The sequence below is a fragment of the Crocodylus siamensis genome, chromosome 3 (assembly GCF_052110815.1).
Source record: "Crocodylus siamensis isolate JL-2025a chromosome 3, ASM5211081v1, whole genome shotgun sequence".
NCBI lineage: Eukaryota > Metazoa > Chordata > Crocodylia > Crocodylidae > Crocodylus > Crocodylus siamensis.
This window is the reverse complement of record NC_143397.1, coordinates 170,175,967-170,248,055: the sequence shown is the minus strand read 5'-3', so window position 1 is coordinate 170,248,055 and position 72,089 is coordinate 170,175,967. Positions and strand designations below refer to the sequence as shown.

The window sequence follows — 72,089 nt, the reverse complement described above, 5'->3', positions numbered from 1 at the left end:
CTTTAATACTAGTGACTGTTCAAAAGAAATAGGAAGACTTTGCAGCAAGGAACCTGTGATGAAGAAGGTAAATTCCAGTGTGATTCTGGTTCTGAGTATCCTGCATGGGACATACAAATAAGTTCTTAATACCTTAAAGTATTATTTAAAAGGTGCCAGAGTTTATTGCTCTTGGGTGCCCCATTTCCACATGCACCTGTATCCACAGCATGTTGAACTGGCTTGGAGCAACCCCAGCCGATCTGGGACCCTGGGGGGTGTCAGCCTTCCAGCTTGGGGCTGCTCTGACTTGGCTCAGCATGCTATGGAGGGGCTGGCTGGGGCATAAGAGTGCTTCAGTGCAGGGTCAGCCAGCAGGCAGCCTCCACACTGAAGCAACCTTGTTCCCCAGCCAGCTTCTTCTGCATTTACACATGCGTTGCTGTGCACAAAAAACCTCTGCAGTAGGATTGTACTTATATTTACAAGTACTAACCTACTGAAGAGTTTAATAGTTTCCTGCATCCTAATAGGGCCACGTGTGTAGACGCCGAGACATTTACTGTGGAATTAATTAGGCAACTCTGCAGTAAACATCTTATGTAGACACGCCCACTGAATAGTAATAGGTGAAGTTACAGAATTGTGGTAGCTCTTAAATCAGTAAGCCCAGATTTAAAGCTAAACAAGCAACAAATGTCTAAGCAATGAAGACCCAATCCTCTGGATTTAAGTTTTATTAATTTATTTACAGATTTTCATGATCCAAAAAGTCTCTTCAGTAATAAGCCCTTATATTCCTATTTGGGAAAAACCCCCACATAAGCCTAAACCCACGTAAACTGCAATTCAGTTAGTGGAATTCTACCTAAGTTAATGACCACAAGTGTTGATTTGACCTATTAGTTTTAAATAATTCAGTTTGCAACATTCCACTACTTTTGAAGACCATGACCAAAGGCATTTTGGTTTTTCTTGGACTTTCAGGTTTAGTATGATTTAAGAAAAGTCATTTGGTTCCAGCTTCAGCACAATTCTTAGTGTTATGTAGTAGCTCCAATGGATCTCTGATTGACTAACTGACATAGGTACTCAGGTTGACCCTTCAATGCATACTCTATTCAGACAATACATGTTTCTCACAAGTCTCGCAAGTCACTTCTTGGTAGACATTTGATAATGGCAGAAATGCTACCTTTTTCACTGTTTGTCATGTTGATTGGATTCTTATTGATTTGGTCTTTTTATACCAGATGTGCCCAGTATCAAGAAAGAAAATTGTAGCCCATGTGCACTGAAGTATTTGGCCCTTGGATACATCTACCTTGACTTCACATAGAGAAATTTCTTCGGGCAACGTTGAGTGCCTCTAAGCAAATATTATTACCAAACTGCCTTCTTAATCCTCCTTTGAAGGAGGAATACAGTATTTTATTCTTGACCTAAAAATGAGTCATGAATCAAGTACAGAAGAAAGGAGAGAGAGAAGCTACTCAAAATTCTTAGGCTGTACATCAGTTCCTTCTGGTAGTTATTTTCTTTTTTTAAAGAAATGGTTTTGAATGATTTTTGAGAAATATTTTCAGCTGAGACTTGAATATTTTAGCTGTGAAACATATTCAAAATAATGCAGCATGTGATGCACTGAATTACAATAAATATAAATCAGGAAATTATTGATATGAAATAAGATACATATATGCAAAGCCAAAGAAAGCGTTGATATGTCACAGTCTTAAAAATATTTGATTGGTATTCTCACCCTACTCTCTCCATTGGTCATTGTGAGAGAATAATATGCTTGCTTGTTGCTATAAATCCCAAGTTTGACATCAGTGAGTGTGTTTATCCAAGATCAACCATTTCTTGTTATAAATTGTGATTGGCAATATTGATCCACCTGTCGGCACAATGTTTGTCTCAGACTCTTAGAATGAAGATTAATTAAGTCATTCTCCCTCTCCAGAAACAGGCAAGTTTCTGAGACTCTCAGACACTGAACATATGCAGTTGTTACAGGCATGGGCAAATGTTGAATTCAAGTTAAGCATAACCTGTTATTTTATTTGTAGGGCACATTCTGCTAAAATGCTTTTGTGAAACATAACTCAAATGTTAGAATTAAATAGCTGAGTCAGCACACAAGCATTTTCTCTATACCTCAAACACTGTTTTTTTATTTTTCATGGAGATAAGGTCCCACTATTCTAAATTCTGTTTTAAAACAGAAAATTCTAGTTTCTGCATACTTTTGAAAATCTGATCCAATAGGAGCACAAATCTCACACTTAAGAGACTTAAAACTTTATTAGTGTATGTTAAAAATCATAGTAATTTATATGGCCTTGTAAAGATTGAATTGAATGCAGGATCCTGTGTGCAGTAGCCACATGGTACAGAGCTGGGGTAAGATGATAATTCTAGAATAGCCAGTTGGTCAAGTAGGCTAGGTTAGCCCAGGGCAAAGGGGTGAAATCATTTCAATGCAATGGTATGAAAAGGAGAGAGAAAAAGAGTTGTGAGGTGGCAAGACATGCGAAAAGAACAGGGCTGGACCCGATGATCTTGTAAGGTCCCTTCTGGCCCTAATATCTATGAAATCTATGAAAATGGTTTAGCACATGGTGTACAATTGCTGGGGTGGGGAAAACGTAAAGGCATTAAAAATCTTTGTCAGTTGGTGGTGTGGGGTAGGGTGGAGGGGTGCAGTTTCAGTCTATCCCCTCTGTCTCCCTTACAGCTGGTGATCTCCATACAACCAATCCAAGCTCCAGTCTAAGACAACAAAGTAGATGAAGGATAGAGGAAAGAAAGAAACATAAGCACTGAGTACATGAGGGCCCAAGGGCTCTGTTCTCCCTGGGGAAGAGGGCTGCCAGGACCGAAACCTGAGGAAAATTACAGAATATTTCTATATTATTTTATGTTTTAAAAGATGAATTCAATTAAGTTGAGCAAGTTGGGTATAAGGTGATGTGCTTAGGAATGATGATTGAGGCCCTGAACTAGTACCAGGGATGTGGGTTTTCTCCTTTAACACAGAAAATCATGGGGAACTGCAGGTTTTCCCTTGCAGGCTGGCAGAGTTCCAGCCTGCAAGGGGCTTTTTGGAGCTGGGGGGGAAGCAGGGAGGATGATTGGAGGCAGGGGGTGCCATGTGCTTGTGTACATGCACATACATATGGCAGCCAACCAGCAGTCGAGAGCAGCTACCTCCAGGTAAGTCTATGGGGGTGAGGGGAAGGGGACAAATGTGACATGGTGGAAAGGGGCAAGGTGGAACGTGGCCCCCAAGATTTCTCTGTCCACAGCGAGGTATGGGGCTGCAGCTGGGCTGGACCAGCTCCAGGCAGGAGCCACCTCCATTGCGCAGTAGGAGGGACTTGGTGTGGGAGGCAGTGCTGCACCAATGGCTGCCAAGGTAAGGCACGGCAGCAGTGACGGTGCAGAGTTGTGCCCCTACTGATACTGGGTGAGTAGGGGGCACATTGCCTTGGTGGCCATGGTAGTGCAATGCTTCCTGCCTGCTGGTCTGGTCCGGCTGCAGCCCCATTCCACACTGCAGGTGCAGAAGTCTTGGGGTGAATATGCTCCCTCACCACATCGCCTGTGTCTCCTCTCAACCCTCTATGTGTCACCTTTCTCCGCACCCCCCTTTTCTACATACCCATCCCATTCCTCACACACTGGGGGCTGGGGGCACATGTCCATTATCTTAGCCCCCACCCCCGGCAAAAATAAAAGTCATGCCTATGGAAAGAGATACATGTACATACAAAATGAGACGAGAAACTAGGCATATATCTTGAGTTTTTTTGTTTACTTTCATCTTTAAAGTAAAACTACTGTAAGTAGTGGGAAAAGTAAGGCGGGGGAAGGGGGCAAGTAGAGACAGTAAAATGGGCAGCTTATCAGACTCCCATAGGAATGAATGGGTTGACAGCATGCCCAAGAAGCCCCACTGTGGTGAGGCCTGGGCTGGCCCAGTGTCCAGAAAGGCCTGCCTTGTAAGGCCCGGGGTGGCCCGGCATCCGAAAAGACTCCCAGGGCAAGGCAGGGTGGACCTGGCATCCGAAAAGGTGCACCTTGCAGTGACTGGGCTGAGCTGGGATCTGGTGCTTGTAATTGCTCTCTGTAACTGAGACCTATATCAATAGTCATCCATCACCTCTCTTCTAATCTTGCTTTCCACACTTCTGCATGAAGAAGAGGCAGTTACAGGCACCAGAGGAGATATTCCAACTATTTTCATAATAGTTAATTAGCAAACATTTTAAGGGCTACCAAAGCACATGGCCAAGGTAGAGGGGATTGAATAGCAAGCACACAGAGGAGATAAGAAACCGTTTTTCTTCTTTTGGGGCCAATCTTGTGTCACATACATACTCTATACAAATTAGATATATGCTTGTTAGGATGAATATCCTCATCAGGTGGGAGATTTGGGCAGAAGAAGAATTACCTCACGGAGTGAAGTGATGACTGGAGAGAAAGAAGGAATGCTGGAGAAAAGAGGACATTTCTCTGTTTGCAAGGCATTTATCCTTCAGGACAAGCTGATTGGCTGTAAATGCCCATGGCTCTATACTAACAACTTGTCTCTATGCTCCAGTACCATTTTCCACCATTCAATCATTTAGACCAGAGCTGTCCAATTCCACATACCCCCAAGCCTGCACACTGTGCGAGCCTCATGCCCTACCTGGTCACATGTCCCCCTTATCACCCAGTTGTCACACCCTGGCATCCCCACAACATGATACTGCACCATGCCAGCATCCCCTCACCATGACATGTGGCAATTTGCTTCTATTTTGGGAGCCATGGACAGGTTAACTTTGCATTAGAAGAGATGTCAAGTAATTCTGTTAATTATTGTAGCAGACAATGGCCACCAGCTTACTACAAGGTAGTTGGTGTGCCATTGGCCAGGCTCTCATGGATTACAGAAAGGCCTAAAGTGCAAAATTCATAGCTGATTTCACACATCCCCATCCTCAAGAAGTTCTGAAAAGTGTGGATCAAAATTTTGGATTTGGCCTACTGCAGAAATAAGAGCTAGCTGAGAAACTTAGAGCTGGGTTCAAATTCTAGGGCCCTCCACAAACCACAGCTTTTCAGATTTAGGTGTCTGAAATAGAAGCAACAGTCTCACAATATGAATTCAGGTTGAAATTGGAACCAGTGACTTGCTTTTGCCCCTTTGATGAAGGTTCTTTCATGAACTGCAGCACTGTAGCCCTCCTCCTAAAAAAGAGGATTTCTTGGGTTTCCTAGCATAGTGAGAGTGTTACCTAAGGGGTGGTTGGCTCCAAACATTTTTTCTTTCACTACTTCTGCCAATCAAGGCAGAATTTTCCTCTACCACTTCCCTCTTACAAGACGATCCAGGCCTAGACATCCAATTTAAATAAAATTATAGAGAAAGAAAAATCACATTCAAAATAAGCCACATTAGGCATGCAGTCTTAAACTTTGTGTAATCATTTAGAGAGGGCAGATTAGATTTAGTTATACTGAGAAATGTTTCTTACTCTTTCCCCTAATCTTATTTTTGCTTGAATTAGAAAACATCTCAGATTGACTTCCAGATCTCTTAACTTATTACCTCAAATACTTCTGTCTCACTTATTTATATTTTTCAGGTCTGTGATATCTCACACAAATACATCATACACATTTCCCTTTTTGCTCCCAAATGTTTCTCTCCAGGCAAAGTACCCTGTAGCTCATATCTCTGTGTCTCTTTATAAATTACTCTTCCACTGAGGGTTTGTCGGGAGAAACCCTGTGGATACTTTCATTATCTTCCATTCTGTTGACCTTGAAACCAAGGAGATGATGCATATTTTTCACTATAAATTCTTTCCTAGCAAGATTTCCATCTTATATGGATTATTGACAACAATAAACTTGTAACAGACTGAACTATCTAGTTTATGCATTTTTAAATTTATTGTACAATTATTTGTCTTGAATTTATAGTAGAATTTTTCAGATTAAATTATTCACATATACTTTCCCTTTTGTGTTGTAGACACTATGCCTATGGGATTTTAGTTCCAAAAAAAACACATAAGAATTTACTATTTTTGTTGTGTGAACCTAAGAGGAAAACTTTACCTCCGAAATATAGCCTGCGCGACCTTTTGGATTCAGAGGTAAGCAAAACGCAATTGAGCTGTTTTGAAAAGGTCAAATGAAATTGTTGTACAATAACAAAGAGTTTAGTTTTTTAGTCTAGTTTTCAAGACAACTTTCAAGGCAAAAATGCTCTTAACTCCCCAGTGTGACTTGAATTCCAGTAGCACTTACCATGAGCAGCACTTGAGTGCCTCCAGGATGGCATCTATGATTTTAATTGGGGCAGATGTTCAGTACTTGATGCTCTTAACTCATCTTGCCTTACATTTTGTTACCACATATTACCACATCATCCCATAACCTAATCTTTCCTGACTGCTGCACCAAGCAACATATGCAGTCTTGGGTGTTGGGGTTACAGTTCCAATGCCAATACTGTTATAACTCCCAAATGTTGTATACAAGTCTCTAATTCAGTGATTCTCAACCAGGGTAACTGTGAGATCTTTTGAAAGGTGACATGAAGTGTGAGTAGACAAGTACATAAATGCAGGCTTAGGTTTAGTCCCTGCCTGGCTGTTCCTCAATCCCCATTGCCCAGAGAAAATAACCTCTGCAAGGTTAGTTTTTGAAATAGGATGCCACTCAATTCACAGAAGTCTTGGGGGCATTCCTTGAGTCTAAAAAGGTTGAGAGCCACCAATCTCATTAGTAGCGATAGCCTTTTGCACTAACATCATTAATTGAAGAGATGTTAATTTTCTATTTGTAACCCAGGCAGTACTCCAAGAGGTACCCCCTCTCCAACTGAAGGGATCAAAGCAGGTGTACAAGCGCTGTGGGAGGTGTAGGGACTCTCCTCCTCTCTACAGCAGAGCCAGACCACCAATGGGGACTTAACCATATACCTTTTAATACTGGGAACATAACAGGCATAAATCAGCGGGTATAGCGGACACTACAACCCCCCAAGGGGGCAGGATTCAACAAAGGTTAAACGCTTACAATCACTGAAAAAACAGGGTTAACAAAATATAAAACTCAAACAGCAGAACAAACAATACGGGTTGGTGAGATCTACAAAGGGCACAAAATGCAAAATGTCAAATGCCAAGGAAATATAGGGCCTTGGTACCTGGAGGGGGAGAAAACACAATGTCCCCTTTCCACTGCAAGAAGACTTGCTTTTTGTTATCTCACTCACCCCAAGTCACCTCAGCTGGGACTTAAATGCAGTTCTCCCACATGGTAGGCAGGAATGCTGCCACACAGCCACCACTGGTGTTATTGCTCCAGCCTGCTAGAGGCCTTGACCTTCCCAGAGCCTAGCCTCATGTCAAGCTGCCTGGCCTCTGATTGGAGGAGCAGGAAGCAGAGCTGGGAACCCCTCAGGTTGCTGCTCAGATCCTTGCTGGAGCTGGGGAACCTCTCTTGCTGGCTGCAGCCTCTCCTCGGGGATCCTGGAGCCCAGTGGGGAGCCTCTTCTACTGGCCGCACACCACGCTGCTGAGGGTCCCACTGCTGCCTGCAGGTCCTGCTCTTTCAGGCTCTTCTGGGGCACTGCTTCTACCCTGCTGGCTCAGCTCTTGCCAGCTCCTTCCTTGTTGTCCCTCACTGGTCTCTCCCCTGAGAGGAGGGATAAAAAGGCCCCTCCAGGTGACCCAAGGTGCCAATCGGGACATGGGGGGGGGGGGGAATGAGTCTCTGGGGCCTGATTGGTGCAGAAAGGTAAACCCAAGTCCTCCAATCATCTTTTCCCCTTTCAAAACCCCTGGGCCAGGTCACTGCCAGCCAGCCTGTCACATCTTATACTCTGATGCCAGATAAATACTACTAGATAAAATTATCAAATGCAGTAGGGTAATTTTGGTGGGGCAGAGAGGGGGGTGAGGGGAGGGAGATAGATGGAAAGAAGGAAGGGCAGGGGAGTGGAGTCGTAAAAAAATATGACTTCTACCTTGCTACTCTGTATGGTGCATAACAGAATGGGGGAAAAAAAACATTAATTGTCTTGCACACTTCTGTCCTAAAAAAAGCATTATTTTCTCCAAAAGCACTCATCTGAAACAGATCTAAAGTACTGCTGTGTTGGTTATTAGGAGTGCAACAGAGGAACTTAAAAATAGCTTGAGTGGCACTTTCTTGACTGTGTCCAAAATAAATGTATATTCAAGGAAGGTGGGGGAAGATTAAGATCATCTGCATTGCTGATTTCAAGCAGCAGCTTATCCCTGTCTAACAAATTGAAGACATTTTGGAACCTCTTTTTTACTTACGAAGACTGATTTAGAGTGCTGCCAAATTGAGTGCAACCCTGGGTTATCTCCTGGCTAGCAGCCATTGTGCATTTGAAGCTACCCAGAACAGCTTCTTAGAATACTGTTTTTGCTGAATTTCATGTCCCAAAATTGTGTTCAAAGATCAAGTCCCACATACAGACAGCACATTGTAAGTCATTTTGTTTACAGTGGAGACTTAACAAGTCCTTTCCTTTTATGGACTATGTTCCACTCCAAACTTCAGAGCTTGATCCCACAAGTTTGAAAGACAAATATTAGCAGGGCATTTGTCTCTAAATTAATGTGTGACCTTATCACAGTACAACAAAATTCCCAAAAAGCGCTGTACTACATGATGTGATATTCATTAATAAACAAGTAAGTCAATATTTCATCTAGGTTCAAGCATCTTCTCAGTCTTTCCTTGTATTCTGCATTTCTGACCCTTCCTTCCCCAATGTTACACTCATTTCTGATGTCTGCTGAGAAACATCTCTGCTTTTTACTCCCCTTACTGTAAGCATCTGAGGACCTGCAGGCATCTGTGGCTAGATCCACAGAAAGACATAAGCACATACTCCTCCCCTGACTGTCCTTATTAGTTCAAAATTTAGATCCTCTAAACTCCCATTCAACTTACTTGAACTGCAGAAAAAATAAAGAACTATTCAGAGATAACAGGATATTTTTACTCACATTGATTTTTTCTTTTGTAATTTTGAAAAAGAGGTGGAGACTCAGAGGGCTGCATGTGTGTATATATATATATATATATATATATATAGAGGCAATTTTGATACGAAGCGTTCCTTTCTAAAGGCCTCTCAACATCAGCTAAAATCTTTTCAGCCCCCACACCTCTCCCAACAATTTCCCCTTCTTCAAAAGAGGCCCACCCCCATACATGTGTTCGCCTTTGAAGAGCACCAGTAGTCTTTCATCAACCACTTCAGAAAGAAGTAGTAGGCTTATTTCCAGCTCTGATATTGTCAGAAGTGAGGTCTAAGACTATCTACTAGGAAATGGGAGACTTAGGGTATCTTTTTATTCTCTCCATCAGTAGGACCTTCAGTCTCCCCCTGCCTGTGTTATCTGTCTCTTCTGAGAATCGGGTAAGTTGGGAGCTCAGCCTCTTCACCCATACATCTCCATTCCCTAGTGAATCCCTCCATGCTCCCTGTCCATTTGTCATTAGTAGCGAGAAGCAGTCTGTCCTGTAACTACAGCCCCTGCTGCCCTGTTGAAATCAAGAAGACTCTTCACAGTTCAGGTTATTTGATGCCATAATTAACCTGTTCCAATCAGCTCTAAAATAAACCCGACTGCAATAGTGTTAAAAAAAATTAACAATGTTGGTTCAGAAACCTGACTACAGTCCAATTTCTTTAAAGGTCATGTGATATACACATCACAGAAATGGTTCTGCAGTAGCTTAGATTGATTTTACTTCCTTTTGCCAGGGAATAACCTTAGCAAAATTTCCAAATTGAAGGTAATTCTCTCATTTCAAAGGGCAAATGAAATAAATCTTTAATAAAAAGGCTTGCCTAGAGAAGGAGCAGCCAGTTTAAAGAGCTTAAGGCTCCAAATCATCAGTCTGTGTGCTCTGTGTAATTTAATACTGAAAAGACCTTAGCTAACTTCATCAAGAGGATGGAAGGGAAAAGGACATAAATCAAATGAAAGGGGAAGGATTATAGAATAAGCAGCAATCAACAGGAAGCATGACTTATGCTGCTTCATAGATAACTCCACCCAAATCAGTATCAAAATGAGTTAATTAACACAGAGCAATATATTTTCAATCAGACATCATTCCACAATGAAATAAGAGGCATTGTATCATTCAGTGAAATAAATTTTAGTTGCAGAGCTCAAATTGGCTTTGATCTGTTTATTGTGCCTATCCTAATAATGAATTCAAACTAGAACTTCTATTTTTTCTTATCAGACTTGTAACAATTTCTCACCTAGAGACTTAACTATAATATGAAAATAAGATGGGCTAGAGATACAGAAATTCATTAATACAGGAAATTAATTTCCAATGGGCAAGGCTTAATAGTCATGGGGGCTCTAAATTCTAATGCACGCCTGTAAAATTTTGAACAACTGTTAAAAAACTTATTGCATCAGTTCAATATGTGTTAATTAAAGCACCTCAATCGATCATGTTAATATACCAAAGAAGCCAGTGTATTACAGCTAACTAAACCTCATAGCTTGGCAATTCACTTTCATAACTGCTGCTTTTTCCTTCTGCAGGAAATAAACTGCTTGTTTAGAGCCTCGTGCTTCAAAAAGCTGAGTCACTTAGCTTTTCTTTTAAAAACATTTTGCATAAATCTTTCATTTAAATAGGTTGTATTTACATTTTGACCCAAATTGCACTGGATAACATTCAGCCCTCGCCAGTTAATGAGAATTTGAATTCAAAAACATTATTTCAAGCAACAGTAATTATATCTGCATTAGGATCTTTGTCAGTAAACATTTTTACCAATCACCTGCTCTCTGTAGCATCCCATCCATTAATTTCTGCTCCTATTTAGAGCAAAGGTGATGAACACCTATTGACAGTCTACTCCATCTTCTCAGTTTGTCCCCTCGATTCACATAGAATCAATGCCTGGATAGTCTTTCATTGCATTTTCTCCACTATCTAGCTGCAAGGCAGTAAGGTCTTGTGAATACATCACTGACTGGGGCTTCTATTTTTGGCTTTGCCACTGGAAAGATTTACATCCCTGTTATTTTCACTGTCCACTTGATGGGGGCAAAAAGTAGAGTTGCTATGTTTTATGTTGTGTAAACAGCAGTGGTTAGAACAATATGGCCCCAATCTGCATAGGATCCTCTAGATTTTTGATGTTATAGAAATTAACCTTTTGTGTGATCTGCACAATTCAGCTGGTCTTCCCTTGAGCACAGTATGGGAGCCCAGTAAATCCTTCCATAGGCTGGTAAAGAAGGGTCTAATTTAGATCTCCCAGTCCAGGTTGGAAGGAGTTATGCTTTGAGCCACTTGCACCTCTGTTCCATTTTGATTGTGTGCTGGCTCCCTCTCTGTATCCACCTTCCCTTCATAAAAGGAATCGACTGGCACCATAAGGCTACTTTTTCCAGAAAGGCATAAGCTTTTGTAGGCTACATCAGATAGTATTCACAGGCTTTAGCCTACGAAAGCTTATGACTTTCTGAATGAGTTAATCTGTAAGATGCTGACGAGAAGGGAGTTCCCCAGCCTGTAGGTATGGTGCCAGTTGTTCCTCCCCAGGTGCATCACTTTGCACTTGTCGGTGTTGAATCCCATGCTATTCTTATCCGCCCACCCCTGTAACCTGTCTAGGTCCGATAGGAGCCTATTCCTCCCTTCTAGCATGCCCACATCCCCCCACATCTTAGTGTCATCAGCAAATTAGAACAGAGTGTTTTTTACCCCCTCGTCCAAGTCACTGATGAAGATGTTGAACAGTGCGGGCCTGAGGACCAAGCCCTGGGGAACCCCACTGCCCACATCCCTCCAGGTCGAAAATGACCCATCCACCACCACTCTCTGGGTGCGGCCCTCCAGCCAGTTGGCGACCCAATTGACTGTGTGGGTGTCGACATCACAGTCCCCCAGTTTCTTAATGAGAATGGGGTGAGAGAGAGTGTCAAAGACCTTCTGAAAGTCTAGAAAGACTATGTTTACTGCTACCCCTGCATCTAAGGATTTGGTGATCTGGTCATAGAAAGAAGGCCACCAGGTTGGTCTGACAGGACCTGCCACTAATGAACCCGTGTTGGTTGCCCTAAGCATAATCTCCCCTGCTGGCCCCTCGTGGATATGTGCCAGAATCATTTTCTCAAAAAGCTTGCCCAGGATCGAGGTAAGACTAACTGGCCTATAGTTTCCCGGGTCCTCCTTCCTCCCCTTTGCACAGCCAGATGGGTTGAAAACTCTGGTATTCAGGGAACTTCATTAGCATTTGGGAGAGATCTTCTAAGTGAAGCATTTGCAAACTCCACCATATTGCTTGGCACTCTGAAGTCTTGACTACAGAGAAAACAGAGATGGGGAGATGGACTAGTGGTTTATTTCCAATTCTAACCAGTGATCTTGAGTATGCATGTGTTTCCAACCATAAAGCATATCAGTGAAATAATTTTTTGTAACAAAATATTACATCATAGCTTCAAATTAAGTCAAACCTGAGGGTACTGATTATAGCAGGGAATCTCATTTTAAGATTTTTATTTCATTTGCATTGATGTTAAGACATTACCTTACTGTGGGAAACAGTAAAATATCCTTTTATTAAAACTGATTTCTTGATAAAGGTTATTTATAAAGGTTCTGTTCTACATCAGTGTACAAGAGCAACATACTGCTGAATTACCATTTGAGTGACTTTTGAATAAGGTTGTGAGGAAATATTAACAGAAATATCCAACCTTTCATACATAGGCTGCTTGAAATGTTGAGCTGAGACCTTTAGTTGCAGTCTTAGTAAGAGAAATACATTCACTATTGACATAAGAGTGTCTAGGGGTAACTCAGGGATTCAGGGATTCAGCTGAACTCTGTGTGTATTGTGGCCAAACCTTACTGCCAAGATAGAGACTATGACTTGCATAATGTCTCAATAGAGGATGGTTCATGCTTCCACTGAAGTCAGTAATAAGAGTATTATTGGATAAAAGCCAACCCATCTGAATCAATGGGAGCTTTGCCAGTAACTTCAGCAGGGTAGAATTTCACCCATTAGCTTCAATTAGGTCCTGTACTAGACAGTGATGCTAAAACTTTTTCAGCTGCAAGTAGCTGTTAACTGTATATCATTCAAAATATTCATTTGTTTAAGAAGGCAGTTTTGAATAAAAATTATATTTTGTAGGTTTCATAAAGGGAGTGTACTGGAGACAACATTCAGCAAGCTGCAGCTGCCATTCAAACAGAACCATCAGATGCCTGTAATACAATTAAAATGTAAACACATCTGATTTCTAAATCTCAGCCAGCATCTGTAGCTTTTTTGGTTGGCCTTGATGGATACAGACTAATTAATGCATAATGGCTGGCTTGGCAGATTGTCCGTTACAAAGGACAGGTACAACTTGCCTGTAGAAAGATTAATTGCAATCCTCTAGTGCCCTTGACAGAAAACAGCTACATATTGAATTGTTTCTGGAACATATATTTTAGAACATATGTAAAGTCAAGGGGTGCTTACATGTTTTAAGGATCACTGTGGATGAGAAAATGGAAGTTTAGCTTAATTATACATAAGATACACATTTTTAGAGTAGAGCAAGCTGAAAATATTTCTTATTTGTAAATATTTTCTTAAAGCCATCAATGGGGTGTGGATATAATATTCCACATTCAGGTGAAATACATTCCACCTCCATTCCAATTGTAGTCAGATTTGCCAGTCTTCATTTTGCATGTTACTCTAACCATAAACAAATAAGAAAATATCCTTAAAAAAATACAAACAGACTGATTAGGAAACTGTGTATACCCAGAAGATAAAGTCGTTAACTTGCAATGTATGTGTATCACTTGTGTGTTATACATACCTGGTATTCAACCTTCCAGATGAGCACTGCGGGGCCAGTCAGCAAGTCAGATCCCACATGTGGGGTCAGTCTGCAGGCCTTATGCAGTGTGAGGTCAGTGCACTGGAACTGGACTTACACACCAGCCCAGCCCCACATGCTGGATCTGGCTGTGTGTATCAGCCTGGCCCCACATGTCAACCTTACCATGTGCTGGCATGATCTGGGATGTCATCCAGCCTATGGGGTTCTCCAGACTTCTTGAAACCTGGCAGTAGAGAAAGCAGCAATTGACACTGCTGCTGCTCACCTGCTGCTAAATTTCCAGACTTACAGAACACCCTCTGGATAGATGAAATGGCCTTATGGGCAGACTCAATTCATTTTGAGCACCACTGTTATACATGGTCGGGCTATACTGCATAGACAATAGGCTTCACATATTGTAACTTGCCCACAACAACAAATTTATTGCCTTTGCATATGAATGTAGAAACTGATGAGACAACATTGAATGCACAGCTAGGATATAATTTTGTGTGTCTGTGTGTATGTTTGTGTGTGTGTGTGTGTATCTATATTAGGACTTTATATATATATGTGTACAACATCAAATGCACAGCTGGGTATAATTTTATTTGATTATATATGTAAATAACATTATAATAAATACATATAATTCAATAAAATTATAATAAAGTATATATTATATAGAATCAAATAAAATTATAACTATATATTATATAAAATATATCTATATGATATAATTAAATTATATGTATAATAAAATAAAATTATACCCTAGCTGTGCATTTGATGTTGTATACATAGATACACACACACACATATATATTAAGTCCTAATTCTAAAATCAACCAGGTACTTACTTCCTGCAAAGCAAGGTATCAGAATCTGGGTTGAACTCCCCTTGTTCACAAGGCAGTTGTCTTTGGACACAAATGCTGAATCCCCGAGTGTGGTTAGGTTCCATCACACCTCCCAGGGATAGACTCTATCCTGAGTCACTTTTTGGAAAAGGACCCTATGGGCCAGCTGTCCTGAGTGCCCAGGAACAGTGGTGGCTCCATGAGACACCCTAGTTACTCAGACACATGCACTGCAGAGTTTTACTCCTTTGGGAGCTACTTATTTCTTAGTTTAAAACCTTGAGACGTGGTACTGGAGGCAAGTAACACTTGCAATTTACAAAGTTTTACTGTTAAATCCAGTGATACATCAATCTTACAGGAGGAAAGGGAGGTGATCACACACCACATAACAGTAGGGGGTTCTCTTCTTCAGACTTCCCCCAGAACTCAGTGATTCATTTGGTTTTGGTCAGTGCTTTCAGGGGGTTTTAAAGTTTCCTCCTCCCCTGCCTGTTTGTTCTGGTTAAAGAGCAAGTTACTAAGAGTAGAAGCAACCCAGGTCCTTTTATAACTTCCAGTCTCCTCTGTCATTTGACATATCTGGTAATTTCCAATTACCCTATCAGGTAATTGGTTGCTTGGGTCCCACCTGCCTGAAGTGCATACAAAAAAAGGTTTCTTTTAGCTCTGCCCATATTTTTAGTATGCATTGCCAGTGGAAGTCATTCATTGCTACTAACTCTAAATTGCTTGGTAATGTTCACTGTGCAGTAACCTGTTTTTGAATTTTAGTCCAAGATGGAAGCAAAAAGACTACAGGGATGGTTCAGTGCTGTCTTACAATCAAAATGATGCTGAGTTTGTAGTTTGACATATATGCCTCCAGACACATGCTAAATTGCCATGCAAGACTGAAACATTGTCTTCCAGTCAGATGTATTAAAAATAAGTTGAATGTCCTTGTCCCTCTGAAGAATGTTTGGCATCTACCTGAGCAATGACACATCTCTTGTCATAAACAATCTGAAAATTCATACTGTGAAAGTGCTTTCTGTTTCTATCGATACAGGCACGTGAGTGAAATAAAATTGATCTCGAAAGATTAAGGAACTGAACAATCACATGAACTCATTCTTTATTGTCTGCCCTCAGCGGTGGTGGGAACCGCAATGTAATCATATGCATGCCCAAATGAAATGTGACAGGCATTTTTAGAGACTGAAGACTGACATTTACTGATAACAACACCATTTGCACACCAAATGTTGCTAATATACAAGACTAGCAGAGCCAGCCTGATTTCTTAGAAATGAGGTAATACTGTATAATTAACTAGACCATATTTCTCGGTTACACAGAACCATAAGAAATAAGTAATTAACCTTAAACTTTGTATGCACATTCGATCATCCTAATCTAGGACCCTAATTCTGGATCTGTAAACATGTCCCCCTGCCTGCACATCAAAGCAACTCACTAGTAGCGTGGGACTTGTAAAACAAGCATTTCTATGTGTACAATTAAAGTAAAAATTGATGGTAAATTTATCATTGCCAGGGCAAATGTACCTGAGAAGCTCGGCCCCTTAAGGCCATCCATCAGAGGGAACTGCACTCTTTTCATGTGTGGGTTGGCTAGCTAGTGGGGGAGAAAGTGGTGCTTTAGTCCTTGAAGATTCTGCTGGCTCTGTGTCTAAGTGCTTGGCTTCCGGTGCTGCTGCAACTGCACTTCAGTGATGTAAAAAGAGAAACAATTAAGGAAACTGGCTGTCAAAGGCCCAGGAGAATTGGAGGAGAAAGGACTACTGAGCCTGCCATGGTTTGGAACAGGAGAGTTTACTGGGTCCCATGGATGGCCTGATAGTGAGGGAACAGATTCCTAAACTCACATAATAGATACAGTGCAGGGGAGCAGTATGGGGCCTACAGTAGTGGCATCTGAAATTGGGACACGTCAGGTAAAATTCTTAAGTAGGAGTGGTGATTATAGTTTAGTCACCAAGTTCTTCAGAAATCAGAATACACAGAGGACAAGCAGATATCAAGAAGGGGAATTAAATAAAAACAACAGTGTAGACCAGCCTCAACCAAAGTCAATTATCCTGTTGCCCTGCCCAACATCCTACAAGTCTCACACTTTTTACATTGCATCACAAATACCTTTCACACAAGGTACCTCAGCAGTGACTCTCAGTTCATCCTGTAAGCCCTGTAGCCTTCTGTTGCATTGCTCCCACCATTTTCTCTATCCCTTTGCAAGGAAGTGGCAGAAACATTCATCCACTACCCTTTCAAGCGTTCTGACCTCTTCAGTAGCCAAACCATGCTTAGCAATTCCTGGCTCCCTTCTTAAATAGCCAGAAGGGATGGAGCCAGAACAGGCCCACAGCATTGAAGGCCTGATGCTGCTCAAGCACCTTGGTAATGATGTTCATGATCATGGTTCACTGCCTCTGGTATGATATAAGCTAACTGTGGATTGGTTAAGGAGACAGGTGACTGTCTTGGGCCCCAGTGAGAAAATCCTGATTTGACTGGGGAGTTTGGACAGGGTTCAGATCCAGATCTCTATTCAATGATCAGATTTTGTCTTTGTCCTTGATAGAAGAAAAACAGAGGTTTATTGGGTGCTGTGGAGCAGCCTTACATCTGCCAGAGAGTGGGGCTTTAGAACAGTCTTGATCTCTAGTAAACTATTACTACAATGGGCAGGTTGGTCACTTAACATCTATGTATCCATGGTATACCAGGTCCAAACAATGCAAGAACTGCAACCACAGGAATGATAAATATCTTTGTACACACATTACAGGACAGGGTGCTGATAGAGGGACACAGAGAGATGGAGATGCCAATTTGCCTTTCAAAGTTCATGGGAGGAAAAAGTAGCAAGAAGAAGGAAGAGGTGATAAAAGTAGTAGTTAGAGAACTATTGGGAGAACATTGCTATAGGTACCTAAATGTTATGATTAAAGAGACATTACTAAATAACAAGTTGAATAAAAGGAAAGCAGTATTAATGGCGTACATGGAGGGAATGATTTAGAAGACAAAAGGATATAGTAAAACCACCACACAGAATGGGTTATGTCTTCATCTGGATTGGTTCTTACTGTTCTAATGTGTTTATGTGTATACTTTTTAGTTAAGACCTAAGGGCCATTATATATTTAGAGGTGTTCCTATAAGAATGTTGGCTTGATTGATTTGACTAGATATGCATATCTCTGCATTTAGGGAGTTTAGTGTTGTTATGATTAACAGCTTTGGAAACCTGTGGGCTAAGTTGGTTCTGTAGTGCGATATACATGTGTTGCCTATGTCCTTTGTGATATAAAGTTTTACTAAAAGAAATCAGCAGATGTGCAGGAGGGCAATTATATGATTAGACACAGGAAGCGTTTGGCCCTAACTTCCTTACAGGAACAGTTTCATTATAACCAAGAGTTTATACATTGCAATCAGTACCTTGAATTGAATCCAAGCTCAGGCAGGGAACATGACAAGGCTTCAGTAGACTGATGTAATATTTTCCTTCCATCTCACAACATCAGCCAAGCAGCTGCATTCTACATGAATTGTGAATTCTGTATGCTTTTCAGTACAGATACATGCAGGAAACATTTTATGGATATGTTGATATTTCTGAATCAGCAGAGTCCATACGTATATTTCACAAATTTGCAGTTATCAGCTTACATCAATTTTAAACTTCTCAGTGCACAAAGAGGTTATGTTTCTGCCACTTTTACATTCAGCTTTAGTCTTGAGAAAATGCAAATAGGTTGGATTGTTTTAAATGGTCTAATGTAAGTAAAGAGACCATCTGCCACACAGTTGAAAAATGCTTCCTTTCTTTCATAACATTAATTTGTAGCTGCAGCTTGTTTTGCATAAATATTTAATGAACAGAAAAGGAAAAGTATGCTGTAAAGTCCCCGAAGTGCTAGTCAAATAAGTAAAAAAAGTGAACTAGTATTTTTTTAGTCTTGGATTAGCAAGTCCATACATGAAACCCATATAAATTCTTAAAGGATGAAAATTCTACGAAAGCAAGTATTAGGAGAATGAAACGTCCATTTTTAAGCAAGCAAAACAGAACCACAACCTGATTAATGAGAATGACTTGAAAGGAAACTCTGCTTTTGATAGTCCCTTGCTACTGTGAGCAGGAATATATTACCAGAGGACCACTTCTTAACCCACTAAGCACCTGGTTGTACAAACAGCTATGTGGTTATGGATCCCTGTATTTTCACAAAGACTAGTTTTGATCAGTGAGATGAGGCAAAAGCCTGTGGGTCTACTCTCATAGATTCTACCCCCAAATCAGGGCATAAGTGGATAACCTGTGATTTGTAGCAAGTGCCATATTTTTTCAAGCATATTGACATATTCTATCCCAAGTGCTTTCATTTCCAAAATGTGAATAACCTATGTCAGTTTCATTTAAAAAATCCGTTACTCGAGTGTATTAATTCATTGGCATTTGTATTTGATGTTACCACATACAAAAGGACTCTAAGATAATTTGCATATGTTTATTATTGTGGATACAAATTCCATTTTCAGATGCTGTTCTGACATTGGAAAGCCAGTTAGACATTGAAAAAAAAGACTTGAATTAACATGTTGTCTGCCCATCTTATGATTTTATGAACAATTATGCAAGATATTCTAACTGTAGTTGCAATATTCAGTTTAGTTCTTAATAAAATTCATATGCAATATAATTAGTGCGTTGCCAGATTATGAACAAAAAGTATGGATATATCTCACACCAGAAATTAAACATAACTTTTTATGTCATATCTTAGTTTTAGGTTGAGTGCTTAGGTTGAGCTCTACATTTATCTTCCCCCGGTCTCTTTTCTAGCACTCTGAAAAAGTTGCCTAGGAAATCTGAACATTGCTTTCTTTTTTCCCATCCATTCAAGTTGTGCAACACAAAACATTTCTTGGTTAAAAAGACAATGTAAAAACAAATTTATAATAAATGGAAAATGCCACATTCAGTGCTAAAATCTTTCCAGCTTAACATCATATCATAAATAGTCCCTGCTTGCCCACCAAACTTGGTCATTAACTCTTGAGCCAGATCTTTAAACTTTCTGGGAGATTAGTAAGATATTGATTGCCTAGAAAAGAGCCATCCCTTAACCAAAGGCTAGCACTCGTGATCGACCAACTTGTGCCTTCTCTTAGGTTTTGGATGTTTCACTCGGAAAATTTACATGGTAAAATGCACTATGATACGAGTAAGTGAAGGCTGTTTAGTGGCTGTCCAATTTTTCATATTTTAAGGGCTAAGAAATACTAGTTTTATCATATGGAATTTTCCTTTGCCTGTTGAACTAGATTAAAATAGATTAAGTTACCTAAGTAAAATATGATATATTATTATCTGGTGTAAATAATCAGTTAAAGACATTACAGCCATGCAGATTTAGGAGGTTAGCATTACAGCATGTGTGGATATTAAGAAGTTAAGACTTCAGCCACTAGAAAGACCCCTAAAGGTTTTCAGCACTAGCTGTGCGATGTACTGTGTAATAACCAATTCATCCATAAACCAAAAGCTTCTCTAAGAAACCTATCCATGAGTAGCAAAGGCAGTTAGAAAAGCTAGTCTCCCCTTCTCCAAATGAAATAGTTCTACGCAAACTATGGCTTGCACCCATTGGCTGCGTCCAGATGTGCCAGGGCATTCACTTGCAGTGGTGCAAATACTAGCAGCATAAATATGCTGTAGGACAAATTGCCCTTGGCTAGCTCCTCCTGACCCCTGGGATGCTGGAGTAGCCGGGGCAGAAATGGAGTATACAGATACTCTGGATGGCAGCCAGAGTGTCTCACTGGAGGACCAAACCTTCATTTGTGCCAGTGCACGCTATTGTAGCATGTGCTATGCCGCCTTTTTTTCTAGCACTTTTTTTTTGCTACCTGGAAATCCCAGTAGCAAATTTTGCCCCCACATTGCAAATTTGCATCAGGGGCCATGTTTTAACATTCCACACATGTAGTTTATGGCTCTGCAAATCACATGCCCCTGCTTGTCATTGTGTCCACTAATAGAGACATTCTGTTGAGGCAACAGTATAGGTCATTCCTTGACCTGAATAACCTCTTATTCATGTCACTGGCACAGGAATACAACCTACAGTTTAATAGCTGAGCACAAATTGAAAGTAGTACTGAATAATTTTTTCCCATGGCTATTGTACACTTCTATAGAAATTTGGAATTACCATGTAAGGGAATTTAAGTACTAACCCCAACCAAGTGTACTGCCATTTGAGTGAATTTATGTGAAAATTGTACAGAGCTGAAGTTATTTTAGACCCAGCAAATGGGAAATGACTATAATGCCCAGATTAATTCACAGTGTATTTTCATCCACCAGAATTTTCATACATTTTAAATTAAAAATCTTTAAATATTTTAAACATTAGTTTTAATTCTTATAAATCTAAGCATAGATATGTTTGCAAAATCAAAGGAACAGTTAGGCACCTGTATAATACCTCCTCTGTCTGTCTTCTTTTAATATTGACAAAATGAAAAGGCACAAATGATTTTTGTGCAGATTAAACATTTAGACCAGCTTCAGGATACTTAAAAAAAAGGACAACCCAGTAGTTCTAGATCATAGTTCTAGACCTTACACTTTCTTGGGCTGAAATTAGATTAGTTCTTGGAAGTTTCCAAATCCATTTTACTGCTCCTACTTTGTGCAGCCCAGCCTCGATGAAAAAAATACGGACTCATATTTCAAACTCTTCTCCAGCATGCCACAACACACAGTTCGGTTGACACAGGTAATCCTTGGGAAGCCCATAACTGTATGAAGATATTTGCCTGTTGAATAGACACAGATGAAGCACACAACATTCATATAGAAATGCAGTAACAACAAGCTTTTGGATATAAAACTATCTTTAGAGAAGATTGTGCTTGAAACTACTTGTATAGCTATAGTATTGTTTTCTGTTATGTTTAAGAGGCACTGCATAAATATGAAGTTAGTCACCTAATGCACTTAATATTTCTCAGCGGAGGACTATTGCAGTTTTACTCTATGTCTAAGTGCTGATTATACTTTGGTTTGCTTTACAGTAGTGACATTGCACTGGCAACAACAGCTGAAACTAAAAGGAAGGCTGGAATTATTTCAAACTGGAGGACCAGAACAAAGGGTTCATGCCTTTACTTCTTTTCATGTTTCTTGGTTAATTCCCCTCTTTCTAGCTGGAGGCTCACACTGCTGTTTATTTTCTTCTCCTTTTGCTGATTCTCCTGGGAGACTTGCTGTACAGCTTGTAGGATAGCAGCTTGCACTATCTGCTTGCTGGCATTCTGTAACCTCATTTCTTGTTCATTTCCAGGTTTCTCACCTATCAAGGAAAAAAACGTAAATGTGAAAAAAATGCTCCTACAAACATATTAAATGTGAAAGGAAAAACGTCTTAACAATCTGTTAATGGAAAGGTAACCCCTGCCTGCCCTGCCTTCTGCCCTAAAACTGATAGTGTCCTTTTCCATGCGTTTCCACTTGACTTGTTAAACTCTTGGCTGGCTCTGCAGCTATTCTCTATGAAGGGAACATGCTAGTTGGTTTGGGGGAAAAATTGCAAAAAGATAGGACTTCTTTAAGTTACAGCAATTAGTGTGGTTTCAGTCCAAGAGTAGCTTGTTTGGCATATGCCAGATTCCCCACTGTGTTTCTTGAGCTTAGGGGGACACTTAGGAAAAATCTCTTAGGGAATCTGATGGTTACAGAAAGAAGAAGTACAGAGTGGATTAAAAATTGCATAAAAGCCTCCACACCATGTGCAAACAGAAACTTTTGCATGCACATACCAGAGCTGTTTTATCCACCCCTGAACTTCAAAATGTTTGCATCTTGTGATCAAATCCCTCTCATTCTTTTTTGTTGCTAATGTCAGATTGCTACACACCAGCTTTAACAATGCTCATGTGCCCCAGGAAGGAAGCATGTTCAAGGTTATCATACTACTGTAAATCTTTGAACCAATAATTCTCACTCACTTTGTTCGCTATCCTTGCAAAAAATTGGTGAAGTGTTACTGTAAAGCTAACCCACTAAATGCTTGATTCTGCTTACATTTAACAGATGTGAGTCAGTAGTTCCACTGAGGTCAATGAAGTTACACAGGTGTAAAATGGAGTTTAGTGAAAGTAGAATCAGATACTTGGCAGAAAACTGAAGTCGCATCTCTCATGAACTAAAGGAGACCAATGGCAGCATGGTCAATGAGGTATATTGGAGGAAAATCTTAGACTGTGGAGAAAATGTATTAGTCATCACTTGCCCTGAACTGTTTGCAGGGGGAGAAGTTTGAGACAGATGAAAATGTTCCTTTATATATTATTTTTCTACAGCAACTATCCTTTTATTACTCAAATCACCCCTTTTGCTTATTCATCTGAAAGAAAGCACAGCATTGACAATATCTTAAGAAAATTTACCCAAGGAAGATTTTTTTAATCCCTCCCCCTCTCAGAAGATATGGTTGTTTTTAACTCCTTGATAGTGTCTTACAGTACACTACTTCTGTTTCTACCTAAAGACCCATGAATTTTCATTTTCATCTATGAAATTTTGACTACTATTTTGCAATAGACAACTTACACAGCAACTGTACAAGTGGGTGCACAGCCTTTATCTTTAGAAGCAACTTCATCTCCTCACACAAGTATGCAATCAAATGTGATGCATGTTGATACATGATTACATAACTTACAGGAGAACATCAGAGATTATAAGGACATGTTGCATAAAGAAAGGCTATGCATTTTAAAGAAGAAAGGAAGTTGGGGGTTAAAAGTTTAAGGCTCTGGTTTACAAGGAGAGCAATTTCGGCAAACATAAATACAACACATGCTCTTTATAAGATGTTTTTGTTTGCCTTTTCATAAACAGTGTTTAACATAATCTTCTTAAGAAATGTCTGAGTATTTAGAATTTTTGATTAAAGATATAAGGATTAATTTCTCAGATCTAAGTACAATTTTAATTTATGTACATATTTCTAAGGCTGAACTAACTTTCAAGCAAATTAGTATTTTTAAAATGCATATTGGTAGCACTTAGGTATATTTTCCATCCAGAACATTTGTCATAGTTTTTATGAATACATACATTTGGATTAGAAGACTCAGCCTTTAATAGGAACATCGTTATTAACCTCTGTTCTAGTGTGTTAGATGATGTATTATGCTACTTATTTGCACAAGGTGGCACAACAGTTTTGATCTTCACATGATTTAGTCTGAATAGAGATGTACATATGAACAAAATATTCTGCAGTGTAAAAAAACCCTAATTTAAATTATTTAATGACAAACACTAAAATGAGATTCAGAAATCAGCAACTGAAAGCTCAAATGAAATTTCAAACCAGGATGGAAGTGTGGGTAAAAGAAATTATGATTAAATGAAAACTAACTTAACCTCTTCATATATAATATTAATAGAGGCAGAGAATATATAATTGAAGTATGGATTAAGTGGCATAATTGCTTTATATCTTTATGGAAACAGTTACAAGGTATTGACTGTACTGAACTTGAAACAACCTCTTGGCAAATGGGCTCCTGCATATATATGAAGTTTGTTGCCAGATCAGGTCCTTAGTTTGCAACACTCTTGGTTTGTACTGACGGAAAAGGACTTAACAGGGATGTTATTTTCATTAACTCACTTTAAATTGCCCGGCCTGGGCCTAATGGTATGTGGCTGTGCAGTGCCCAGACTCAAAGGAGGAGTTTCAAGTTGTTGAGCTCCAACTCATTTTATCTTAAAGTTCAGTAAATAATTCATGCTGTAGGAAAGCAAGGTATGACAGGTCAAAATAATTGTCAGCCTTGAAGCTGAAACCCCTACTTAGTTGTGTGGGGTATGCTAGAGGGGAGTTTGTCATGGCTTAGGAAACACTGCAGCTAGAGGCAACCAACATTATGACAATTATTGAAGTAAAGAAAAGCTTTACTTGACCAGGACAAAGAACAGTTACTTCAGACATAATCTCTTCTGCACATCTCTCTAATGTTACACCTTTGAGAGAGAATGTACCCTTGGTTTCACTTCCCAGATTAGTGGCAGCCCTGCTTCAGTACATCCTAGATAGGCAAAAGGATTTAATTTAGTCTTGATGAATTGTGTTTGGGGTATTACAGATAACCTAAATCTTTTATAAACAGGCAAATTGAGTTATCATAACTGAATGCCACAAAACTATTTACCTTAGTTACTTAAAAGAGGCCATTAAAGGAGTTGCATTTAGTCAGGAAACTTAAAGCAGAAGTTAATCCCATTATTTCTCTGTTTGCCAAAGTTCAGCCTTTGGCTTCTCTTCGTACTGCATATTCCAAATAATTTGGTGTTTATTAGGAGGAGATGTTAACTTTTTAACTACAATGATCTCCTCTTAATATCAGAAAAATTAAATTAGTTCCATGGGAGCAATGCTTTAGAATCTGGTCTCACCCATGAGTATCAGGAATGTTGTTGTAGTTTCATGCTGAAACAGCATGAAATTACAGGTGCCTTGTGTACCTGTACAACACAACTACAGGTAGGGTTGTGTTGCAGCCTCTTTGCTCTTCTTTTTAGCTGTCAACTGCTTGCTTGAGTGGGTGAGCCAAATACATTGTAACGGGTGCTGTGAAGTGGCAGCCTTTTTTGCTAAGAAGAGTGAAGGAGAACTGTCATTTATAAAAGCTTCTGGTTTCAGTAATGCTTCCTTATATTCCTTTTTGCTTGTAACCCCAATTCTACAGAAATGGAAGGTATTTTAGCTGTTTTAACATATTTTATAATTTTATCTCTGAAAAAGAAAGAGTATGTCTATACCAAACTCGTGATTTGTACAAAGAATTGTGTCCTGTGAGGAAACAGTCCCATTGATTAGAAATCATTTGATCAAAAGGCAAACTCTCAATCTGCCTGCATAGTTCATTCACAACTTAAAGTGTATTCAAATAGTGTATAGTGAAATTGTATATAAAAAGCACAAATGCTAATATCTGATGCTGATATTCCAAAGTATAGCATAAAAAACAAGTGTATAAAGAATTAAAACAAAATGGAAATGTTAAAAGTTTTGTTGAGTCTGTACACCTACATCTGGGGGTTTTATGACCCAGGGTATTATCATCGCTGACACAGATTCATAGTTGTTAGGGTTGGAAGGACCTCAGTAGGTCATCAAGACCAACCCCTTGACCTGGGCAGGAAAGAGCGCTGGGGTCAGATGACATGAGACACATCAGATTCTTTCTTCAGGTCAGAAAGCAGAAAAACAGAAACCCCTTGAAATGTCTTTAATTAGCTAGAGCATCTCATTTAATGAAATAGCCAGTACGAATAAATTATATTCTTCAAACATCAAGAGTATAGAAATTAAGATATTTTTAAAACTGTAAGAGCCAGGTGAGTTTGTAATGATCTATCATAATAACACAGTATAATTACAGTAATTATTAATGATTTTTGCATCAGTTCTGATGTACCCCTGCCCCACTCATTCCTGAGAATGAAGAACTGTGCTTTGGTTTTTAGGTTTGCAACAGTAGCTGAAAGAGTGATATTTTCCTCTACCCACCAGACTAATATTTGGAAAACCTTAGTAAGGCTCTTCCCTGAGGTATTTTGTAACGTGTATCATGATTCTGTAGACATAACTCACAGCAAAAGATAAAAAACTTCTGCATTAATTGCATTTTTAATTTGTTTCAATACTGAAAACTCAACCAAAATGAGTAGATTTTGAGAAGATTTAAAGGTTTCCTGGAGTCATAGATCAGGGCATGGATTAGTCATGTTGACCGCTGACAGGCATAGAAAAAAACCCCAAAACAGCATTGTACTTCCAGCTTGGCATGCCCCTACACCAGGGGCAAGCAATTATTTTGGGCGGAGGGCCACTTATTAAGTTTTGGCAAGACTTCAAGGGCCACATGACAAGCAGCCAGGGGCAGATAAATATTAATTTTCTAAATTTTTTAGGGGTCCCGCAGGCCAGATGGAATGGCCTGGTGGGCCGCATCTGGCCTGCAGGCTGCATTTTGGCCACCCCTGCCCAACACTGAGTGCAGCACAGGCCCAAAAGAGGAACCACATCAGTCTGACCTTGCTCCCCAGCATCTGTGTATAGATGGCATGCTTCAGTGGGGCTTTTTGGTGCTTTTATCCAATAGCTGATTCAGTGAGGCTTTTACCAATCAGCTATTAAAGAAAAGTGCCAAAAAGCCTCGGTGAAGTATACGATCTATACAGACCCTTGGGAGGTAGGCCAAACTGATGTGGTTCCTCTTTTGGTAAAGCACTGTTTTTTTTGCCCCACGTCTATCAGTGCCCATTCATTTTATATTATGACTGAATGTGGCAGTCACCACTGTCCTAAACCTACCAACACTCACATGCATGCTTAACTTGACACATGAATAATCAATTCCATTAGGTTGCTTGCAGGAACAGGGGCGGGTTTTAACTAAATCTCTCTGTAGAAGCCAATAACAAGAGATCTGGTTTTAGGCTCTACAGATGAAGTGTAAATTATGTAGATACAGTAACAATGTTTTTTTCTTTTTATTAAAGGTCTGTCTAATATTGACTCTCTGTCTATTTTCTAGAGGGTCACAAAGCTATGACTTACTATGGAATGTCTTGGGACAATACTAGTTAATCTGATGCCCAGAGGAAGGAGAAAAAGATATTTAAGATATCAAAAAATACTTAAAAGCAGTTTCATTATGTGGGGCAATTATTGGTCCAAAAGAGTCCACAAGATCAGCTACTCTGGCTGCCGTTAGACATAACAGCCACAAGGCACCCTAAAAATAAATCCTTCAAGCTAAGGAGACAAGGGTACCACCAATGCCTTGGCTACTAAAATGGCAACAGATTGTGTTAGGTTAAAGTACACTCTGATGATTCTAGATAGAGGAGGAAGTAAGAAAACCACTGTGATCCTTACCAGTTTGGCACAGGTTCAAACCTGACAGTCGGACCATCCAGTCAGACACCGAAGAGGTTTTTGGCACACCACAGCCTAAAATCATGTTGAGCTATGACTAATGTTCAGTGCTTCAAGGGAAGGTTGGAGAGTGGGGGAACCCACCACCACAGAAACAGAAACTACCTAATGAATTTATGGAGGTAAAAAAATTATTGCTAGCCCCTAGCGGCAACCAGTAGAAAGCCTGAAACATGGGATTCTTCTGTGTTTGCAATTAAGATTTATTACTGCGTTTGATCCTAAAGTGTAGTTTGGGGAAGTTTTAGCACTCCTTTTTATTAAAATATGTAGGGGTATCACAACCTTAGCAGAGACTTTGCCCTGATTTCCAGTTTTGCAACACACAGTGCAGCCAGCATTGGCAGGGAGGCGGGGAAAAGGTAATCTGTGAAAGGGCTGCTGCATGTTACTTCCAGGAATGGAATTATGTCTCTGTGCTCCACTTCCAGAACAGGGATGGAAGTACAAGCCATCCAAAAATGTCTGATGTAATATTTTGTCATTCATATCTTTAAAAAAAGGATCTGAATGTTGAACCTTGAATGTTCAAGTTCTAAACGGGCCAAATACACCGTTTACTAACAATAAAACAACTGAGAACTCTGTTATTAATTATTCAAATCAAATGTGTTCTTACCAGAGAGTAACTAGCATAAAGTAAAATCTTATGGAAGAGAACGATTATACTTATAATGGGTTAGGAAGTTGGAGTAAATGCGAGAAGGGGCTTGCTGGAGGAGTGACACCCTGACAAGTGCTGAATAAATACAATAATCAGCATGGATGATTTCATGTGTTCAACAGTTATTCTGAATTAGGCATAGTCTTTTGAAAGATGCATCTCACAAGAAAAAAAAAGTGTGGAGTAGATGATAGTAGGGTACTTCTTGTCTAACAGAGCTAGAAGAGAACTACTAGGCCTGATTCATCCCCGATTTCAGGGTTTGTTGTAGATGGAGACAAAGGGCATCTTCCGATAAGATTTCTACAGATACTTGTGAGGTCAGATACAGCAAAAATATAGCTTACCCACTTTGACTTTAGATAAAAACATCCTGCAGAAACCTCAAGTAGTCTACTACTAGTCAAACTTCATTTCTGCCAGTACTGATACACATCTTGTTCCGATTACAGGCTTCTAATATGCAACAAAGTCTTGGATTGTACAAATTACTAGAAGGAATGTTACGTTGCCTCAGATGAGACTGCCTATAGACCTATTTCACATAGCTATATATAGACTCTTAATTTGTAGTTTGACACAATATTTTGACTAACTTATCTATGTTCTTAACAGAATGGATTGCATCCCAAGTCAACAAGAAGAAAGGTATATTGTAAAAGTCCAGCTGTCACTATTTCTCAGTAAGTGAATTTAATTCTCATTAATGGTGTAAAACCTGACAGTATTAAAAACTGAGGTATTACTTATCCCTAGAACAACTACAGTAGACATTAGCAGAGCCATTTCCTCTAGAACAAAAACCCTCATTATTGACCTGAAGGCAAAAAATCTTTAGAGGTCAAGCTAAGTCACTCTCTTTGCTTTTTCCACTGTGTACTTTTGTGTTCAGTAGCTGCAGAGCCAGTGCCAAGAAGGATGCTAAAGGTAGTGTAATTCAGATACAATAAGAAGACCTAAACACGTCTCATTCTACAGAGTCCACTGAACTTTGAACACCCGGCTATGAGTTCTGGTGACAAATCACCTAAGGATTTAGCTGACTATTCTGGTAGAGAAAGGTTCCTTCTCTCAGTAATTTGATAAAATAGTTTCTTCTCCAACTTGAAATATATTAACATATTCAGCACAGTACCTTGCAGTATTTGACTAAAACCATAAACAAGTTAAAACTAGGGCAGCTATTTCTGACTTATTCTTTAGTTTTGTTGATTTCATTGCATACTTCAGTAGCTATACTATTAACCACTTACCAAGTAATCCTGTGTTGAAGCAGTTCCACAGCTAGGGTAAAGCTCATAGGCCACATCTATCCCAGAAAATATTTTATTCAGCATGAGAAATGGATACACCCAACAAAGAGCTTAGGTTCCTGAAGTAGTTCTTAGGAGGGGCTGATGTAAGAAATATCTTAAAAGCAATAGTTACAGATAAGAAATTTTCTCTGCCCTAATTTCTTAAAGTCTTGACCTTTTCATTTAGGAATCAGGGCAGTCATTGCAATAATATATTTAACAAGTAAAAGATCATGAAGTGGTTACATCCTATTACATACCAGGCCTCACCCTCAACTTTTCAATTAGATGAGATCAGGATTATTCAGACCAGTAAGCACATCTGCTTCAGTGTGCAGCTGCTATGTCTTCAATTGCAGTTTAATTAGATTCCTAAAATTTGCTTGGTACAGGATGCACTTGTGATCTGCAGTGTCATTATGCAAGTTAGCTACACTATTAGCTTTAAACATTGTAAAAACAGCTGTGCTGATGAAAATCTAGCTGAAAATCTACCAGGGTTATTGCTTCAGGAAAAAGGTGGAGAAGTGAACACTGTGAATTAAAAATCCACATAACAGAGGTTATAGGAATGTGCTTATACAATAGCCTCTTATAAAAATACTGCCAGATCTAGCTAACCCCTACCTAACTTCTCTCTTTCTCAAGATTGCATGGTCAATATTACATTCTATAATTGCCTACAAGGAAGAAAACACTAGTACCTAAATGCCTTAATATAATGGAAAAAGGAATAATAACCAATGCCGGGAGCACAGTGTTATACAAGGTAAGAAATTAAACACAAATGTAATTATGAGAGTGGTTACCCTTTGGAAAAAGCTACTAAGTAGTGAATTCTTTTTGATGTCTTAAAATCAAAACTAGATGCCTTTTTGCAAAATAGGCTGTAGCCAAAACACAAATCCTGCTTCTGTCAAAGAAGTATTAGGTTCACTGCAGGTTCACTGCAGGGGTAACTGCATAAAATGCAATGGCTATATTACACAGGAGGTCAGCCTAGGTCATCTGATGGTCTCATCTGACCTTAGATCCTATGAACCCATCAGAGCAGAATTCTTGGAAGTTACTAGAATTATTTCATAAAATCTGTTCTGGTATTCAAAGATTTTTATCACTAAAAATATATAATCTATATATAATTCATAGCGTTGTAACTTTATTTTCAAACTCACTTCTGAAACTGAAGTAATTCTCTTGCAGGAATATACATGCACAGTGATGGTTTAAAATCAAATGGTTGGAGTGATTCAAGTGAAAAATACTGTCAGAAAATGTCCTTAAAGCATGAAAGGCACTTTTCCCCGCTTGGTGTTTTAATAAATTAAACATAACTGATTGTTTTTCTTCAAACTTTCCACATGAAAAAAGTTACCATTGGATTAAGAATCAACATGGAAGGCTAAACCTTCAAAGGCAATTTTTTTGTGAAAGCGACTCAAATAGGAGTTTTAAAAGAAAGTGTAATTCTCTAATTCTCAACAGTACTGTAGGGTACTTTTTGTTATGTGCTTGTTAGGAACATTTGAAGGTTATGATTAAATGTTTCTTTTTGAAGGTGAAATAACTAGCCACAGTTTTATAAAGCAACAGGTAGCGGAGTAGGAACGTCACTTTCCAAAACTCATTCCTCAGTGTGGAATGAATTATGTTCATGTCTTCTCACTGCATATAAATTATCACTATCTTTTCATAATTTTTGCCTGGTGCTTCAAAACAAGCACCTGCTTTAACAATTTTGTAGTCATTATCCTGCAAACAGAACTTTACATTGTGGAATTGCCATAATGATGGACTTGCTTGATCAGCTGTGTGTTTGCATGGATTTTTGAAGTCTAGAGTTCATTATTTTTTTCAATAGCTCGTAAGAAAAACTGCTATTTGCATAGTGATGATGTAACGTTCCTTTTTGACCTGGCCTGAGACTAAAAGCTTTTTCCTTCTCTCCAACCATCACAATTTACCTAAAGACAGAGAAATAGCCAGAACATGAAAATACATTCCTCTTAAAAAGGAAAATCTTCCAATATGATAGAAGTGCCGTAAAGCAGCTGCACCATGTGTGTGATGTCAAGTGGCTACAATGTGAACTTTCTGTGTAAACTGGCTTTACAGTTCCTGTACACTAATCCATGGCATCTAAATGGTCAGCAGATCAAGGAATGTAGTAAATCGTAATTAAACTTAGATTCAATTTAGATTAAAACCAAAAGAAACGTGAAAGTGTCATTTTAAAACATGCCCTTTTGTTATTGGACTTGCTCTTTCACTTGCTGGCACTTGATATCATCATTTATATCTGTCTTAAGCAGAAGGCAGGGCAATGTGGCAACCTATAGACTAACTTGCTCAGAGGCATGAGCTTTCATAGGCTACAGCCTGCTTTTTCAGATACTATGAATTGACTAAGAGCAGGGATACTAAAGAGAAACCGGAAATAGAAAATACAACTCTTTCCAGTAACAGACTACCTAACTCTTATTCTCACCAAGCCATCCAGCTTTGCAATGGACCCAGATGCTAGCTGTGTCTCCTCATCAACACAAACTACAGTCACTGCACTAAACAACATGGATTATAACATCTAGGGTCATTCACTTGCTCCTCTACCAATGTCAAATATGTTATAACTGTCTACTTATATAATTCCTATATAGTGCTGTCTGCATTGGACAGTTGGGATAATCCCTACATGGAAGATGAATGGATACCGATTTGACATCAGTTCTAGAAAGACACAAAGGCCTATCACAGAACACCTGAACCTCCCTGGACATTCTATCACTGACGCCAGAGTAGCTGTTCTTAACCAACAAAACTTTTTAAATGATCTTGAATGTGAAACTGCTGAACAAAAAAACCATCCACAGACTGGATGGTGTTAAGTATCATCGCAACAAAGGTCATGGATTCTTATTGTGTTACGTGGACCCAGTTTCATAACCCCTATTTCCCTCAATGAGTTACCTGCTTTGTTTATCCCCGATGATCCCTTCAACTCAGCTTTACCTAACTCAGAAGCGGCCCCTTCTTTCCTCTCTGTGTCAATATCCTTTGCATTTAAATGACATTATTTCTTTCTATTTCGTACCTCCACTCTTTACAAGTCCATTCATAGCATCTGACAAAGTAGGCTGTAGCCAAGGAAAGCCCATGCCTTTCTAAATGTGTTAGTCTATCCAGTGCCACACTGCCCTGCTCTCTAACTTCACATTAACACAGCTAACTACCTTTCTTTACTCATCTGTCTTAAGTAAATTAAAAATGGTGTAAAAAAAAAGCATATCAGAAAGCTAGCATTTAAACCACTTTTCAGAGGTGTAAAGGATCAGGCCCATTTTCTTTTAAACACTTAATGTCGTTCCTCATTGGGTCCAAAGATAAATCGAATGTGTTTTGGTAGGAGTGCGGCATGCAGAGTGCAACAGCTAGAGAGATGGTAAATACATGTATAGGCAATAGTAATTCTCCAGAAAATAACTGTTCAGTGAATAGCCAATTGAATCTACATTTTAAAGGTTCTACTTCAACCTGAAATAATTCCTTCCAATGAATAGTTTTTAGAGGAAAAAAAAGATCCACAACCATAACACACTGGTAAGTCAAGTTAGTGCTGTGCAGTAGTTTAGTCATCATCTCATTTTATTCATATGCAAAAATTTAGAGCCTTCAGCTAAACAAGATGTACTGTGTTTAAACCTATTACATATATTTTCCTGAGACCAGTGGCAACTGAATGATTATCATTTTTTATGTTAAGCCTAAGGGAATCACCACATAACCACCTATAGTGGTTTTTGTTTCACTGTGAAAGACAAATAAATGAAATAGAATACCAGCTAATACTTCACAATGAGATGAACTGAAATCTTGAATTGAAGAATGAAGCTCCTAGCAAAAACATAGAATTCATATTTTGTGATATAGCTAGTGTTAAAAAAGCTATAGATTTACAAAATAATTGCCGGCTCTTTTGTATGCACAGTAGGAATAATACCAAGACTGATTTCTGAGAAGAAAAACTGCTTAAAAATGCAGTCCACTCAAGCTTGCTCTCTCTCCATTTAGGACACTGTCAAGTTTCCATGATTGATTTATAACCTCCTATAAATCCCTATTCACTATGTTATCTACAATATGACACCAGTGGCTATGAAAGAATATTAGCAAGGAAATTAATGTCTCTCCTTTATGTAATAGTAGTTCGAAAAAGAGTGATTGCATAAAACAAGTTCTTTTTCATTATGGATTAGGAGAGTGAAAAAATTGTTTTGTGTAGCAGAGTAATTATTAATGGAAGATCAGTTGTCATTTTATTGCTATGCTTTGGAAAAAGAAAGCAGGTGTTTTCCTAATTTTAGTAGTAATCTCTTTCAGCAGTGCTCCAGTCTTAAGACGCTTTAAAAAAAAACTGGCTATGCTTAATGGTGAGAGACAGCCAAACTGTCAGATAAAAGGAATTAAGAAGAGTGCCAGTGATATTGAAAGGTGTGCTACAATAAACAGAGTCTGGTTCAGGAAGATAAACAACTTGATTCCTTGGTTTTCTTCACAATCCAAGACCATCTGTGCAGGAAAAAATCTAATTAGCAAGTAACTGGGCAGCTTGAAATACAAGACATGTTGGGATGGCTGAAAATGGGTATTTATTTCTCAGAACGCTCAGCCTTTCAACTTAATGTTGACCAGTTCCACCCTCAAAGATATTATTTTATGAGTGAATTACATCCCTTAGCATCTTGAACTCCAATCTTTTCACTAACCAGGCCACAGGATTTCTGGAGAAGGCAAAATAAACTCCAGACCAGGAACTAAAAACTTGAACAACTGAACAATCTCAAGGTACCTCTTTTATGTCCCCTTTTGCTAACCTGACATTTTTGCTATGTATCTTTAAGCTTGAGGTGAGAAATGGAAAGTTCCCTTTCACAAAGACTTATATTGAAGAAGAATGATATGATATATGCTATGCTATGCTATGCAGTACGATAGGATATGATACAAAATGATATCCTGAAGCTACAAGGTGGGCCATCCTTCTTCCTCCCCACACAAAATGAGTTAAGTCTAAGGCCACTTCTAGAGCAGTGCATTGAACCAGGGCATCCACGACTCTCTGCATCTTAAGCTTACAGGGCCAGTCTGGCCAATCAGGGCTTAGTCTTGTGTTAGTGAGGCTTGATCAGAGAGAATTTCCTATCTAGCCATCCCCTTGAAATGCTCCCAGACTCAAGCATGTCCCAAGCGTCTGGCTGGCTGTACACACCGTCAGGCAAAAACTTGGGCAACCGAAGCCGCTTTGAACACTGGGAGCCAGGTGCCCAAAGCACTTAGGCACCTTTATGATGAATCCCCCCCTCCCCTCCCTCTTCCCACACTCTGGGCGCAGAAGGTGCAGTCCCAGAGGTGACCTGTGTCATCTTCGGAGTTGAAACATCCCCAGGGTCAATCCGCTGCCCTTCTTTGAGGAAAAAAATAAAAGACAGGGCGAGCTGCCCTCTGGGGCATGGCACACAGCCGCAGCCACCTCTGGAGTTGCGGCTGAGGCTCTGGCAGGGAGCTGAAGCCCAGAGCCCCCGCGGAAGGGGAGGACGGGAGCCAGGCGCGGCGAGGGGAGGGAGCGCCTTACCTGGGGCGAACACCATGGTGCTCCCGGCCGCGCCGCGCGCGGGGGAGCCGCAGGGACTTGCGGTGCGGCAGCACCTTGGACAGCTCCCAGCGCCGCCGGCCGCCTCCACAATGCACCGCTCCGGGAGCGCGGGCAGGGGGGGGCGCGGAGCGGGAGCGGGAGCTCGGCTCGTCCCTCCGCCCCGCGCCCGCCGCTGCTCAGGCAGACAGCCCGGCCGCCGCCGCCGCCGGCGGGGGGAAGGGAGGAGCAGGTCTTCCCAGCGGGGCCACGGGCTAATTGCTCCTCGCGTGCAGCGCCCCGCCAAGTGCTGCCTGCCGCCCCGCGGAGCCCCTGCTAATGGGGACAGGCTCGAGCCGGGTCCCCCGGCTGCACGTGTGGCCTTGACATGCAGAAGGCTCAGGCTCAAATGAAAGCTGCCTGGGAACCAGCCCTACAGGTGATGCCCACTTCCAAGCAGTAACTTTCGAACTGGTTGGCTCTTTTTTGTGCAGCTGGAGAGTCCCTATTGTCCGAATGACTTTGCACGTGGGGTGGCTCTAAATTTATTTCCTGCGATTCACAAGGAAATGGTATGATCGCTACTTCACACCTGCCGCCAGCCTACATTTATGGTGCGATTCACCAATGAACGGGGCAATCTACTTTGCATGTGTAGCCAGGCTAAATTTATTTCACGATTCACTAATGAATGGTGTGATCGTTACTTTGCAGCATGGCTGGTCTAAATTTACTACGGGATTCACTTATGAATGGTGTGATCAGTACTTTGCAGGTGTGACTGAACTAAATTTATTCATAGAATCATAGAAGTAGGGTCAGAAGGGACCTTGTAGATCTTCAAGTCCAACCCCTGGCCTGGGCGGGAGAAAAGACTGGACTCAAATGAGTCCAGCCAGGTAGTCATCAAACCTCTTCTTAAAGATCCCTAGGGTAGGAGCCAGCATCACTTCCTTTGGAAGTTGGTTCCAGCTCCTAGCCGCCATGACAGTGAAGTAGTTCTTGCAGATGTCTAATCTAAACCTACTCTCCAATAATTTGTGTCCATTGTTCCTTGTCATGCCAGGGGGCGCTAGGGGAAACAGTGTCTCTCCTAAACCCTTCTGGTCCCCGCTAGTGAGTTTACAGACAGTCACCAGGTCCCCCCTCAGCCTTCTCTTGTGAAGGCTGAACAGGTTTAGGTCCCGCAGTCTTTCAATGTAGGGTCTGCCCTATAGTTCCCGGATCATGTGGGTGGCCCTCCTCTGGACCCTTTCAATGTTGTCCACATCCCTCCTGAAATGGGGCAGACAGAACTGGACAGAGTACTCCAGCTGTGGCCTGACCAACGTGGTGTGCAATTCACCAGCAAATTGCATAATATATGTAACTGATGGAAGGGGCCCTGGCCTGTCTGGTTTTGAGCAGTGAATTTGAATTTAAGAGAAATAGGAAAAGCAGGAAAGAGGGGAAAAAACAGTTCATTACTTTTTGTTCCCCTCTCCCTGTCCCCCCCTCACCAGCCCCTTGTTACCTCCCAGGGAATTGCTATTTGGTTTTTATGATCAATCACACAGAGCAATGGAACAGGAGCCCAACTTTCTGCAAAACAACTTTGTCCCTAAAATAGAAATGGCCACCACAGCCAGGTCATAACTGATGAAAAATGACTCATTTCCGGGCAGGTTCCTTAATTCAAAGGAATTAGAAATGAGTGATTTAAAAAATCAATTTAAGAGCATTGCTATAATGAACAGTACACGTTGCAATCATAACAGTTACGCACTCAACCTTTCAGCCCTGTGGGCCAAATGAGTGGCGCAGAGCCTCCCTGCAGACCAGATTGGACCCTGGGGGCCTGGCACCACCCCTCTTTGCCCCCCATACATTGGAATTGGGTCTGGGAGGGGCCAGTACTGTCCCCTCTTGTCCCAGTGTGCTGGGATTGGGCTCTGGTGCAACTCCCATTGAACCCTGCACGCTGGGATCAGGCACTGGATTCAGCACGCAGGGCTTGCGCCTCCCAATTGCCTGGAGATTTAGCAGCAGGAGAGTGGTGCCACTGCTCCCCTACTGCCAAATTTCCAGTCCTAAGGGCCAGATAACACGGTGCCGCGGGCCAGATCTGGCTGGTGGCTAGAAGTTAAGCACTCCTGACTTAAAAAGATCCTACAAATTTACAGTAACTCCCCTCCTATTCCATTTACCCATCTTACATACACTGAACATGACCGTTTTCATGTTACGTTGTGAGAAAAAGAAACCAAATCCAAATTATTTCTTGACATTTGGGGGGGAGGGGATAATTTACCATTCCACATCAAAAACTTCACACCAGACAGCAAATCAGAACACCAACTCATGTGAAACATCACCTTCAAACTCAAATACTGATATTTTGGCAATAACTAATTTATTAGTTTAATCTCTTTTTGGAGATTGTTCTCTTTTTCCATGTTGCTCACTGCTTACTCTCTAGGCTCTTCATCCACCATCTCTCTTGTTGCAACTCTTTGACATTCCTCTCATAGCAAAATCTTACCATCAGCAGTTTCAGTTTCCCTATCACCACCTGTGTCCTTATCCTGACTTCTCTTTTGCTTTCTCTTTTTCCGGATGGCCACTCACATAACCTAGTCTTGCCTAAATGCTGCCCCTGCTTGACTCTGAACTCACTCTCTTTGACCACCACCAGTGCATCAGCTTTAGAGCAACCACATTCTCATTTTTCATCAGTTCATACTTCCAGATCTGAATACTGTACTTTACGAACTTAATTAACAAACTCCTAGTTAATAAGCATCCACATCCAATACAAACAAAGCATGATAGTTTGTAATAATCCACACTCTTGTTAGTAGTCTGGATGTGAAACATGTATTCTATCATCCTGAACCAAAACAGGAGTCTCTATCAGTACAAAGGCATACTTTTTCTTTAGTGAAACAAAATTTGTAGAGCTACTTTGAATGTTGTGTAAGCTTTCTGGATTCTTTCTTCAAGTATTCAATGAAGACATAAGGAAGAAAGAAGCTAAAAATCTGCTTATTCTAAAATAAACCTATTAGTCTGCATTGTCATAATCCAGACTAATGACATAAATTACTGTTTATCATGAAATAATAGATTTCCTGAAGCAAAAGGTTTCCAGGAAGCCATATATTATCTTGTGACACCATCTCCCAGTGAATTCTGAGCAGAGGCCTTGCATTTACTGAAAAACCAGGGACTGAAGTGTTTGTTGAAGGATGCAGATAATCGTGTTTAAATATTTATATCTATGCATAGTTCAATATCTTATTTGATTACTGGAATTTCATATTTAGCTTCCTACATTTTCCACATAAGGCACATGGGCATTCCACTTTAGAATCTACTTAGCTGTTCTGGCTTATGTTCGTTACTAATAAAAATCAAAATTTCTATGCTAAGATAAATTTAATATAAAAGGCATGCTAGGTTTCTGCTTATCTTATGGAAAGACTGTAGTGTTCCAAATTGTGTCACAACTTGGATGATAAAAATATGATAAAAGTGGATATCTAGCACAATTCAGCACACATCCTCATTCAAATGAAATCCATAAGCACTAAAATAAATACAAAGGCATCATTCCACAGTGAACGGATAATTTATGTTTGCAAATTGAAGTATTAAAGGAGAGATTTATCACAACATATAACAGCCAGGGGCAGTATTCAGCTAACAAATAGAGTAGGCAAGGATTATAGTTGATACAGTACGTTAACAAAGAGAAATGCCATTAAAATAATTGATTGCCCATTGAACTAGAAGTCAGCCTTTTTTCCAATCTGTTTGCTTTCCACGTTTATCCACATTTTGTTCAGTAAATTCCATTGTTGCTCTTATATATACTCTCCATCCTTGGAAGTTTCCAAGAGCAGGTTAGATAGACATACTTTTTTTAGTGAGGGGCTTGAGGAGGGGGCTGGACTACATGCCCTCATTAAATCCTTTGTAGCCCAACTGTCCTCTGATCACATAGAAGGCAAGACAGAGTTACACCTTCTACCTGACTTCAGACTAACATGTCTTATTACCTCTCTCTCTCTTTATATATCAGTTAGCTTCTCCCTGGCTAAAGAGACCCTTGGTACCATCCTTATATTTTAAAGGATATTTTTTTTAAGACTCAATGTATTTAGAGACCGACCTCTCAGGAACTGTAACATTTAGAAACTAGTCAGCTAAAAAGATCAAGTTGGCAATGTCCCTTTAAATCACAAATATTTCAGTATATCTGCTATTTAAGCCTCATGCCTAGTCATTTCAATACTATACTTTTACTTGCAATGTAAACTCTTAGATTGTAACATTGAAATGTAATTATTTTGTTTCAAAAATTCATCAATTTAATAAAATACCCATTAATCAAGAAAATGTTACATTAAGAAACCTCAAGATGAAAAAAATAAGTAGTGTCAAACATTCAAACATTTTGCTAGATCATACTAACTGGAATGTAAGGAATTCATGTGTTGGCATTGAAGAATACCTGAAAAGAATAACAGGAAAGAGCTTAATCCTTCCAGAAAGCTGAGAATCAGAATTGCAGATGGGAGAAATAACTTTTAGAGAGCTATCATACTTGACAGTAGACCAAGGCACGTAAAGTAGGTATATAGGAGTTGTTTGTGCTATACCAGAACACTGCAAAATATAAGGAAGATGTTTCTGAATCATTTAACAGTAAATGAAAGTATTTTATAATACTGGATATACTTAAGCAATACAAGAAGAAAGACTTTATAGATCCCATATTCAATAATAATGAAAGGTTTTCGATTTCTATAACAAAGCTTCCTCCCAAAGACTGAGAATGAACCACATTTTTAGATACTGTCGTATCTAAGATAATTTCTATCCCAAATTATCCAAAGACAATAAAGTAAACTCAGTGCTAATTAGTTACATAATCAGTAAATTGGTTGAACCATTTTAGATGCTTCATAAGTCTGAATATAGGGTGACTTTTAATTTCTTTTTGAAGTTCAATGAATGACTCACTAAGACTCACAATGAAAGCCTTAACCAATCAAGGTGTTGGCAATAGCATGTGAAACTAAGAGGCTTTTGTGCAGAAGCTGCTGGAACAATGAATATTTGAGAGACTAAATACATACATAAATTAGTAAACAATTTACATGAATATGAAAAACTGCAAGCAGTAAAAGTTCCAAGAAGTAACTTTCATCTTCAGAAATCTACATTTAGGTCCTGCACAGACAATGGATATACATCTGTATAACTTTCAGTGCTTTTGTACACCAATATAAATTACACTGAGATCTGGTATGGATAAATATGCATCTGTTCCAGGGTAACTACATAAAGGGCGCATCTACATGTGTGTCCAATTATGCAGTTGTTACTCTGCAGTCATTTAGTACTTGTTTAGTACTGGTGGCGCATGGGTCATTCTCAACCTTATTGCGCAGGAGCAAAGAGCTACTGCACAGTAGCAATGGTACCACAGTTTGTGCCTACCAATGGTGACAAAAAATGTTATGTGTAGAGGCATCCAATATGGACAATTATTCTAGCACCTTGCTCATAAGAAGGCAGATAAGTCTTAAACAAATGGTTACTCCAGGTTATGCTGTAGAATGCTGATATTTATACGATCTACACTTGCACACATTTACTGTGCAGTAAATTAGTCTACTGCACAGTTAGTTACTACTCAAAAATACAATTAGTAAACTTACTGTGTAGTAGGGCACATGTAAATGCTGGCAGGGGGCAAATTTGGTTCACAAAGAACATGGAATTCCTCCAGTCTTGGCATTACTCAGCTTCCAGCTCTTCCAAGTGTCGGGGAAAACCGAACAGAATGAATCAGGCCCCAAGGTCACGGTGGGCCGGGGTGGCAATCAGATACGGACAGGTGGGATTATTGGCATAGAGTCAGGAGATACGGACCTGGAGCAGATTGAAAGGCAAGAGGATTTATTTGACTTACGCTTTTGGCATAGGCAGTGAAGTCTTCAGTTACAGTTAGGAACGTACAAACAACAAAGGGGTCTGTTGGCCCACGAGGTTCAGTCCGAAGACCTAGTCCCAGGGCTGGTCAACAGCTCATTAACAGGGAATAAACACAATAAAACGAAAACTGTAACACATAAACGATGAACTGCGTGACGCCAGTCCAAGGTGATGGACAATCGAGTGGTCGAAGGAGAAAGCCGAGGTCGGAAGCCAGGAGGTGATGCAGCGGAGACGTCAGGTCAGTGGAGTGAGCTGAGCCGTAATCAGTGAAGGAAGCCAAGGTCGATGATCCAGAACCGGGTTACAACAGAGTCCAAAAGGGTGATCCAAAATCGTAGCCGTTAGTCAGTACCAAGGTGAATCAGAAACCAGGCGAGTGTAGTCAAAACCGTGAGCAACGAGTAGTACGAAATACTAAGCGAAGGAGGCGAAGGAGGAGATCTATAGGCCCTAAAGCCTGACTGAGAGACAGTCCCTGCAGCAGCAGCCTCTGTCCTCAGCTAACGCGATTTCCCCCCCGAGGGTGGGGTTCACTGAACTTTTATATGAATTTGGTAGCCAATCAGAACCCTCTCCGCACAGAAATTTCTAGTCAGATTACCTCATGTCAGGTTCTGACTGAGCATGCTCTCAGTCAGGAGCTGACACAATCTGAGCATGCGTCTGTGGGGAAAGTAGGTCAACACTGATTGACAGGTCCGCAGGTCACCCAGGGGGCAAGGGCTGGGTGAGCCTTGGAACTTTCCACTCACAGAGTCAAACCGTGCATGTCAGTCCAGCTCTTCTGTGTTGGCAGCATATACTCAAAATTTTGCTCTGACACCAAGGAGCTAGGAACTGAGCAGCACCAAAACAAGGGAAGCCCTCAGGAGCTGGGAGCTGAGTAGCACTGGGACTAAGGAATTCTATTTCCACACCCAGTCTGGAGTTGGCTGGTAACTATCCTGCTTTTGGGGCAGATCCCAGCCAGCTCTGGACTGCCCAAGGAGATCTCCACCCGGCCCAGGGATGGCTGGGAACTGTCACATTCTGGGGCAGGCCCCAGCTAGCTGTGGGCTGCACAAGGAGTTCCCTCCACAGCCCAGAGCTAGCCAAGAACTGTCTAGTTCTGGGGCAGGTTCCAACTAGCTCTGTGCTTCATTAAGATTTCCACATCAAGTCTGCAGCTAGTTGGGAACTACCCCATTCTGGGCTGCATGAGGAGTTTCTGGGCAGGTCCCAGCCAGCTCCAGGTTGCACAAGGAGTTCCCTATCCGGAGCTGGCTTGGAACTTTTCCATTCTGGGGTAGGTCCCAGTCAGCTCAAGGTGGCCTAAGAATTCCCCCAAAATGGGGCAGTTCCTGGCCAGCTCCAAGCTGGGCAGGGAAATCTCCACACAGCCCAGAGCTGGCTGAGACCTGACCTAGAATGGGACAGTTCCTGGCCAGTCCCGGGCTGCACGGGGAAGCCCTGCTGGGCACAGGGCTTGTCCCCCTGTGCACAGGGTGGGAGAGCTCGGCAGCAGCAGCTGTCTCCCAGTCCCATGCACATCAGGCCTCCTCCATGTGTGTACGAGGCGAGGAGACAGCTGCTGCTGCAGCTGGCAGAGCTCTTCTGGCCCTGTACATGTGGATACCAGCCCCATGCTCCCTACCAGCACCCAGCTTAGCACCCAAGGGGAACTTGGACCTCCTGCTGGCTGCTGCAGGAGGTCAGAGCAAGGTGGGAGCAAATCTCCTCCCAAAAGGGAACACATGTAGATGTGCTCCCAGGTAACTTACTACACAGTATTTTTACTGTGCAGTAAGCCTACTTTGAATTAATAGCACATGTAGAATAGAATAGGTGTCAGTGTCCCACTGTCAGTGTTTTAGTGATTTTTTTTTCTTCTTTTCCTGGTTTTTTTTTTCAAATCTGTCAAACTAAGATCCCTGGACAAAAGTTCATCCAAAGAGATGAATTATTTGAGAGTCTAGGACAAGCAGCTTAATAGCTTTGAAGGTAAATGGAATAGGATAAAATAGGCCAAAAACTAGTTAAGTTCCATTTGAGCATATAAGGAGAAACAGGATTCTGCCCAAATTGTTGAACTTCAATATGTGCTTAAAAGCTTTGGAGCGTCAAGCCAGAACAGAAAAAGGGAAGATCAGGGCTTTCAGGATCTGAGACACATAACTTTCAATTTTGGTGGTGGTGGTGGTGGGGGGAACGATTACCTCTACACAGGCTGTGGTGATGACAGATAATAGATTTGAGCAAATGTTTACTCCAGGATATGCTGTATAGCAGCAGTGGCACAAGTTCCCTGGGGGCTGCCATTCTGGTGGCCCTTCTGAATCAGCATCCAGGGCTTGCATCTTGGTCAACACTTCCCCCCGCCCCAGTAAAATTACCCTACTGTAACTTGTGAAACTGAAAGCCTGTGTGCTCACCTGTGTCCTCTTTCATACTTGTGAAGGTTTCTGAAAGACAGCACAAATAAATGATTTCATTGTAATCATAAAGAAATTAATCAATAGTGTCTCAGGAAGCATAAACAAACAAAATATTGAGTCAAATGTATAATGAAAACATACGGAAAAATAAAATAATGTTAGGTAACAAGCACATTTCCAAGTAATAATTTCCATGAGCTATTGATGACCTTAGAATGTTTGAGCAAAGAGGTAGAAATAAGACTGAGTTATGAAAGGTCATCAATAAAAAGTATAAATAAATAATATATTCACAACATGCCTTTATATAAATCAGCAGGATGGGGAGTACTGGAGAGCTTGAAGAAAAACAATCAAGCTGGGGCACCATGAGGAAAGAAAAAACATATTTAACATTTCAGCTTGTTTTATGAAAATAAATATTGTGCAGCAGGTAACAAACTTTGCTGAAAGAGAGAAAGTATATTCTCATTGGAGACTGGTTACTTCCCAAAACATTACTTTATTAGAATATTCCATGTCTTATATAAAACCCAATATGATGTTGTTTAGAAGTTTAAGATTCTAGAGCAGGAGCGTCAGACATACAGCCTTCATGGCTGTATCATCTGGTCCATCAGACTCCTAGGGACTTGCAATTTGGGGGTGGGGCCCAACACTAAAGCCAGGGGTGTGCAGCCCTGCTGGGGCTGGAGTGGTGGAGGAGGAGTTAATGGTGGAGGAACAAACAAGAGCTGCATTAATCCCCTGCAGGTCCCTGATGCTGCTCACCCTGCCATTGGAGGTGGTTCCAGATCCAGCCTCACAATCTGGATCAGTCTTAGGAACCTAGGTGAGTTTGACACACCTATTCTAGAGTACAATGTGTACCATCCACCTAAACTTAGTCTTTTCCCCTAAACATTACTAAAAAGCAAACAACAAAACTGTTTTTAGTACATTGAAATTTATTATCTTATTTTTATGTCTTATTCCTTTTTAAGGTCCTTATTCCTTATTGATTTTTGTGCAGAAAGTATTGCTGATTTAAATTATGCCAGCTGAGCATAATTTATTAAAAATGTGAATGCACGTGTTAAAGATTTTTGAATGATAGGATTATAGAAAAGGAGGGTTGAAAGGGGCCTCAGGAAGCTATCTATTCCAACCTCCTGCTCAAAGCAGGACCATCCCCACCTATATCATCCTAGCCAAGGCTTTGTCTAGCTGGGTCTTTTGGTTTAATCTCCCCAGATAGCAATAATAAAAATCGGGCTGGCATATAAAGTACACAGGAAGAAGGTCCTGCTTTATCAGAACCTATTACCTCCATCTAAGCAGTATCTTTTTTTGTAGCCTTTAATCAGACTTATGACTGAGAGAAGCTGTTAAACATTCATACAAATAGGATAGGGGAAAAGTTTGAGAAACTCAACCATTTAACTTTTTATATACTTTTGTTATCATTTCTGTTAAAATGGGTAGTTTATTTCTATCTAAACTTTAACACTCCCAGTAAACACTAATCATTCTGGAGTTTTCCTTTTGAGTGTCTATATTGCCTCCACTTCATTCCAGCTAAATGTTATTGTTAAAACAACTTGTTTAAACCCACAAGTTGTTTATCGACAGCCTGTTGCACTCATATATACATTTTAATGTAGTACATAAACAACTATGTACAGCAAAGTGCTGACATTTTAAGATAAGTGTGCTTGCTATTTATATACTTTCAAACTGTCAGTCTTAGTCTTTGCTTTGTACACATCCAGAACCAACATTAGGGTTGGGGAATCATAGCAGGACTCAGGTCATGGGGAATGGCATGAAGCTGTTAGGTAATATCTATGTAGTGCAGGTGGGAAAGAGAGGCTCTCACCTTAGCATCTGCTTGGGCTCCACAGGTCTAAAGCTGCCTCTCTATGCATTTTCTTCTGAGCTTTAGTGTTTCATAGCATCTGCAATGCTTAATCCAATAATAAGAAAAGACATTAGGTTTATCTTATTTACAAAAACTCATTTGAAATAATATAGCAAGTGTTCCAGTTATTTTTCACTATTCATCAGGGAATCTAGTTTGAAAAGATTCGATCCCTCCATCTGACCTAGTGACCAAGAAATCCTTATGCAATTGCTTTTTTTTTCCAGTTTAGAATGTTTCTCTCTGAACAAAGGGGAAACAAAACTAGTTGGACATTCCCTACGAGAATGCAAAGCGGTATCTATTATGATATAAAACAGCCTTCAAAAGTAGTTTTAAGTATCTTAAACTAGGGCACAATCAATGATTTTAAGGCACCTACCAGTGATTATAGTAACTTTTATTCATGTGACTTAAGATGGAAAGGTCAGGACCTCTAATTTATGTTCCTGTTATAAAGTGCTAGGTCTTAATTTCCTCTCTTGAACTTCTGAAGTCATAACTTTACTATCATGATTGCAAACCATCTAAAGAAATGTACCTGGCCAATCTAAAACTAGATTATAATTGCAACTGTTGATAAGATAGCGGTACAATGTGATGGGGATGCCATAAATTGCAGTCTTTGAGAATAAATCATGTAAAAAATTCACTGTTTTAGTTACCCCAGTTTAGCTACTCTATGTGTTTTCCTGTCTGTTTTCCTCTGGAAACACAATTTCACCCTATTTTCATGATCTTACTATAAATCAGACTATGTCTTTGATTTTTATTACTCTCTGCATTTTAAGAAATGTACCAGTTCATTTCTAGCTGTGTCAACTGGACTAGTGCTATTAGCTCCTGATGTTATAATGTTCTACATGCATTATTTTTTCAATTTTTAACTTCTCTATTAAAATAGTGATTTTAGCAATATATATCATAAATATTTATGTCATACTATTTTAACGTTATCAAAATATAAGGACTCATTATTATCAAAATGAAACGTTTCAATATTTCTGAATCAATATTGGTGGGGGGGGGATTTCTGTTCTGCAATAAAGGTCAACTTTTTAGAATAAAAATAAATGTTGTGCTGAAATTTTCCATAGAACAGAGATTTTTTTCTCTGATTGGCTGAACTATTGAACTGCAGTCACCATCAGGGATTCCTGTCTAAGCAGAGAGGACACATAGCATCACCTTCATTTTCCTGAATGGATGGTAAGACTAGGATAGAGTAATTACATTATTTTTCTGCTCTTGATTCTGCCTTTTTTGGTGAAGGTATATAATATAGGCAAATTACAGAATCTAATCTATATTATTATTACTTATAGTTTCAATTTTTCAAGTTGAACAGCATAAAATTAAATCTGCAAACATATATTTAGACATTTAAAAGCAGTCTGATCTTTGTATTTAAAAATACCTCTGACTGAAAGCAATGAAAGCTTCTAGGAGTCAGTGTCTACAAAAAAACAGAATGAATTTATATAGGTGCCTTTCTTTGCATCTGATTCTATTCCTGTAGACCTGGCAGTATGTTCCTCCTCCCCCAGCACACAAAGCTACAAGCCTATCCACAGTCCTAGCCACAGTAACAGTTTACAGTTCAAGTTCCTAATAAAAGGCTTCTTAATAGATGAGAGTTATTATTCTTAATAGATGACAGTCTCATTTAAGTCAATGAAACAACATACCTACACAGTACAGTTGTATAAATATTTTAAGGGTTAAGGCTTAACCCTCAAGAAAGGTAAGTAAGAAAGGTCAGGAATGAAGAATTCATTCCTGATGTATAACATTATTATATACTTTGTGTACACCTAACTTCCCCACAGCATACCCAGTTTCTTAACTGATTTCTTGTAGCTGTCATAATAAATCTTGCCTTCTGATATTTAGCAAAACCGATTCATGAATACCCTACTTCCTTTAAAAAATGAATAAGAAAATAATTATAATTTCATTATATCTGCAAGGAGACAAATGAAAGTCCAGATAGTGCAATAGAATTTTTAATGCAATTTACACACTTCAGCGTCATTGCACACTAGTAAGACCTACAGCTGAATTCTGTTAGAGGAGGACATAGATTCCTTAGATGTTTATCTTTTATGCAGAAACATCCTCTCCCATACTGTTATTATAAGGTATATATTCCAAGAGAAAGTATATGATATGTTAGATACTCTTTTACTTATGTAAGTCAGAAGAGAACATATATTAGAAAGGCTAGTAGGGAAGTAGGAAGTGTGACTGTAGACCAGTGGTTCTCAACCTTTTCCTTACTCAAGGCACCCCTTGGAAAATGCCAGCTCTTAGTTTTCACTCGTAGTTTTCACTCATTTTTTGGCTATAGAAAAATAATACAGCAATTTTTCTATTGCAAAGAACACAGAAAGACCACAACAGATCAAACTGTTTTTAGGACTATGGGTTATTCTTTGAAATTGTTTAGTTTATCTTGTGACTCATGTTTATATACCTAACAGTGCTAACATTGCATGGAATTCTGTGGCACTCCTAAAAGGATATCAAGGCACCCCAGTGTGCTGTGACACCCTAGTGGTGGATCACTGCTGTAGACAATGGTGAAGATAAGTCAGAAAAGTTAGCACCTCAGTCAGATAACACACGCAGTAGCAGGCAACTGAGCTAGGACAAAATGAGTACAGGATGTCCTCAACTTAAGATGTTCTGAGTTACAATGAACAGCACTTAGAATTTTTATAAATTGACACCCTGTTTTGACTTTCTGACATCAGTTTCGACTTTACAACTCTTGATCTGACGCCACATCACGCCAGTGAACACGTTTGCTGCGCTGCCCATCTCCCTAGAAAACATCTGTTCAAACTTCCTTGGATACTTTCTTTAAGAAAGCAGACAAGACTCCAGAAGAACCTGCAGCCAAGACTCCTGAGAAGACTCCAGCCAAGAACCCTTCAAAAAGTCCAAGAGCCCTTTAAAGAAGTCCTTCTATAACAATATGATTGCAATTTACAATAAAAATATATTAACATAGCTATATTACTCACCTATAATTGATTGAATACAAAATTCTGAGTTATTTTTGGTGAAAATAGGGTATTAGGTCTTGGTTCGGGAACGAATCCCCTATTTAAAACATTGTTCCTATGGAAAAATCAGTTCTGAGTTACAATGTTTCGAATTAGGACGCGGTCTTCAGGAACCAATTGTTATAAGTCCAAGGACTGCCTGTACATACTTCTATACAAATGCTAGAAGCCTACAATATAAGATAGATGACCTAGAATACCTGGTATTAAAGGATAATTTGGACATAATAGGCATGTCAAAGATCTGGTAGAAAAATGATAATGAACAAGATATTGTTATACCCGATTACAAACTACATAGGAACGGCAGAGTAAGAAGTGTAAGTGGGGGTGTGACACTGTATGTTAAGGACAGTACAGACAATAGCAGCATAAAACTCTTATTTTAAAGGGAATCTACCATAGAACTTCTGTGGGTAGAAATTCTGTACTTGATTAAAAGGAACATAGGACTAGGATTATACTGCCAACCACCTGATCAGGAGGGTGAAGGTGATTAGAAAAATGTTAAGGGAGATTACTTAGAGAAATTGCAAAAGTGGGACAGATTATAATAATAAGAAACTTCAATCCTCACAGACTGGGCAAATACTTCACCCGGACAAGAAGTAAGAGAAAATTTCTGAAGTGGCTGTTATGATGCAGGAAAGAGACCTTGGAGTCACTGTAGACAGTTCTTTAAAAACAACAGCTCAATGTATAGTGGCATTCAAAAAAGTCAATAAAATGTTGGGTGTCATTAAGAAGAGAACTGAAAGCAAAATGGAAAATGAAAAAAATGCCTTCTCTGCATGAAAATGAAAATCACTGCTCTCGACACACTGTTCTTATACTTTGCCTCTACAGCAAGGTTGGCAGCTTGTTACTAACATGGGGAACAGCTCATGGGCCACTGCTTCTCTCTGCCACTCCAGGGACAGTGAGCAGAGGCTTGTGAGGGACAGCAGCCCTCTAGGAGCAGCTTGCTGGAACAGCCAGAGGGGATGGGCATGCCATTAGCAAAATGCAGAACAGATTAAACAGCTTAGGATCAATGCACCCCTAGTAATATGCAGACTGGATTGAAACTTTACAGGCTGAATCTGACCCACAGGCCTTAGGATCTAGCCCATGGGCCCTGCTCTAAAGCATCTATTACTGCCACTGTAGAAGACAGGATACTGGGCTAAATGGTAAGGGCGTAGGAAATGGGCTGTATTCAATTCAGATTTGGCCCAAATTGGGGACAGCGATTTGATTCGCTCATTCAGATCACTGTCCTTGGTTCGATTTGGCTGAAACTGAATCTGAAGATTTGATGCTGATTTGGAGAATCAGTAATTCGGCCATAGACACAGCTTTGAATGTTTTTTCTACATACCTTGAGGTACCAGGCGTGACTCGTGAATTCTGCAATACTGAGGCGGATGGAGCTTCCCACAGGAGTGTGCCCCCCTCATCCCCCCGCATGCTCAGTGGTGGACCTGTAAGTGGACCAGAAGTACTTCCAGTCCACTTCCAGGTCCACTGGGCAGCATGCTGGGGGGCCTCCCCCTAGCTCAGCAATTGGCCGCAGCAGGACCCCAGGTGCCCCCCGCCCCCCCCGACTCAGGAGGCACCAGTTGCTGAGCTGGGGGTGCTGGGGGGTGGTGTTTCTGGTCCACTTCTGGGTCTGCTTTTGAACATGCTGGGGAGCCCTCCATGCTTCTGTGGGATGATCCATCTGCCCCACCATCACAGCATTCATGAGCTGCTTGGTACCTTGAGGTATGTAAAAAAACATTTAAAGCTATGTCTATGTCCAAATTACCAAACTTTTCCAAATCTCTCCGAATCAATCTGGAGGGTTTCGAGTCAATTTGGAGAAATTAAAGGGTCTCCTGATTTGGTCTGGAGATTCAGCCGCTGAATCTCTGCCAAATCGAATCAGGGATTCGCAAAGCTTTGCACAGCCCTACTAAATGGGCTACTCATCTAACCTAATATGGCATTATGTTCCTTATGTTCTTAAATTATTAAGAAAAGTTTATGGGACATACTTTCTAACATATATACCAATTACCAACCCATACAGAGTAATATGAGGAGCTTCATATATGCTAATGATCAATATATCACCTCACAAGAGGACTTTGGCACTGTCAAGAACAGACTGACATGCATACAGAACAACCACTCAGATTACTACAATAAGAACCAGCTTTGTGCCAACCCAACCAAGACACAGGTTACAGCTTTTTACCTACACCATAGAGAAGCCAAACAGAAATTAAAACATCCCCTTGGATGGAATCCCAACAACTAATCACCCAAACACTGTGTATTTTAGGGTTACACTGGACCAAACACTTACCTTCAAAGCACATGTAGAGAAGATGAAAGGGTAAGTCAGCACCTGCAACACCATTCTTTGAAAGTTGGTCACTTCACAGTGGGTGCGTCTACACATCTCCATACGGTGATGTTGTTATGGTGCCATGCTGTATTACTTCCTTTTGGAAGTACTAAAGCACAGCACAGAACGGGTGGTTACTACACCATGCATGTGGCGCAGTTAAACTTCATCACTACTTCCCCATAGCAGCGCACTATACTGGGGAGCACGCCGCTACAGCGACGTAGTTGGCGATCATGTGTAGACCCACATGATTGCTATGTCGTCACAGTGCACCATATGGTGACATAGCGCATTGTTATGTAGCTGTAGGGCGATGTGTAGATGCGCCCAGTGAGGAGGAAGCCCAGCTACATTAGGAACCACTGCTATTGCCTTGTGTTACTCCACTGCAGAGTATGCATTTCCAGTATGGGAACGATCAGTTCATGCCAGAAAACATACCCAGTTCTACATGACATGTCATGAAATAACAGGACATCAAAAGCAACACCAAAGGATAACCTGTACTTACTGCTGGCAGTGGACCACCTGATATCAGAAGAAAGGTAGAGAGCCAAAAAGAAAGATCACAGCAGATAGAAGACCCCAGGCATCCACTCTATGGTCACACATAACTAAACAGCTTAAAACATAAAAGAATTTTGTGATCAGTGTTGAGCCACTGGACACAACAGCGGGCAGGTCATGGCTGAGGTTATTAAAGGAAAGATTACATGCCATCAGGTTCTCTGAAAAGGACCTGTAACCCCAGGAGGATCTTACAAGAGGAGCAGATCTAGATTGGCCAACGTAGCATAGCCTGACTTGCCTCCACACACAAACTGGAAGATCAAAAACAAACATGATCAAATGGGGTTACTATGATACAAATATATGTGAGTGTGGTGAAGTACAGACCATGTAGTACATGCTCATTTGCTGACTCCTTGGTGAGAATGAAGGAGGACCTCACTGCAGCAATGGAAAGAGCCATCACTTGTGCATGATTGTGGAAAAAAACATCTAGTTTATGACAAGGACACAAGAAGACAATGATGACAACAATGACTAGTGGAGCGCTGATTATTTACACCAAAATCAGTGGAACTATAACAGTTTATATCATTTCATGATTCCCCCTAGTGTATGCTAAGGTAAAGCAGGTTTACTTAATTTACATCTTATTCTGGATCCTTTACACATTAGCAGTTTAAATTCCCTTTCCCACTGTTGGAATGAACATACGTAGTCTTAACTTTTGAAGGCAATTCAAAGCCTCAAATTATTATCAACATTTAAAACTAAATTAAAAAAACCACTTGCCCAAGGAACTGAACATGGAACAAATCAATATATTTTAAAGCTTTTTATAATGTCAGTGTATTTATATGTTTGTGGAAGAATCCCATTATGCTCTATCTATTATGCAGTTTAATTTAAAAGATACAACAACATTCTAAATGTTGGACAATACAAGCAAATATTGCTAAGTGCAAATGCACTGCAATAATTCCGTGCGCTAAAGATAGACTAGTAACAAAAAAAATCTACCCAGAGTATATCGTTTGGCCTTTTCTTTTTCCTTTGTAGAAAGCCTCATTTTTAAGTAGCAGGTGTCATTCATAATCTAGACCAAAGAACAGTAAAGGTCTGATTTTCAAGTACTTTTTAATTCCAATTTCTTCAATATAAATGTAAAATAAACTATTTTTTAATAAAATTGTTGTTTTGCCTATTTAATAGCTAGTCGTTATTTGAGAAGCTTTAGCTTACATTCCTACCAATGTAAATCAACGTGGTTCCAGTTATATCAATGGAAATGCATTATTTTATACCAGAAGCGGTTCTGGCCTATTGTAGTTAAAACTAGCGAACCTGCAAACAAAGGTTATATACACTCACGTAACCCTAAGCACTTAAGGATGTTCACTGAAACCATACAATTCACTCATATAACCAAAATTAAGCACATTTTTCAAGATACAAACAAAAAAGAATAACTTCCAACTTTAGCTATCCTGTGAATAACCCCTCAAATGCTCCACATTTGTGACATTTTTATTACTATTTTTTATTCTCTATGACTTGTTTGGGGACACTGGGTGATTACCTGGCCCAAAAGAAGTCTACAGCTAAACTCCCATTAACTTCAGTAAGCAAGGGTTTCATCCACTGTATATGAAATACAATAACTGCCATATTTGTGTGTACTTATAAAAAAAACCAGAATTATGCAGAGGGTTAACTACAGCCTATAACTTTGTCTACATTTCCTTTCTAAGATCCTTTCACCTTAATGGGAACAAATTTCCGAGCCTGAGTTGAATTATTTTGTAAGGTAGGGGAAAAACAGCACAGTTGTGGGATGTTTTTTAGAAAGAATCAAGCAGAAAATACAAACTATTGATATTATAAACAACATCAAAAGCATTCAATATATTTGAAAAGATCTAGAAAAGAAAGCAGTGTGTACAAAATACTGAATTTTAAAGTGAAAACAGTCCTTAAGTAAGATAAGTGCCTTGTGTTAGGATTTTGTAAATGTATCTGAATTTGAAAGGCACAGCTCATGCATATATAACTTTTTTAATTGAGTGTACTTTTATCCCCCAAATTCTAAAGGAAATCAAGCAAATAGAAAAGCATGCAGAAAAGCTCTTGAATATCTCAGCAGATCCACTGCCTTCAATTAGAATCTAAGCATTCTTAAAGTTTTGAAAAAAATAGGTGGTGATATTTGTAATTTTGGTAACGATTCAGAAAGAAAGCAGACTACATTACCGTTAATGAAAGATGTAACAAAATTTGAACTTGAATTATAGTTTTCCTGAAGAACCCCATGATTATTAATCTCTGGAAAATACAATTAATCTAAAAATTATGGAGCTCAACAAACAAACTAAAAAAAAAACAACATATAGCTTTGCTCCCAATTCTAGAGCACCTGTCAAGAAAGTAACCCTATTGCTTTCCCTGGACTTTTCCTGTGAATGAGGAGCTGTAAAATCTGAGCTCCAAATGATTCATTTACTGTGTAAAAGTTGTACAAGACAATACATTTTTCCTGCCTATGTAAATTTTAATTATTGCCATAGGTTTAAATGTTATTCTATCATTGCAATACTAGATCATATTTGGAACTTATGCTAATACAAGGAATGTAGAAGGGAAAAAATGACAACTTTTAAAAATATTTTCTAAAAGAGCACATAAAACATTGTTTTAATAAATTCCTGAAAATGTGAAACTAAGATCTTTCTGATCCCTTAAAATGAGATGCACAGCTTATGTGTATTGTCTTACAGGGGATGAATGGAATTAAAAATAATAAATCGTAAAACAACTAATAAACTTTACAAACAAAAGCAAAGAAAAATACAGATCCAATTTTGGACCTTCCATCTTTATCTATCCTTATATACAGGAAGCTGCCAAAACATGCGTCCCTCTGTGGGAAGCTATAAAATTAAACAAGTACATATTCTCTGATATCATGCAAACGTAAAAATAATTTACAAGCTAACAGCACTCAATGTAAATGAAACGATATTTTTAAAAATAGAAAGCCTGAAATCTGAAGTTTACATATTCTAAAATATCCAATTTCTGTTTTATTTACAGAACAGCTTTCAAACCATTAGTAGCATTTTAATATAAATTGCTAAACCCACTGATTATGTGAATGATACACAATGAAACTGTAAAAAAATCAATTATTAGAATAAAATTTCATTTTCACTTACAAAAAATGTTTTTCATTTCTAGTTAGAAATTGAAGAGGCAATATACCATGCAATAATTTATAAATACTTGGTCTAACAACTTTCATGTCATGGGCATTTTAAATGACCAATTTTACAACCTGAAGTGCAAGAGTGCATTTTGCCAGTTTTTAATTGAAATAAAGCATTGATAATATTTACATTATTTACACACTTCAAATAATGAAGTCTCTGTGTTCCTTAGGATCCCTTTAAGAATGTCTATTGTGAAGCTTTGACTATCTCTTTTCCTGTTAAGTACATACAGACAGCTGTTTGCAGGCTCTACAAATGTTGTTGAGACTGTGATAATTTAATTAACAGTTAAAAGTTCCCATCTAAGACTGCCTGGATAAGTTTGATTTAAAAACAGACTACCAGCAATCACAGATTCTAAGCCAATGACAGTTAGAATTGTTGCCCAAGATCACCCCTAACATGGAAAGGGTCCCAGAAGGTGGTGTGTTTCACAAGGAGATCCTTCTACACATCATCCTATTAGAGATAGCTTACCAAGGCAACATAACCCAACCTGAAAGCTGCAGGCAAGGATGTGGCAGCCTGCATCTCTGCACCAGTTCTAGGTCCTAGCACCGTATCTTCAACCACTCAACTCCATGGCTAGTTCCAGTTATAATAAACACTGTCTTGCCTTACCTGTCTTAGGGAAGGTGAGGATAAAGAAGCATGAAAAACATACAACTGCAGGTTATATTACCTAACTGATTGCCGGGGGTCAGATTCAGCACAACGGGTGCGTCTACACAAGACATTTACTAATTATTAGCTGTGCAGTAAACATCTTGGTGTTTATAAGTGCGCCCCCATTAGGCTGGAGTGAACCAATTTGCTCTGCAGTAGGATAGTACTTGTAAATACAAGTACTACCCTGTGGTAGAGTGAAAAACTCCATAGATGCTGAGGGGGCTGGCTAGGGCCTGCCGGCTAGCCCTGCACTGAAGCACTCTTGTGTCACAGCCAGCCTCTCTGCAGCACACTGAACCAGGAGGAGCTGCTCTGCCCTGGTTCAACATGCTGCGACCCTGGGCACATGTGCAGATACACGTCTGCGCACTCTGGAGCTTATTGCTAGATTGTCCACTGCACTCCGCAATTTATCCTATTTCTACCCCATCCCTTGTGGACTGTAGGAAATGTGGCTGGAAATTATACCGAAGCAGCTGAGCCACAATGTAGGCCATTATGAATATGAAAGGTCTAACTTTCAGAGAAGCAAATATCTGCAACTTCACTATACCCCAAATCACCAGGTGGATTAAAAAGAAGGCAACTGCAAGTAAAGGAAAAGGAAGAATTAAAAATGAGAGCAAGTCAGCACATGTATTTTACCATGAATTCTAAGTGATTTATATGACACTTGCATAACTACACCCAAAAATTCTTTCTGAAAAATAAACATATTGTTCCCACTTATTTTTCTACAAATGTTGACATTAGATATAACTTAATTTACTTCCTTGTTTTTAATGTGTACAATGTACACCACCCATTTAGTCAGTGCAGAAAAGATTAAAACAGTATCTTTTTGTTTATAAAGGACTTGATCATTTTCCCAAATAAAAACACGAGTTAGTGCATTATACACTAATAACAGCAAAAATATTTTATACTCTAAGAATACATGTGTTTGAAATACTTTAAAATAACCAAGCACCACTGTATGTTCCTATGCAGCAGCATTCAACCCCTCTAAAAATATTTTTTTCTTGAAAAGATGGTGATCAGGTTAAATATGTATCAACAATTAATTTTTGTTCAGCTTAATTTTTTTAATTACTTTTTGGATAAAGTTTTCTGCTTTAACTGCAAGCAATAGTTTCAAGTTGCTGCTCTGCTTCAGCCGCCATAGCTGCTGCTTGTAACTGTTCTGTTTCACTCTGGATGGCACTGGCTGTTGTGACTTGTTTTCTTTCACTATGCATATTGTTCTCATGCCTTTTTAAATCAGATGCTTTAGCAAATGCTTTTGTGCAGGAGCTGCAGACAAAAGGTTTTTCCCCTCTGTGTCTTCTTTCATGGTCTTTTAGGTGGGACTTGTGCTTGAAAGCTTTATCACACATATGGCACGCAAATGGCCTCTCATTACTGTGAACTCGTTCATGTTTTTTCAGATCTGGAGCTCGAATAAAAGACTTTCCACACACCTCACAACTGTAAGGTTTGTAACCAGTGTGTATTTTCAAGTGCTCTTTCAAATGCGCTTGGGTGGTAAAGCCTTTAGTACACATTTCACAAACAAATGGCCTATCAGCAGTGTGGAGCTTTTCATGCTTTCTCAATCGTGCTTCATCAGAAAATGTCTTACCGCATGCCTGACAGGCAATCTGTTCCCTGTGGCCATAAAGCAAATACTCAAACTTCATGTCACTAGCTGCTGTTGTCCATCCTGGTGTCTGTTCATCTTTCACTTCACTTATACCATCATTAAATGTTAATGCTTGGGGAGTTTGAGATCCTAAGTCTTTTGATTCAGACGTTTCCATGGGCTCTACTTCCTGGCCATAACAGTTTACTTTTCGAACCTCTTCACTTCCCAACTCTTTCAGGATCGCTTCTTGAACTCTTAGCGTAGTGGTAGGTGACTTTCCATCTTCCTGACTAGGAGGAGTTCCTTCCACTGTCACATCTGATGGGCTGTCATCATGATCTCCTATTTCCTCAACCTCATCATCCTGGTTATCGTTGGAGTCTCCAATAGAATGATTTATTTTCAGACAGTATTTACTCTTGGATTGGGAATTTTCTTCAGGACTAGACACATCACGCTTCTGAGAACACAGTTTATCCAAAAACCTAATACCAAGAATCTGACCTGATGACATCATCAAATTTACATCTTCTTTCTTAACTGAAATCTTTGCAGTATACATATAATTTAAAACCTCCTCAAATATATCAGAACGAAGGAAATCTATCTCTATTACTGATGAGCTATCAACTTCCAGTTTCTTAAAAAGCTTTTTGAAGTATGTACTGCAGGCAGCCAGCACACACCTATGTGCTCTGAATTTCACGTCCTCTACCACAATAGCTATGTCACAAAATTCGCCTTCCAAACGTTGCTCGTTTAATGTTTTCAGAAACACAGTTTTGTGATCGTCGTCATTATATTTAATGGTTTCAGACATACTGATGAAAAACTCCTGTTAAATAAAAGAAAGAAAATCTTGATTTCTTAGTAAGTTTGTTTAAAACACCAATTCACAAGAGACAATTATAAAAAAATCCAAACAAATGAAAACTGACATAAACTGATCAGAAATATCCTCCACATCAACCCTTCATATCATGTAAATGCTCAAAGTTTATGTTTTACCTAGTACTGTGTATGTGCATGGTAGAAGAATTTGCTAATTTTTAAATGACAATATTTATTTTTAACAAAAATATAAATTTACTCAAATATTTAATGCTACAATCTGCCCACAAAGCTTTCTCTGTGAAGAAAATGCTTGATATTACTGCAACACTAGCACTTCTTATAACAAAAGGAACCATTAACAAACATTTATTACACATTTTACAAGTTCTAGAAACACACACAATAGCAACATGTACCAGAATAACTCAAACTATATGTATAATATCATATTTTGGACCATACCATGAACAACGCAGAAAATTTTCTGAATAATCGATCATCAAACTTTTGACAGCAGACTAAACCCTTATTCTGGCCACCCTAAACCTGAAAGAAAGAATGTTGAGGAAGGTAAGAACAGATTATTCTGTCTCTATCTGTTTCTCAAAATAAATGATGCTTTTAGCAAAACTTAAAAGTTATCCAGGAATTAAAAGTGTAATAATGCATTTTAAGTAGTAAAAGCAATTCAAAATGTATTAAGGTAAAATCAGGTGCAATTAAGTTTTGAATTATCCAAAAATCCAAAAATTATTTCTTTTTACAAGTTATGATAAAACTGCAGAATTATGTGCTACATGCCTGATCCAGAGCCCACTGAAGTCATACGGTTCCTACCAACTTACCTGGAGATTCGATCAGGTCCACAGTCCAAAAGCACATGGGCACTTGACTGCCATGATATTACTCACGCAGTAAAGCTATAATTGCCCCCAAATTATACAATAATAAAATAATCAGTTACGAGAAGCATGACATTTGAAATGAATAATGCAACAAAGAATAACATTGTTTTTACACCACTGTGTCACCTTTCATGACAACCTCTTCATGAACCACCTAAAAGAACTTTTAGAAGACTAGGGTCATGATGTCTGCATGTGCGCTTTAATGTGCAGTAGCCTATTTTACTGCACATTAAAGCACTGCATTAAAAAATGTGTTAATATGTTAATGCACAGTAGAATTAGCTATTGCGCATTAAGCATCACTTTCGAAAGTATGTGCTTTTGCTGCTGTGTATTACGGCATCCTAAGGTGCATTTATTAGTACCTCACATTAGAGATACTAAATGTAATGCGCATTAGTTAAAGAACATATAGACATGCCCTGTATTATATAAATTATATTTTCTCATCTTCTAGACTAACGTTTGGACTTGTTTAATGACTTCCACCGCAGGGTCAGCAACTAGTACCCTTCTATCAAATTCTCTCTGAAATACTAGTAGATGTTTAGGATCGTGAATCCAAAGAGATGACAAAGCCAGTAGGAAAATACAAATTGCCTGAGTGAGGGAACAACATTAGAGAGATGGGGGTGAGGAGTGGAACGCAACTAGGTTACAGAAAATAACTAGGTTACAGAAAATACAGTGTTAGCCAACTAAAAGCCTGGGGGTGGACTACACTAACAACTTCTAAATACTATGATCCACATCTGGGATGGCACCCTACAAATCACAATTCAATTAAAATTCCATAGACTTATATTCAGAGAACCAGCAATTATCCCAGTTATAGTTTCATAGTTTCTAGGGTCGGAAGGGACCTGAGTAGATCATCTAGTCCGACCCCCTGACACAGCAGGAAAGATTACTGGGGTTAAACGACCCCAGCAAGGTGTTCATTTAACCTCCTCTTAAAGACCCCCAGGGTAGGGGCCAGCACCACTTCTCTTGGAAGTTGGTTCCAGACCCTACCGTGAAGTAGCGCCTCCTGATAGCTAGCCTAAATCTACCCTCTGCCAGCTTGTGACCATTATTCCTGGTCACTCCTGGCGGTGCTCAGGGGAACAGGGACTCCCCCAATGCCTGCTGATCCCCCCCGACTAGTTTGTAACAGGCCACTAGATCCCCCCTCAGCCTTCTCTTGTGGAGGCTGAACAGGTTCAGGTCCTGTAGCCTCTCCTCATAAGGCCTGCCCTGCTGCCCCCTGATCATGTGAGTGGCCCTCCTCTGGACCCTCTCCATGCTGTCGACATCCCTCTTGAAGTGTGGCGCCCAGAACTGGATGCAGTACTCCAGCTGCGGCCTGACCAGTGCCGCATAGAGGGGGAGGATCACCCCCTTGGACCTGCATGAGATGCATCTGTGGATGCATGACAAGGTACGGTTGGCCTTCCTGACTGCATCCCCATACTCCCGGCCCATGTTCCTCTTGGAGTCAGTGATGACTCCAAGATCCTTTTCTGCCTCTGTACTGACAAGAAGGGAGTTCCCCATCCTGTAGGTATGGAGCCGGCTGTTCCTCCCCAGGCACATCACTTTGCACTGGTCAGTGTTGAATCCCATCCTGTTCTCGTCCACCCACTTTTGTAACCTGTCTAGGTCCGATTGTAGCCTACTGCTCCCTTCTAGAGTGCCCATATCCTGCCACATCTTAGTGTCATCAGCAAATTTGAACAGGGTGCTTTTTACCCCCTCGTCCAAGTCGCTGATGAAGATGTTGAACAGTGCAGGCCCGAGGACGGAGCCCTGGGGAACCCCACTGCTCACATCCCTCCAGGCTGAAAATGACCCTTCCACCACCACTCTCTGGGTGTGACCCTCCAGCCAGTTGGCTACCCAATTGACTGTGACTGTTATCTACAGTCGTGCCTTCAAATACCACTGCATCTACTCATAACTCTCACCGTACTAATCTGGAAACTGCCTTTACTCAGCAAGGACTCCTGTGGACATATACGTCACATCTTTGAAAAAGTCACTGAAATGTCCTGCAATAATCTAATACAATACAAAAAGAAACCCTCGGCTCATTGCACACCCTTGGTTGTCACATACCACCACCATATGTTGAAACCTGTAAGAAAGCTCATCAAATATTTACAGCCTATACTTAAAGAGGATCAGACCTTGAGATAAATATACCTACGCTGAATATTCCTGGCTTTCAAACAACCTCCAAACCTCACCCAACTCATCATCAGAAACAAACTCACCGCTGACACCGAGTGGGTTACAACCGAGCCTCAACATTAAGTGCAAAACCTGGCAATCCATCTCCACTGTAACCAAAAACAACCCACCCAACAATGAAACCAGCAGAACCCACATCCTACACCATGGGAAACTGGTGCGGGGGGGGGGGGGGGGGGGCTCCCCCAGCAGCCAACTGCTGACTGGGCGGGGATGCTGGGGGGGAGGGAGATCAGGAGAGAAAACTTTTTTTGTGGGGGCTGAGTCTGTGGGGGAAGGGGGAGGGGAAAGGAAAGGGCCATCGGGAGGAGGGAGTGAGGCTGGGGCTGAGGGGCAGGGATTGGGATCAGACCTACTGCACCCATGCAGCTGCCCCTTCCCCCATGCCAGAGGTCATTACCCAGCATCAGAGTCCACCACCCCCCAGCCCTGCACAGGCCCTTGCCGTCTCCCAGCACCAGCCCCGGTTCTGCCCCAGCCCTGCACCACCTGGGGGGGGGCCTGAAACTGCAGCAGGACCAGCTTCAGCTCGGAGGAGATGGAACCCCCTGGAGTCGGGACCCCCACCCCGTCTAGGTCATCCCTGGAAAGAGCCCAGCAGCTCCTGCAGAGTCACAGCACTGGGGAGTCAAGGGGGGCACATGACCCCCTTGATCTTTGCACAGGGTAAGGGTGAGCTGCAGCTGAGGCAAGCTGGGCTTTGCCTGCTCTGCTGCTCGTTGCAGCCTTTGAAAGCAGCACGCTGCCATGTGGGTCGTGCCACTGGGCGGGCTGGGCAGCGAGGCATATGGCACTGTGTCATGCTGCTTTCAAAGGCCGTGCAAAGATTGGGGGGTGGGGGATCCATGTGCTCCCCCTGGCTCCCTGGTGCTGCCATTCTGCAGGAGCTCCCGAGCTCTGCTTGTCCCACAACCCAGCTCCACTTGGGCTCCATTCACCTTGAATGGGGCCTCACCCAGGCCAGGCTGTGGGGCAGAGCCCAGCAGCTCGTCCAGGAATGTGGCACATTGGAACCAAGGGGTTGGGGGAACGTGCTGCCCCTCTCCCGTAGCGCGTGCAGTGGCAGGAACCACCAGGTTCCAACTGCCCCATAACCCAGCCCAGCTGGGGCCCCATTTTCCTTAAATGGGGCCCCGGCTAGGCCAGGTCGTGGGACAATTCTCACAGTGCAACAGGGGCAGGGGTGAATGATTAGGCCCTGCACCTACCCTGCTCCCTCCTGTACTGTGGAGTCTTGATCTCCCCCTACCCCAGCCCAGAAACTAAAGGAAGAAGAAACCTTACCTACCTGCCTACTCTGCTGGGTTGGCTGTGACCCTGGCTCACCCCTTCCCACTGCTGCAGCAGCCTGTGGCCAAGATGCCGCCAGTGCTTCCCTCAGTGGGGGCACGGCCATTCTCAGCGGGTGCACATGCACCTGTGTGCACCCCTTACGTGTCACCAATGTCCTAAACATTTCTATCAAAGAATGGGGAACAACTCATCCAATGTGCTAAATGGAAACTGTAGGTGAAACTAGTCAAAAACTAACAGTACACTCCAGAATAAACTATCACAGGGAAGAGATACAGGACAGAGACACAATCACCAGGATGCTTTTCACAGAACGACTCAGTTTCTGACCTTGAAATCCTTGTACTCAAAGGAAAGCTACAAAACACCTCCAAAAGACAGGCCCAGGAACCAGAATTCATAACTTTACTGGACACTAGAAAAAAATGGATTGTACACAGACAATGGCTTTATGACTTATTTCAACTACCTGCTATCTAACCCTCTGTATTCCATAAGTAACAGAGGACCCTTTTCCTTCTTGGTCTTGTTCTACAGAATCAGGTTATCCATTCAATTGCATTTCTTCTGGTTTTAAGCAATCTCTGCTCTTTTTTTTTTTTTGCTCCTACTTCCCAGATTTCCCCCATTCCTTAAGGGTGCATACACACGTGCAAGCTTTCTGACAATTAAGGTGACTTCACTTTTTAAAGTCGACTTAACTGTAAGAGCATACACACCTATGTGGAGCAGAACTGACTTCACTAATGCGAATTGAGATAATACAACTTAGAAGTGTATTATTTGGCACCGCATTTGACTTGGCTCACGAGAAAGCTGCCACCACCTCAGAGGTGTACATGTACACATGGACACTCTGACATGGCTTAAATCATAGTGGACTTAATTAAGTTGATTTAGGTTGACTTAGTTGTCTTATTTTGAGTTGACTTAGTAGGTGTGTATGCACCCTAAATGCCTCTTTTAATTTGCTGAGTTGAACACTCCCCCCGCCACCAGGCAGTTTATTCAGCTTAGCCTATGCGTATTTTTTTCTCCAGACCTGAAGAGCAACGCTTTGAGCCTGAAAACTTGTTGCATTTCTCCCTCAAGCGTACCATGAGCCCAGTAAAAGATACTATCAAAAAATGTCCTTGCCTCATAGATTTCTTGGAGCGTGGCAGCTACAACAGCACTCCAACCCTATGGCTTTTATGCCAGGCTGAGTTGCTGCTGTCTGGGATGAGAGTAGCTACTGCAAAGGCGGTCTGTAAGGAAGGGTCTGTGGCAACAGCCCCTTGCACCACAGGGAGGGTTCAGGGTTTGTAACAAAGGGAAAAAAGGTGCTGTTTTGTGCGGTTTTATTTTTGTTTTTTCTTTTAATGGACCAACTCTGCCTTTAAGCAACATGCCCATCAGCCTGTTTTACATCTGTATTTCCACCAGAGAGGGAGCAAAGGAGCCAGGACCAGGCCAGGAGCTGTCCAGTGTCAGAAGGGAGGCTGCCAGCACGCATTAAAAACATGTATATTAGATAAGGCCATCAGGACTTGTAATAGAGATGGTATCTTTTATTGGACCAACTATTTAGACTGTGGGTCTAATAAAAAATATCATCTCTACTACAAGTCCTGATTGCCTCTTCCTTTAGACCAATACAGCTACAACCTGGATACCTGTATATTACATTAAAACTATGCACAATAAAAATATATACATTAAAAAATAGGGGGGCAATTTTTCACAGGGTGCAACACATGGCTAAGGACCACCCAATTAGCTCATTTCACTGCGACCTAACATCCATCCTGGCCTGGTGGCTACCCCCGCAGGATTAGCCAGTTCAGATATTCATCTAGGAGTGTTGTGATCCCAACATGTCGCAGGGGAGACTCCGGTTTAAAAAAAAAAAAAAAAAAAAAGCAAACAAAACCGGGGGGGGGGGGGCGGGGGACAGGCGGCGGCGGCGCGCTTGGGGCGGGTGCCCGAACGGGGGATCCAGCGGGCGCGAGCTCCTGCCAGCTCTTCCCCGCGCGCGCCGGTGCCGGGAGAGGGCGCGCGGGAGCGTGCGCGTGCGCGCAGGAGTCCCCGGGGCTGGGCCTGGGCCCGAGCCCGCGCGCGCCGGGAGCCGCAGCCCCGCTGCGAGGCGGCGTCGAGCTGCTGGGGCGTGGGGGGAGGCGGGCTGCGGAGCCGGTGGCGCGCGCCCCCTTTGTGCGGGGCGGGGCGGGGCGGAGCGAGGGGCGCGGCCCCGGCGCGAGCTTGCCGGGATGGCGGCGGCGGCGGCGGCCGCAGCAGCGAGAGCGCGCGCGCAGCGGCGGCCCGGCCATGGCGGGAGGGGGAGGCTCGCCCCCGCGCTTACCTGCTGGCGCCGCCGCCGCGCGCGGTGGGGGCGGGGGTTGGGAGGGGGCGGGGGTTGGGGGCGCGCGCGTGCGTCTGTCCGGCCGCCGCCACCGCCCTCCGGCACGAGCGCTCAGTGCGCGCGCGCGCGCCGGGGGGGGGGGTGGGGGGGAAGGGGGGACGTGCATGCGCGGTGCGAGCCGGGCGCGCCTCCCGGCGCGGGGGAGCAAGGGAGAGGGGTATAGACCCGCCGTCCCCGCCAGGCAGCGGGGTGGTGCGCGCGAAGCGCCGGCGCAGCGCGGCGCACGGGCACCCGCCGCGCGGGCTAGTGCGCGTGCGCGTCTCGCGGCCGCTCGGCCCCGCGGCGGGGCCTGGTGTTCCGCCCGCGACTGTAAGGCCGGGCGGGCTCGCGCCGCACTGCTCTGCCCCGCCTCGCCTGGCCCTGCCGGGGGCTCGCTCCCGCGGGGCTCCCGCTTGCTTCAGACGCACGCGGGGCTGTTTCGTGTCCGCGAGTCACAGACGTACGCGCAGCTCACACACACACTCGCTCTAACAGACGTACCAACCCTCACATGTGGGCATGGCTGTACCCCCTTCCTCCCACGCACATACATGACTTCTTGCCTTACATGCACACAGGCATACACAGCTGTATCCCTTCATGCACACACATACACTGACATTATGCTTCCCCCAAACACTCTCTCCCCCCACGTACGCAGAGCTGTGCCCCCTCTCTTCATGTGTGCATATGCATATGCATGGCAGTACTCCCCTTGCATACACATGGCTGTACCCCCCCCCGTACACACACACTGTTGTACTTCCTCCAAACTCTCTCACACACACACTTGTACCCCGTCCCCTTGTGCACATACATGCGCAGCTGTATCTCCTCGTGCACACATACACATGGCTGTGCCCCCCTCCCACCATTATCAGCTACACACAATCCACATGTTTGGGGCTGCTTTTCCTGTCAACAGCTTCCATATCCCTCACTCGCCCTGTAGACAGGACTGGATGAGGCAGTAGGGAAAACCCTGGGATAACACTTCTAGATACGTGCCTGGCATGTAGAGAGACTAAATCCTGCAAGGATAATGCATACGCTGAAGGGGGAAGGGGAGAAAAACACACGCCACTGTGTTGCTAATGTTGTCTTTGCTTCTTTTCTTTTTTTTCAAACAAAAATAATCCCCAAAAGGGCCAAAAGTGTTCAATGAGATTATTTGTAGGTAAATACACGTGAAATGTTACAAAACAGCCTCTCCGTCTTGTAAAAGAATTGCTGCATTTGACACTCAGACAAGATTAACTTGCTCAAATAATGACAGTCTGACAGAGAAATCTTTTGCCAGAGAGCATTGCAATACAAACGCCTTACTCAAAAAGTCAAACTTCACCTATGGAAGCAGTCAAACGACTTGACTTACGACTTACCTAACTTCTGCCCCTATCTGGGCAGGCCTCTTTTCCCCATGCTATTTTTATGTAGTTTTATATATGTTTTCATTTATTATCATTTATTGATTTATTTCTGCCTTAATTCTACAGTATTTTAGTCATCAGTGGAAGAACTGTATCACTTACTATTTATTGGATTAGATTCAGAAATAATTCCTAGCATAATGGTGACTTGCTCTGATGATGGGCTTCTGGGTGTTACCGCAGTATAAATAATTGTGTGTTAAAGGACTTCTGTAGAAAAAAACCCACAGTTGCATAGTTCAGTACTAAAGAAAATGGTTTGGCTTGTTTTTTACCCCCTCAACTTTCTTCTCTGCAGTGTAATACTGTTTATTCACTAAACATTTGCAATTGTATCTGGTGAAATTCCTATTATATTTATGATAATACAATACATATAAAGTATCCAGAATAATTTAACAGAAGCTTTGGGGAATGGCCTATACCACGGGTAGGTGACCAACCTGTGACACATGCGGCCAAGCAACTTCTGTGTTTGGTATGTGGAAGGTTGGGGAGGCAATGTGCAGCACAGCAGGAGATGGGGAAGGAAGCAGAAACCAGTGCATCAGACTGGGCAAGTAGCAGAAATCAGAAGAGCAGACAGGGCAGAGGAAGGAGATTGGAGTAGCACTTGGGAAGGGTGCAGGACCAATTTGTGGCACAGGTGCCCCCCAAAATTGGCTGCTACTGGTCTATATTTTTAGTATCATACTTGAAGGCAGGGCTGACCAATATCAAAGTGGCTGGGGGCCATGTGCTCCACAGGCTATACTAGCTGGGGCCACACTGCAGGAACAGCACTAGCTGGGGAGCTACGGACCCAGGGTGCACATCCTCTGCAGGTAGAAGTATGGGGGAAAAACCACAAACATGGCAGGAGGTAGTATCCTGCAGTGGTGATGCATAGAGGGTACGTGGGGATTCACATACACCCCCTGAGAGTGCTGACGCACCCCCTGACAGCCAGCGCACCCCGCTTAGGTGACAGACGGGGAGGGGCAGGTGGGAGCGCCAGTGCCCCCCCTGCAAGTGCCAGCTAGGAAATGGCACCAGGAGAAGCGCTGCTGGCACCTCTGGGTGCCCTGCTCACATTCCCGGCTTGGCACGATCGGCCACAGGAGGACCCTTCCAGTCCCTGACTCAGGCGGGGCATGTACCCTCCCAGTGGCCAGTCAGGAGGCATCAGTCACCCGTGGTACCCTAACTGAGTTAATGTATAATTAGCCTCCCAATTTCCCTTCCAGTGAGAAGATCTTGGCTGTCTGCCGACTTTATGGAAATGAAAGGCTTCTCCCTAGCTTGCTCCTACAGCCATATGGCTGAGGGCAAGTGGAACTTGGGGGTATCCAAACTAGGGCTGTCCAAAACAGCACCATTTAGTTTTGAATTCCATTTTGCTGTTTCAACAGGACGATGTTTTGTTCGGAGTTTCTTTTCGAAAGCACTGTTCTGTTTCGTTTCGTCTAAACTATTTCAACACTGTTTCAATGTGCCCATAGGTTATAAGGGGGAAGCACAAAACTGCCTATAACTTTGTCATTTATTTCCTGATTCAGATGAAATGTGCAGGAAGCCACAAAGCCTGTTAAGGAGATAGTGCAGGGGTTTCTGGGAAACTGCACCTCAAGCTATTGACACGCAAAACTTGTGACGTGTCATTGTGTGTGTATGTTAAGGTGCAGCTGTTTTTCCGTCCCTCCCCCAGAGCACTAGGATCAGAAGGGACCTCAAGGAAGGATCACAGTCACTGGCCAGCTACACATGTCAATATGAGAGCACTCCTTCCCCCCTTTTCCCCCTCCCTCTCCTTAGTTTCTGTTTCCCTGCAAGCAAGCCCAGCTTCGAAACTCAAAACATTTCAAAATGTTTCTAGTGCCCTTGTTTTGTTTCAAGGCTGTTTCAAAGCCTTTTGTTTCATTTCAATTTCGTTGTTTTGAGCTCGGGCCTGCATGTAGGATGCCTGCCAAAGGATTTGGAAGCATCTGAAGCCCCAGCCCCAGGGTGGAGGATGCTTGCTGGTAGCAGGGCCACATATGGTTCTTCAATGATTCACAGATTTGGAATTGATTTGGCTGATTTGACTTGGGACACAAAAAATTTTCCTTAAAAAAATCCTGATCAGGTAAAGCTCCCTCATCCCTACTGATCCAGGTGGATGGGCACTCCCTGTGTTGGGCTGCATCCTGCCTTACCTTCATCTTCCTGCAGACTCCCCTCTGGTACTGCACTACATGGGCACTTCAGGCTTGCCAGTTCCTTCACTACCTGTGCCATGTCATGCTGCCCTACCTCCTGGGGCAAGGGTATGCAGCAGAAGCTGAGGGAGTGAGAGGAAACCCCAGATGCAGCTACAGCTGGGTGGGAACCTATGCAGCTATTTTCCCCTTGCAGACCACAGGTAGGCCATCAACTGGACAGCCCTGTTTCAAGGTGATATATTCTTTCCAGTTATTGACAATACAACACAAAGTTGGCAATGATATGGTAAGCTTGCAAACTCAGATCCAGAGACAAAGACTTGCTTATTTGTATGCTTAAGTGCTGAGTTAGTGTCTGATTTTAATAAAACAAGTTTATGCCTCTAAGGAATAGGACTGACTTTATTTAAATTTAGCAGCACTGAACAATGAATAAACAAATTATACAAGGTCAATCAGGTATCAAACAATAATTAACCTTCCACTTTCTGCTTGTGGCAGATAACTAATATTCCCATTGAAAGTGAAAGAAAAGAAAGCATTTTACTGTATTAAATTTTTAGTGATTTGCAAACAGTGAATTTGGGATATCTTTTTTTTAATGCAGGGTCAAAATTCCAGAAGATTTTATTTTCCGTTTTTGTGACATTTGGTTAAGCAGTTGAGATGACCAACAAAATTGGCACAACTGTAGTATATCACAAGGCAAAACCAAATATTTCTGCTGAAACACCAGCATATAAAATATTCCTATGATGATTTTCAAGAACATAAACTAAAGAGAAAAGCAGAGGAGGAAATCATAGATACTCCTGTGTATATGACTGTCAACAGTTGTATATGAAGTTAGACATGTTTCAGGATAATACAGGAATATGGAAACAAAAAAAGATAGGGCAACAGAAAATATAAGTAGGTTTGGGCATATTTACCTTTTCTGCCACCAGTGAGGCCAAGATAGAAGTGACTGTTTAAATACATCTCTGTAGCACACCTGCAGACCGCAACAGGCAATTTAGGCATTTTGTCAGAAATGATGCACCGTCCCTCTATGATAATTTATCTGTAAACGAAAAGATTTCAAGACAGAATTCATGAGCCAGAGATCTGACTGAAAAGACCATATGGTATCATAAATTGGAATCACAAATTGCCCTTCAGGATTTGCTACTTTTCAATCTGAAGGATCAGATCTTGTAAGAACTTGTAGTTTGTTCTCTGGTGATACTTTAATCACATAAATGTCTGTAGAGAAAAACAGGCTTTGAAGGAGAGACACTTGATTAATACAGTATGGAGCACAAGTGAAGAATGGCAGTGCCATTCTTTACAATCAGTTGTGAAGTGCTAAGAAAGCATAATGAATGCATGGGTCACCAAAATGCTGCAACTATCACTTGACTAAAATATTTCTCCCCTTTAGGTTTAGAGATCAATTCCATTAAGATCTATACATCAATGGGAGTAAGTCAAGTTTGCTTTTTCGTACATTTTATACATTTTAGTTTTTCATAAACTAGTTTCCCCTTGTATATTTAAATTTGCTTCTTTTGAGCTGCAAAAACATATTGTTGAAGTTTGTGCTCTGTTTTCTTGAGTCAAATGCTTCTACTATGCAGAGCAGCAACTGAATAGGAAACAAACACAAAAGCCCCATGATTCATGGAAGGGGGGAGCAGACTTTTCAGCATCTTCTTTTACCATGCCACAGAAAATACTGTGTATTTGAGCCTGTGTGGAATGTAGTGAATATATTAGGAGGGAGGAAATCAGTCAGGGAACAGATACCTGATGCAGCAAGGTCCCCTGCCATGCTCCCCTAACACTTTTTGCAGTGTTATTTCCCTTTCATAGTTTCTAGCATCCTCAGAGATGAATGTGCATACTTAGGAGACAAATGGAGAGCTGTGGAGTGTAGATGATGTGGAATGGCAGCACTGCCCTTGGCAAAGCTGCTTTTACAAGAATCAGTGAAGCAAGGAGCAGAGCAGAGTGGTTGGAGGTGTATAGTTCAACAGGGCTAGAGGATCCTTGAACTCAGCATCACTAAAGAGTTGTACATCCTTCGATATCTATTAAGTGGCCAAAATTCTATCCTCCCAGAGACCCTGATCACTAGAATGGTATTTTACCATCTGTATAACAAGTGCTACTTTTTAATATGGACTGATCAGAGATGTTTATGTACTCTTTGTACAACATAAATACAATGCTATACAGTAATATAAAATGATACACATGTATCCAGTGTTGGAGATTGTGCATTATAATGCTCATCTGAATTTAATAGTTACAATTTTTTTCAGTTGGGATCTCATGCTTCAATTCCATTTCAGCATTCTCTAGCAAAGATTTTGTCTTAACAACTGTTCAGCTATTGCCTGCCTATTCTCATATTATCTTTCTCTATTTCCTTGCTTTTTGCAAAACCTGTCTTAGGGTTTTCCTCTCCATTTTTTCTCTTTTTTACCTTTCCCCATCTCTTTCCATCTGAGAAAACAGTGAAGGCTGTATCTCTTCTTTGATACCTCCTCTTCTCCTAAATAACCCAAAAGAGTTCTTTAGTTTGGTCTTCAAGTTCCAAACCTTACACTTTTCCCAGCTCAAAAGCTCCCATTCCATCTTTTATTATTTTTATTATTTTTAATTCTTTGCTTGTCCCTAGGGTTTGGCTCCTAATTGGTTGCTCCAATTTCCCTGGGTTTGGAAGGGACCATATGAGGTCCCCTGCTCAAGGCGGGATCACCCCTGACAACCATCCCAGTCAAGTGTCTGTCTAACATGTTCCTGAAAATATGCCATTTCTGTTTCCTAACGTGCCAAAAACTCTTGCCCAACTCTTCTTTTACACTCCATCACACAGTCTGTTATTTCTCTTTTTTTTTCTGTCGAGATAGAGGCTTCAGGGAACAACATTCATGGTGTTGAAGACTGAGGAGGACACTAAGCAAGACCATACTCTCACAAGAAGAGAGAAGGGGAGAGAGTCAGGTGCTATATGCTGAAAATCTTTGACCCAAGCAACCAAGGAGCATGGTTTGGCTTTCATGAACAAATTAATGGAGGATTACACTTATGTTTGATAAAACAGTTAATATTTTAAGGCATCTTACATTTTGAAAGTGTTGAATATGAATTGTTATCTGTGTGCTCAGCCTCTTATTTGCAGGTTGAGTAAATCATGTTGTGCATGCACTGCATAAAGCAGCTGGCTCACAAGGGTGTAATAGCTTCTTTTTATGGCTGGACTATCAGCAAGAACAGATTCCTTATGCACAGGGTTAGATATGTTTCTGATTTATACTGCACTGTGCCATCTGGTCCTACAAGACTAATATTCAGATTTTAGTGCTATTCCTGATTCAATTTCAAGGGAAATTTTTTTCAGCACACAGTTAATAGAAGGAATTATTTACTCATTGATCAAACATTTACTTAATGCCTACTCAGTCTAGTAGTTTGATTTTAGGATTAGGGCAAGTTTTTGGATGTCATATGTTTGGGAGCGAGTTTGAGGGGAGTGAGCCAGTTTAACTTTGCTTCAAGGCTGATATGTGGCTAGGAAGCAATGCAAGATTCTCCAATAATATCAAGTAATCTCATTTTAGTTACAAAA

General features: G+C 41.1%; 2 protein-coding genes and 1 long non-coding RNA gene across 3 annotated transcripts; all 3 read right to left on the bottom strand.

The window, feature by feature from the left end:
- Positions 1–19,660: 19,660 nt before the first annotated feature.
- Positions 19,661–35,526, bottom strand: AKAIN1 (A-kinase anchor inhibitor 1). Its single transcript, XM_090037307.1, has 2 exons — positions 35,404–35,526; positions 19,661–22,148 (listed from the first exon to the last, which is right to left on the bottom strand). Exons 1-2 carry the CDS (start codon positions 35,417–35,419, stop codon positions 21,961–21,963), a joined length of 204 nt encoding a protein of 67 aa, XP_089893433.1. The 5' UTR covers positions 35,420–35,526; the 3' UTR covers positions 19,661–21,960.
- A 3,445-nt stretch (positions 35,527–38,971) lies between these two features.
- Positions 38,972–48,468, bottom strand: LOC149869108 (uncharacterized). Its single transcript, XR_016441387.1, has 3 exons — positions 45,661–48,468; positions 43,800–43,829; positions 38,972–41,640 (listed from the first exon to the last, which is right to left on the bottom strand). It is a non-coding gene; the product is annotated as an uncharacterized LOC149869108 (long non-coding RNA).
- A 1,887-nt stretch (positions 48,469–50,355) lies between these two features.
- On the bottom strand, positions 50,356–64,881 carry ZBTB14 (zinc finger and BTB domain containing 14). Its single transcript, XM_090039731.1, has 3 exons — positions 64,825–64,881; positions 58,516–58,599; positions 50,356–58,054 (listed from the first exon to the last, which is right to left on the bottom strand). Exons 2-3 carry the CDS (start codon positions 58,516–58,518, stop codon positions 56,711–56,713), a joined length of 1,347 nt encoding a protein of 448 aa, XP_089895857.1. The 5' UTR covers positions 58,519–58,599; positions 64,825–64,881; the 3' UTR covers positions 50,356–56,710.
- Between the last annotated feature and the right edge of the window lie 7,208 nt (positions 64,882–72,089).